This window comes from Psammomys obesus, unplaced genomic scaffold (assembly GCF_907164565.1).
Source record: "Psammomys obesus unplaced genomic scaffold, mPsaObe1.curated_primary_1811, whole genome shotgun sequence".
Classification (NCBI taxonomy): Eukaryota; Metazoa; Chordata; class Mammalia; order Rodentia; family Muridae; genus Psammomys; species Psammomys obesus.
Genome location: NW_026588752.1, coordinates 17729982 through 17802070, shown reverse-complemented (window position 1 = coordinate 17802070; position 72089 = coordinate 17729982).

The following is a 72089-nucleotide window of genomic DNA, read 5'->3' as shown; positions in this document are numbered from 1 at the left end:
TACTTGTCCAAGGTTGAGGCAGTATTGATAAAGGCGATCCCCTTGTATGTAGGCTGATGCTGAAAAATTTCGTGAGTCTCTTAGTTGCAAGAAATGCACTGTATTCAATAAGCACGGAAGCTTGTGTTCTGCCTAATGGCAGGGCAATTTTACAACCCTACAGGTGTGAACATCATCTCAAAGAGGTTGTGCTCAAAGCTGGTGCTGGGTAGGTGAGACAATCATGTGACCACCAAAGCTGAGTCTCACAACCATGAGATACTGTAGTCCTGCGAGAAGGGTGGGTATACTCACAGCCACTCTAAGACGAGGAATCAAGCAGCCAGAACACAAAATTGCCCACAGCACTTGGGTCCCTGCCAAATCCAAGGCCAATGTAGAGGCTATGTGCTCTGGAATTATGTATGGTGTTCAGTTTCGGCAAGATTCTGAATCTCAGAGGCCAGGGCTAATACTGAGATTATAATAAATACCTGTGGTACATTTTGTACCTTGTTTCACAATAGATAGTATCTTGTCCTCCACTGTGACACCCAAGCCTGGTTACTGTCATCAGCCAGCTACCTGGGCTAACACATTGCCGTGGACTTGATATTTAGGTATTGGCCTGCCATCGGGGGTCCAGAGGCTTGACTCAGCATTGCCCTTCACCATAACAGACCTAAGCATTCTCTCTCTCTGGCTCTGGCTCTCTCTGTCTCTGTCTGTCTGTCTGTCTGTCTCTCTCTCTCTCTGTGTCTCTCTTTTTCCATCTTTCTCAAGGCTGTACTGTCCAGAGTAGGGGTCTAGATATGGGGCCAAAAGGCTAACTATTTCCTTCTTGCCTTATTCTTCCATATGTCTTTCATATCTTTGTGCTAAAAGCAGACACCTTGGGCCCTCATCTGACCTCTTTAATTCTAGTGAAAGCAGTCTGGAGCATGACTAGTGCTTCAGTATATTCTCAATAAAGAGAAGATCGGGGGAGGAGGGACCGTTTTCTGCCAACATCTCAGCCTACCTCTTAAAGAAAGAAGTTTGAAGTATCAAGGTCCAGGAAGGATTCTTGCAGTCAGATCCATTTAACATGTGTAGAAAAAGAAATATTTACAAGAAGCAACTGAAGGATATCAAATCCATTTATTTTACTTGTTTTGACATCAGCAAATAATGACAAACTAGAGGCAAAGACGGGTTTAAGGATTGCAGCAATTAGTTAATTTGTGACTGATTATTTAAAAAATAATAATATATGCAGCACTGTGCTTCTGCAGAGACAAGATACAAATTATTCTGGCTGTTCCTGTTGCTGATGCCGCTGCTGATGTTCTGCTGTTTTTAAAGGATTGCAGGTGCCATATGTTTGTGAATATTAATATCGTTTGAGGGTTTCTCAGGTTGCCATAACCACCTCAGCTCCTTTCTGCCAGCAAATTTGACGCACTGGCGGGAGAACTACTGTGGAGGAGCCCACGTATGTTCATACAACATGAGGAGCTGCTCCCTTTCTACAGACACCAGCCTTTGTCAGTTGTGATATAGTGACCAGAATGGATGAGCTTCCAGACCACTAATACTGTCGTTGTTCTTGCATTCCTGTCACTATCGTCATCTTCAGCTGTCCCGCCCCCAAACTACAGTGCCTGTGGTAACCCAGGCACATGCATTCCCATTTTAAACATTTATTTGTGTATGTGTGTGTGTGCATGTATGTTAGTGAGGGCAAGTGCCTGTGGCTTTACCACGATAATACTAATGTGGCTCAAATTATCTATCCTTCTGGGTCTTGGTTTCCTGCACTCTAAAATGGAAATAACAGAACTATCTATATAACAGAGGTGTTCTGAACATTGCAGAGGTAACTATCAGGAATGGTTTAGAGTCGTTGAAATTAACAGATGAGTATTTTTAAAAAACACAGAGTGACGTGTTTTTTTGTTTGTTTGTTTGGTTGGTTGGTTTTGGTTTTGTTTTGTTTTGCTTTGCTTTTTTAATCAAGACTGGAGGAAAGTTCTCCTTCAGAGTTCATTTGGCTCTTCTTAGTCCCAAGATCAGGTAGCCAGTTCCTTTTCCTCTCCCTGGTCTGCCTTTTGAGGTATCATAGGCAGTCTAAGGTCAGCATTCCTTCAGAGTTCCAAGGAAAGATCCTTGAGCTACTGTTTTCCTTATTCAAAATTAAGAAAAGAATAAAATGATCCTTTCAAGAAATTCTCCAAAGACAGTGAGGAGAAAAGCTCAGAAAACTCTCTTATGGTTTGCTTTTTACCGTACACTAACAGGAACTCTCTGGCACACCTACCCCAAACTGTGTGTCCAGGAGCCCACACAGAACATGACTCCAATAAAATCTGAATAAGAGAAATTATATAAAAATTTTTAGCTGGAAGATGTATCTCTCAAGCAAGAATAAGAGATTGTTTATATTCTTATGACCTTTGGAAGAATAACAGAGTTATTTTAAAATACTAAATGATTAGTAAAAGTTTATCCTTCGTAATAAGCACATCTTATTGTTTGTAGTTCTTTTGTGTATGTATGTGTATACATGTATGGTGTGTGTGTGTGTGTGTGTGTGTGTGCGCGCGCACGCATGCGTGAGTGAATGCAGGAGGGGATTTGTATGGGTACATGTGCATGCTGGTGCATGTGTGTAGAGGTCAGATGTCAATCTAGGGTATCATTTCTCAGATGGTACCCACTTGGATTTTTGTTTGTTTGGTTTCGTTAAGGTCTTGGGGGGGGTTTGTTTCAGTTTTGTTTTGTTTTGTTGTTGTTCTTATTGGTTTGTTTTTTTGGTCTCTCACTAGTCTGGAACTCATCAGATAAGCTTATCTGGTGAGCCGCAGTGTCTCTGCTTCCCCATCACTCAGCTTACAAATATGCACCCAGCTTTTTTTTTCACTTTTTATTAATTATTTCAATTTGCCCCTCCCTCCTCTCATCCCAGTCCTACCCTTCCTCAAACATTCCCTGTACCCAACTTTTTTATGTGACTTTTGAGGGTCTAACATGCTTGCATGCCAAGCACTTTACAAACTGAGTTATCTCCTCAGCCGTTTTGTTTTGTTTTGTTTTCTTTAGCCATAATTTTTGAAGTACACAATTTCATTTGACAAGAATATATATACTACAAAAACCATCCTAAGATCATATATGCTTGTCCTAAAAGCTTATATATCGCCAAATCAATACATTTTAACGAAGACCTATATTTCTCAAAACCACAAATCATTATGAAAAAAAAAAACCCAGTATAAAATATTTACATAGAAAAAGACTTTTTGTAGAAAACTTAATCTTCAAATGCTCTACTTTTCATGGGCTATGTCATGAATTTTATGTCATGTATGTTTTTGAATAACATACAAAGACTTGTTTAATCCTGCCTTATTTTCAGCAAATAACATTACTTCCAAACAAATTAATTTTAAAATATAGATGATTTTGATGAGTCCATAGCATGCAATTATTATGTATCTGGGAATTTTAGAAAGAATTAGAAAACATGACTTTATGAGGATTTTTTCAATATTATTATTCTTTGTATTTCTTCTGAAGCTTGAAGAATACCAGAATTTTATTACCTGAAAATTAGCTCATTTTCTAAACATAGAATGGTATTAAAGAATGTCTTTGAAAGAAGAAAAGAGTGTGGGAGATGATAAAACATAATGTATGTATCAGAGTAAAGAAAGGGAAAATGTGGATTCTCTAAATTTAGCAGAAAGGCTGTAATGTTTCAGAACTTGGCCTTCTGGCTTGCAGAGGCCATGTGCTGAATTTTAAGAGTAGAATCTGATGAAAGAGTGAAACGAGAAATGCTTAGAGAATGTAAACTAGTCAGATTAGCTGAACTTCATGGAAAATAATGATAAATTTTAAAAGCCACAATCATAGCACATGTGCTGAATCTAGGTGACGCTTCATGAGTATCACTTCAATCTGCATCACGCATCCCTCCATCCTTATAGATAACCAGTCACATTTTTATTTCACCTGCCTCTGGAAATTGCCATTTGGCTTTATCTCTGGCTATACGCTTTTCTCAACCGAATACAGAGTAAAGCCTCAGAAAATAAACTAACAATACGAAGGACAGCTAATGTAATGAACAGCCTATGTAAACCTGCCACAGAAGCTGATGAATCTTAAAACGTTCTCTTTTAAAATTCTTTTTCCTTTCTTTCAGATACTGGCTAAAGCTTAACTATGTTTTCTCTGGCTTTTTGGGTTTTCTCGTTCCTTCTCTGAAGCTACTCTCCTTTTACCACTTAGCTGCTTGCTGCCATGTTACTGAACATAGCTGAACATGCAATCCTACTTCACAATGCCTAGCTTTTTCTCTTCTTCCTCTTCAACTCCCTCCTTCTGGCGGCTGCCAAGATACAGAGCTTTTCTGCCCAGCTGTTTTCTTTCCAACTCTACTAAAGGTGTTCTGGAACTTTGTACAGAGTATATTATTTAAATCATCTTATTAACAAGACTAAGACCTCACAGAGGGAACTCCAACTTTCCCAGTAACACAACTGAACATTTGATGGACTGCGATATGTGTTACCCTATTGCTTCTGTTGAACTTGAGCAATGAGTGACTCAAAGGAGCAGTCTAGTGCTTGCATAGTAATCAGCGTGCTTGGTGACACAGCTAAACTTCCTTTAGGCCAGTACTCCAAAGCATCTATCCTGTTTCTTTGGCAATCCGAAGCGTAAAACTAGAGATGCATGCAGTGCTGTGTAAAGGACTCTTGGTAATGTCTAAAAGCTACTGGTCTAAGGCAATATATCACAGCACTGAATAAGGAGGCAGCTAAATTAATTATTGTAAATCTATGCTGTACAGTGCCATGAAGTTTGCAGAAAGATTGCGTTCATTTACATATGGGAAATATATCCATTATGTGGCAAAGTGGAAAATGGCAATTTAAGAAACAATGTAACACTGTGTCCATTTCCATATGAATCTCACATGCAAAAGAAAAGTATACACTTATTTCTCTTTGCATCTGTAAAATTTTCTGAAAGTGCTTATAAAATGTTAACCACCTGGTGACTAGAACAACACTGAAGGAATCAACTGCTACTTTCATTTCAGGGCCCCTGTGAGATGAAACAAGATTTCTCGTCGAAGTTGTTACAATGAAAGGGAAAAGATAGTATCTTCTCCCCTTTCCTGTTTGTGTGAGGATAAAATGGAAATTAAGTAAGTAGTTGATTGTATAACCTGGGCATGGTGGTTGAGGAAGGTAAATTATAAGTTCAAAATCATCATTTACTATGTAGTGAGTTCCAGACCAGCTTAGGATAAATGAAACCTTATAACAATAAATAAATAAATAAATAAATGAATGAATGAATGAATGAATGAATGAATGAATAAATAAATAAATAAAATGGCCTAGCAGATGTTTTTTTTCCTCATATATAAATGGCTGCTTAAGCAGGCATACATGTGCTCTTATACAAACAATATATAGACAGACAGTTCATCCCCATGCCAGCTTCCAAAAGCTCCAGTCTATGGCATGTCATCATAGTTCTAGGAACCTTATTTCCAACACTAGTAAGAGAGGGTCAGAGAAGGGAGTTAATCTAACGTTCTGTCTCCAGCTACCATATTTTGACTTTTCAGAACAGACAGAATCTTGTATTTCATGTTTCTTTTCCAAAACAGAAGGAAATAAAATCTTCCCTGGTGTTACAAGTGACATGCACAAAGCCCCATCTCTTCCCCTGACCCCATCTATCTTGATAGACTAGGTGGAACACTGAAAAACCTCTGCTGTGTTTCAGAAAATGATGATAATAATGAAACCCCATGTACGGTGACGCGGCAATGACGCACGTTGAATCATAAGGGTTGTGGCAGGCAACCCTATTTGAATGGGGAATTTAAATCTCCTCTGCTGTTACAAAGCACAGAGACAAAATAAATAGATACGTAAAAATAAAACAAGGAAAAAGATACCTATCCTCTAGGTAAGTAGTCTCCAAATTAGGTACTGCCCTCTCATAACACAGCAGTAAAATAACTGGGGACAAGAAGTTCTAAAATAGTTTTCTTAATTTCTAAACTCTAAGTATCATACCATTTCACTAGCACATTATGATGATTGCCAGATATAGTCTGAAATTAAAGAGGATGAAATTTAAGATGCACAGAAAATCAAACTTTTAGTATTCCCACTAATGAGACACTGTTCCAAATAACTCAAATATTTACTATGATGGTCTCTCATACCCAGCTATAAAACTGATTTCTCTAGCCAGGTATGATGGTATGGACAAAAGGGGAGGAAAAGGTGGAGAGTGAGAGAAAGGAAGGCAGCGGAACAGAGGGAAGGAAAGAAGAGAAGAGGAAAGAAGAAGAGAGGGAAAAAGAGGGGAGGAGAGGAGAGGAGAGGAAAAGAGAGGAGAGGAGAAGAGAGGAGAGGAAAGGAGAGCAGAGGAAGAAAAAGATTCTGTACCTACAGAGTATGTATGTACCCATACTCTGTGGGGTGGAGAGTTTGTTCAGTAGTTAAATGAGTACTACTCTTGCAGGGAGCCCAGGTTCAGTTCTTAACACTGAATCAGGCAGTTCACAACTGCCTGTAACTTCTGCTCCAGGGACTTCAGCAACTTCTTCTGGTCTCCCTGGACACATGCACTCAGATGGACATACCTACACACAGATACAAACAAAAATATATTATAAGAAAAAATATATTTAAAATAATTCCAATCTCAGCTACAACTGGACAAAAACTTCAGACAACACTTGCTGCTGTGTCTCCTTAGATGACATGGAAGGACAGAATTAATTTCAGAAAATAAACTATTCTAGAAATTAAATGTTGACAATCCTCTTCCGATGTCTCACAGAGGGCCTCTGGAAGTGTCTGCCAAGCAGGGTATTGAAGCAGATGCTGAGACTCATAGCCAAACTTTGGGCAGAATGGAGAGAATCTTATGAAAGAAGGGGGAAATAGAAAGACTTGGAGGCCCCAGGAGCTCCAAAAGGAGACAAACAGAATAAAAAAATCTGGGCCCAGGGGTCTTTTGTGAGACTGATACTCCAACCAAGGACCATGCACGGAGATAACCTAGAACCCCTGCACAGATGTAGCCCATGGCAGCTTAATATCCAAGCGGGTACCCTAATAATGGGAACAGGGACTGTCTCTGACATGAACTCATGAACTGGCTCTTTGACCACGTCTCAGTGAGGGGAGAGCAGCCTTGCCAGGCCATAGAGGACAATGCAGCCAGTCCTGATGAGACCTGTTAAGCTAGGGTCAGATGGAAGGGGAGGATGACCTCCCCTATCAGTGGACTTGGAATGGGGCATGGAAGGAGATGAGGGAGGGAGGGAATGAGAGAAGAGGCTACAGCTGGGATACAAAGTGAATAAACTGTAATTAATATAAAAAATAAATTAAAAAAAGAATGTTTGTAGCAAAACATCACATGACATGATTGAGTCTTCAAGGAAACCAGAAACTCCCACTTCAGTATGTACCACAATGAGGCAAGCAAGCCATGAGAATAGTTCAGCAATCTGGGACTCTATTTAGTATTGGTTATGCACACATCCCTTTTTTTAATAATGTACTTGACAGCCTAGGATTTTTACCTTCACATATTAGGCACGTATACCTTTCTTTAAAAAAAAATTACCTAAATGTCTATTAACAAACTGGAACCCCATTTGCATCAAACTACAGCCACACTCCATTCTAAACAACAAAGTAAGTTTCTCTCCCTTTAATGGCCAACAAATTCAGACATATTTTAGTCAATCATATTTCACTGTGTTCAGATACAAGAATAATAAGGTTAATGTGGCCTTAACTGGTTTATGCAAAAAAAGATGAAATTGTGTTCCCTAGTGAACATTTAGGACCATTTCCGTATTTACCATTTTATGCCTATGGACTATTGAATGTACCTATGATTAAAATTAAATGCATTATGGGAAGGGACATGGACAGAGCAAAGGATTCCATAACCCAAGCCTGTCAATCAAAATAGAGAACTACCCAAACCATTCTGTTTGCAGTCCAACTCCTCCTTTTCTTAGACATCCAGAATTCAATATAGGAACCTTTGTAGGAAGAGTTTGAAAACTAAAAAAATTTAAGTAGCATTCTTATGTTACTTTTTGTACAGTTTTTATTACATATTGAAGTAAAATAAAACTTCACATGTATTAAAAATAAATGAACAAATAAAATGGTGCATTGTAAATTATGTGAGAAAATTTTCAGCATATTTACTCTGAGCCAGAAGTTCAGAATGGGGGATGTGAGATTCCAGGAGATACTTAACAGCAAACCATAGTCAGAATATATTATATTTAAATTTTATTTTCAGTAAAAAAAAAATAATTTTTAAAACTGATATGTTTGTCTGTGAGTAAAGGCCACTACACCCTTCAATTGGGTAGAAGCCAGATATGCTGCTCCACATCCCAAATTGTCCTCTACCATCTTCTCAGCAAAACTTCCCTACCCTGATGTCAATGACAAAGTTGAAAAAAATCTTGTCTCAACGGAATAGCTAATGTTACATAAGGGTTGAGTATTAAATGTACTCCTCGAGGCTAGAGAGAAAGCTCAGTGGTGATGATCAAGTACTGTTCTTGCAGAAGACCTAGGGTTGGTTCCTAGGAGCCATGCCAGGCTCTTATAATTACAGCTCCCCCTTGTCTCATACCCTCTTCTGACTTCTGCAGGTCCCACATGTCCATGCAAAACACACACACGCGCATGCGCACACATACACCACTTAAAAATAATATTTCCTAAAAATGTGTGCCTCATGGTATGATTTGTGATACTTTAATATTCTGAAACCAATTAAATCAGTCTGCATACATTCATAACAATGCTGTGATCATTAGCATGACATTGTGAAAAGCTCATATTCACATATTAGAATAATAGTATTAGAAAAATATGCAGTACTTATGTAGGCAAGGAAAGCATATTGAAAAAGAAAACATTATCCCAAATATTTAAATTATCTGTTGCTACAGGATGGCCGAGTTCGCATAAAAGAATGCTTCATGACAACGCCATTAAACATATCCACACTGTCTCAAATAAGAAGAAAGATTGCACTTGGTACAAGCTAGCACCCTAAGTCTTGTAGTAGCTTAAAATAGATTGAATTCTATACCCACATTTTTCAGAATGTAATGCTGGGATCGTTTTCTTCCTGACATCAGGTTCTTTAACAATAGAATATAGAAGCACTGGGTGTTTCCCACCGGGTGCCTTTGCAGTGAAGTTGAGTTCACTGCAGTATTTTTGTGCAGAGACAAAGCAATCCCTACTGTGCTCATGTCACTTCCTTCAAAGCCTCTACTGTTACATTATGATTCAAAAGTAGAGCTGCTTGCTTCCAACTCACACCAGGAATAGTGCAAACCCGACTCTGCACACATTGAATAAATGTTCAGCACTTTGTAAACACCAAATATTCGCACATGAAGATGCTTTCAAATTAAGATGCAGTGTTTTAGCATCTGTCACGTGGTCCCAAAGCCTACACGTAGGTGGTCCATGGTATTACTAACGCTCCCACAGTAATGCATGTTGAAAAAAAAGAAAACAGCTCATGTATTAGTGGCAGTTACTCTCATTATAGCTAGCCAAAAACTAAGATTAAAACTATAAAAGCTAAGCACAGTGGCTCACACCTGTAACTGAGGAAATGGAAATAGGAGAGCCCCTGGGGATGACAGCACAACCTTTTCTACCAGCATTGGTGAGCTCTCCATTCTGTGAGCAATCCTGTCTCAAAAAAAAAAAAAGTGAGTTTGAGGAAGAAATCCTACATCAATGCCTGGTCTTTACATGCACACACACACACACACACACATAGGCACACACAGAAAGGCACACAGAGACATAGACATACGCATATACCTGTGTGCACACAGACAAAAACGCTGTCAAAAAATATTCAGATATTGCATCCATTTATATCAGCTAAAGAACCTGAAAAGAGAAAGTTTGATCCCAGGGACAGCTAAATTTCTGAACTCCTGTGTTAGCAAAGAAAGAAGAAAGCAATGTAGGAGGAGGTGGAGAAGGTGTGGTACTCATCTTCATTGCCGACTTCAATGGATTATGGACCACCTAGGAGACACACCTCCGAGTGTGCTGATAATGGTGCTTTCCAAGAGTTTCACCTGTAGAGGGATGACGCCAGCTAAATGTGGGGAGCATCATTCCAAGGGTCGGGTGCCTAGGATGAAAAAGTGGAATAAATGGAGCATGAGACTCAATGCTCATCTCTCTCTGGTCCCTGAGTATGAATATTATGTGACCAGCTGCTCACATGCCCACCCCATACCTGATTGGATAGAGTATTTCCACTCTTAAACTGTCAGCCAGAATAAATTCCTTTTCCCTTAAGTTGCTTTTTGTCCATTACTTTTCATAGCATTTGAGAAAAGTAACTGATACAGAAAGTTTTTCTTAATTTTTTTTATTATTTATTACAATTTATTCATTTTGTATCCCAGCTGTGATCCCCTCCCAATCCTTCCCTTCCTCCTTCTTCTCCTCTTATGCCCCTGTCCTAGCCCAGTGATAGGGGAGGTCCTCCTCCCCTTCTATCTGACTCTAGCCTATCAGGTCTCATCAGGACTGGCTGCACTGTCTTCTTCTGTGGCCTGGCAAGGATTCACCACACAAGGGGAAGGTAATCAGAGAGCCTGCCACTGAGTTCATGCCAGAGACAGCCCCTGCACCCCTTACTAGGGAGCCAACTTGGAGACTGAATCTATGGACTACATCTCAGCAGGGGTTTTAGGTCCTCTCCATGCATGGTCCTTGGCTGGTATATCAGTCTCTTCAGGGTGCCAGGGCCCAGGTTTTTTGTTTTTTGTTTGTTTGTTTGTTTGTTTTTTGGCCCTGTTGGTCTCCTTTTGGAGTATCTGACCCCTCCAGGTCTTTCTATCTCTCACTTCTTTTAAAAAATGTTCAATGTCCTTAGTCATCAGGTAGATGCAAATCAAAACAACCCCCCCCCCCCCTGAGATTTTACCTTATGCCCATCAGAATGGCTAAGATCAAAAACTCAAGTGACAACACATGCTGGAGAAAGGGGAACCCTCCACCATTGCTAATGGGAATATAAACTTGTTCAACCACTTTGGAAATCAATCTGGTGCTTTCTCAGAAATTCAGGAATAGTGCTACCTCAAGATCCAGCTATACCACTCCTAGGCATATATTTAAAATATGCTCATGTATACAACAAAGACATTTGCTCAGCCATGTTTGTAGCAGCTTTGTTTGTAATAGCCAGAATCTGGAAACAACCCAGATGTCCCCCAATGGAGGAATGGATACAGAAATTGTGGTATATTTACACAATGGAATAAAATTCAGCTATTAAAAACAAGGAAATTATGAAATTTGCAGGGAAATTGTGGGAACTAGAAAAGATCACCTTGAGTGAAGTAACCCAGAACCAGAAAGACACACATAGTATATACTCACTCATAATGGTTATTAGACATATAATATAGGATAAACATACTAAAATCAATACTCCTAGAGAAGCTAAACAACAAGGAAGACTCTAGGGAAAATGCTCAGTCCTCATTCAGAAGGGCAACCGCAATAGACATCAAAAGCAGGAGAGGACAGGGAACAGGACAGAAGCCTACCACAGGACTCTGGAAGACTCTACTGATCGAGGTATCGAAGCAGAGGCTGAGACTCGGAGCCAGACTTTTGGCAGAGTGCAGAGGGGTTTTTTTAAGAGGGAAATTAAGAGAGACTTTTGATAACCCAATAAAGATCAGTGGATACATAAAAGTCACTATGCATTCCTCTTCAGGGAATCCAAGGGGCTAATGATAATAACTATTGCAAGAACCATTTCTTTCTCTTCTGAAATGTTAAATAAGAAGAATTGTTTCTTAATTTAATAGTTCCAGAAAAGACAAAGTTCACTTTTTATATCAATTCTTAAAGTTTGGTTGTAAGACTAGCCTTTGACAGCTGAACCATCTGTCTAGCTTTTATACCAATTCTTTATCAGCCCATTATATTCCACGTTAAAGTGTTGAAAGTAACTTTCTGACACAGGATGGTAAAACAATTACACATCCATGCCCCTTTTTCCTTAAAAAAAAAAAAAATCTTATTGAAATAAAAAGCACTTTTATTTTTTAAGATGTTTTTGGTTTTATTGTGTTTGTGGAGGGGTAGGTGTGTATAGGTGTAGGTGTTTATGTAGGCCAGAATCATCGGATGTTCCTTGAACTGGATGTCAGTTCATTGTGAACCACCTGTCATGACTGCTGGGTACCAAACTTGAACCTTTGTTTCTCTGGAAGAAGATTATGTGCTTTTAACTACTAAACCATTTCTTGAACCCCAAACATGTGCTTTTTAAACTTTGACCACTACTAGAAAACAAAAATCTCATTCTATCAGTGACCCAAACTTTGGAGTGATTTATTTTTGAAAAGCAGAAAGAAAGTAGAATTTAAATGTAAGAAGATCTGCCTAAATAGAAGAAAAACCAAGAAAGGCAAAAGAGTGGGCATTCTGGGTCCACATTTCCCAATTGTAACATGCAGAAATGCTGAGCTGAGAGTGAGCAGCAAATGACCTGGCACAAGGCTAGACTAATTAATGGGTGGGTTAGTGTATTTAGTGAGGCTGCTTGTAGTGTACGGGCCAGCTCAAACATCCCGAGAAAGAGTTCTACACCTATGTTGTCTAGTCTAGAAGTACAGCGGTGAGTGCTTGCTTCCAGCACGGACAATGACGCTATAAAACATCTCAATCTCTGCAGAGAATTTGAATAATTCTACACTAAGCAAATGGGAAGTCTCACCATCATATCAGGACTGGGCAAATAAACAGGAGGAGTACTAGAAAAATCCCATTTTCTATGGCCTGGAAATGAAATATAATGGAACTATGATAATGTCAGGCATGTGCAACACTCCAAAGAACATTTAATTCTCTCTTTGAATGACAGTCTACAAATGCTGTGATGGCTGAGAGCACGGTCTCAGCAGCCTAAACGGTGTCCTGCTTGTAGGAACCCAGCAGTGACACTTCTTAAATAAGTACCAGCAAATCTTTGTAAATATTTTATCACTTGTGAAAATCAAATAATAGTAGCTACCTCACAAGACCAATTGCTTATTTATTTAAGGCATTCAACCAGTGTTTGCTATTCCTGTTGTTCCCTGTTACTATTGTAGTAAACAAAGCTATTGTTCTCTGTATGTGTGACAAGGTCATATTATGTTCTCCAGGATGGGTTCAAATTCACTCTTCTGCCTCAGCTTCTCCATTGCTGTAACAATAGTTGCTCGCCAATTTGCTCAATCTAAAGGGACTTGATAAAAGTAGAGAGCATTGCTACTTATCCCTCACTTATATAAGCCAAGGAGAAAATAATCTATTCTCTTAGACAGATTAGTTACAAGGAGTTGGCTTAAACAAGCACGCAAGACTGCTATGAGGCCATAAGTCATGGACATTTATTAATCAGCTTCACCTTTATGTGTAAGCTTGGGAAAGAAATCAAACACCAGATATTTGAGAACAGGAAGAATGGCAGAGAAAATATTAGACAATGTAGAACTTAAGACAGGAGTTATTAAATGAACTTGAGCTTCATAGTTGCTGACTTTACATTGTACATTAAAAGCATGCAGGAAGAAATATGCTACTAATAATTCAAAATGAAAATATATGAGAAACTAGAAAGCATAAAGGAAAATCAGAAAATAGTATTACATACTTACATACATATTACATACTTTACAAATGACTGATCGAGTAATGAAATAATACAACAGATCAAAAAATATTTAACTAACAATGAATTTCACTTAATAAGAAACAGGGAATATATGATCATTTCAAATATTCATAAACATTTTCAAGTAGTATCCATATTCCAAGGATTCCTTTCCCTGTATTGAAGCAATTATACACACAAAAAAGAGAACCTTTGACCCTATTACCCAACGGCAATATAATACAACTGTCTTAGTCAGTGTTCTATCGATGTGAAGAGACATCATGACCTTTTAAAGGTCATGATCATCAACTCTTTTAAAGGAAAGTATTTAATTGGGGGCTGGCTTACAGCTTCAGAGGCTTAGTTCATTGTCATCGCTTACTCTAACAAGGCCCTAATCCTTCCAAAGATTTCACCAACTGGAAAACAAGCATGCAAATACATGAACCTATAGAGGCTACTGTCCTTCAAACTACCACAATAGTCATAAACTGTTACTTTAAGATTTAGTATCTTATTATTTTTATTATTAGTTACATATGTATGTGTATATGCTGTATATGATGTATATGTGTATGTCTATGATTTATATATATATAGGATGTACATGTATGGATGTGTCTATGTGTATGTGTATGTGATTGTGACTGCATGTGTCCACGGTGGCCAGAAGGTTTATCTCTTTCATCTAGTAGTTTCAGCAGCCTGACATAGGAACTGGGAATAAAGTTCTTTGGGTTCTTTGGAAGAACAGCAAGTGCGCCTAACCACGAGCCATCTTTCAAGCCCCCAAGTCTGTTCTAAAAAATAGAGGGAAAGGGGACCCCAAAAGATGGCACAGTAAACAATTTTCCATGAGAGAAACAAATTCCCTATAGAGAATTTCAAATAGTTTAGATAAGAACGACCCCTCCCCTGTAATAAGAATAGTGCCCCATCTCTTAAATGTAGTATCCATGTAATAACTTGTTTCTAGAGATTATGGTATGGGAAAAAAATTTAAAAAGCAACTTGACATTGAAGATGTTGACAGGTCGGACCAGGTAATGCCACTAATCGCTGATAAGTTAGGTGCTAGTCTGTCCTTTTGATTTGATGTAATGGGTATGGATTTCATGTCTATGACCATTCTTCAGCAACCGCATGCTAACTATGAGGTGGAAAATAAAACCAAATGTGAAAAACCAACAACAACGAAATGACCTCAAAGTTCTAAGGCCATCCATGAAAATGCCACAGATCAGAGGAGACCAATGACAGAGTGAGTGGTGTTCTGGGCGAGGCTCTGGAAAATCTAGAGAAGAGGCAATAGTGATGTATTGATGTTGGATAAATATATCTGAATGCTTCGAGATTTTTTCTCATTTATTTGTTTTATTCACTTTACATCCTTGTAGTTCCTTCTCCCTTCCCAGTCCCACCCTCTCACTCTCCCTCCTCCCCTCTCCTCTTTTTCCTCGGAAAAGGGGAACCCTTTTCCCATCCACCCCAGCTCATCAAGTTGTACCAGAATCTCTTCCTGTGGCCTGTCAAGGAAGTCTTGAAAGGTAGAAGTGATCTAAAAGCTTGCAAGTGAGTCCATGTCCTATGCAGTCCCCACTTCCCTTACTAGAGGACCCATTTGAAGCCTAAGCTGCCCATCTGCTACATCTTTGTAGGGGATCTAGGTACCATTCATACATGGTCTTTGGTTGATGCTTCAATATCAGCAAACTCCTCTAGGTCCTGGTTAGATGGCTCTGGTGTTTTTCTTGTGGTGCTCTGTCACTTCCTGAGCCTCCCACTATTCTGCAAGATTCCTCTTTCCTCCCACTATTCTGCAAGATTCCATACACATTGACCAATGTTCTGACAAGAATTCAGTGGCTGGCTCTTTGAGGGGCATGGGAGGAGATGAGAGAGGGACTGTGGAATTGGGAGGGAATGAGGGAGGGGGTTACAGCTGGGATACAAAGTGAATAAACTGTAATTAATGTTAAAAAATAAAATTTTAATTAAAAAAAGACAAATGGGATGGACATCAAAAGAGGGAGAAAACAGGGAACAGGACAGGAGCCTACCACAGAGGGCCTCTGAAAAACTCTACCCAGCAGGGTATCAAAGCAGATGCTGAGACTCATAGAAAAAATAAGTTTTAAATTATTTTTTAAAATATATATGTTCTGTTTGAAGTTTTCACATCTCTCTAAAAATGAACATCAAGAATAAATTTTAAAAGTAATCTTACTAATAATTTTGAGGTAACAAATATAACTGAGATTGATTAAGTAAATTCCTAGAAAATAACAATTTATAAATAAAATAATGTGAAACAGAAAAATATAAATGTACTTATTAAAGAATTGAGCATCAAGTGTGGTACAACACTCCTTTAATTCCAGCACTCAAAAGGCAGGAGCAGCCAGATTGCTATGCTCCTGAGACAAGCATGGTCTACATAGAAAGTTCCAGGACTGCCAAAGCTTCATCGTGAGGCCCCATCTTGGAAAAAGAAAAAAGAAAAAATTAATATCATGGTGTATCGATACAAACTCTGAATTCAAACCGTGTTCATTAATTCAGCCTATTGCAAAGCTAAGAAAAAAGTAGCCAACATCTTAAATGAACTTTACAACAAAAGGAATAAACACATTTTTCAAATATGTTGTGAGATATACATAATTACAAAAGCAAAACTTGAAAAAAAAAGTATAGTCCACCTTCCTCTAAATATTATCTCTTTAAAAGAATCAAATTATAGCTGGATCTTGAGGTAGCACTATTCCTAATTTTCTGAGAAAACACCAGATTTATTTCCAAAGTGGTTATACAAACTTATATCCCTACCAGCAATAGAGTTCCCCTTTCTCCACATCCTCTCCAGCATGTGTTGTTCTTGAGTTTTTGATCTTAGCCATTCTGATGGGTGGAAAGTGATATCTCAGGGTTGTTTTGATTTCCATTTTCCTGATGACTAGGGACATTGAACATTCGATATTCCTCTATAGAGAATTCTCTGTTTAGCTCTGTATCCCATTTTTTAAATTGGATTACTTGATTTGTTGCTTTTTAACTTCTTGAGTTCTTTATATATTCTGGATATTAGCCCTCTGTCAGATAAAGGGTTGGTGAAGATCCTTTCCCAGGCTGTAGGCTGTTGTTTTGTTCTGATGACAATGTCCTTTGTTTTACAGATTTTTAGTTTCATGAGGTCTATTTATTCAAATAGTGCTACTTTAAGATGCAGCTATACCACTCCTAGGCATATATCCAAAATATGGTCAAGTATACAACAAGGACATTTACTCAACCATGTTTGTAGCAGCTTTATTTATAAAGCCAGAATCTGGAAACAACCCAAATGTCCCTCAACTTATACAACGGAATACTACTCAGCAATTAAAAACAAGGAAATCATGAAATTTGCAGGTAAATGGTGGGAACTACAAAAGATCATCCTGAGTGAGGTATCCCAGAAGCAGAAAGACACGTGGTATATTCTCACCTATAAGTGGATAATAGACATATAATATAGGATAAACATACTAAAATCTGTACACCTAAAGAAGCTAAGCAAGAAGGAGGACCCTAGATAAGATGATCAATCCTCATTCAGAAAGGCAAATGGGATGGACATGGGAAGAGGGAGAAAACAGGAAACAAGACAGGAGCTTACCACAGAGGGCTTCTGAAAGACTCTACCCAGCAGTGTATCAAAGCAGATGCTCATAGCCAAACTTTGGGAATCTTATGAAATTAAGAGGTGATAGAAAGATCTGGAGGGGACAGGAGCTCCACAAGGAGAGCAACAGAACCAAAATCTCTGGGCCCAGAACTATTTTCTGAGACTGATACTCCAACCAAGGTCCACAGGAGACCTCTGAAAGACTCTACATACCCGGGTATCAAAGAAGATACTGAGACTCATAACCATACTTTGAGCATAGTGCAAGAATCCTAATGGAAGAAGAGGGAGACAGAAAGACCTAGAGGGGACAAGAACTCCACAAGGAGAACAAGAGCCAAAATACCTTGGTCCAGGGGGGCCTGCAAGGACTGATACTCCAACCAAGGACCATGCATAGAGAGGACCTAGATACCCTGTTCAAAGGAGGCACATTGGCTGCTCAGTTTCCAAGTGAGGGTGGAAAAAAAGAGGGAATGTGGGTGGGACTGGGAGGAGATGAGGGAGGGGGCTGCAGTAGAAAAACAAAGTGAATAAATTTCAATACGTAAGTATATAAATTAAATTAAATTTAAATTTTCAATAATCACAACCCACCATATTCAAACAAAAAGTAAATTCGTCTCAGTAAACGTTGTGAGTAAAAAAAAAAACTCTAAATGAAATGTGTTATAGGATGTTTTATAAGCCTTAGGCTTATCCTTAAGAACTTGCAATAGGCAGGTGTGGGGAACTTCCCCTTTCAGTGGACTAGGGGAAAGGGATAAGGGGGAAGAGGGAGGAAGAGTGGGATAAGGAGGTGTTGAGGGAGAGGGCTACAATTGGGATATAAAGTGAATGAATTGTTAAAAAAAGTTATAAAAATTGTTTAAGAAAAAGAACTTGAAATAGACTAATTATTAAAATATTGAATTAGAAATTCATGCAATAACCATGTTTCAGAAACTTATTTCCCAAACCTTCAAGGCACCATTCGTTCCTTTATTGTAAACAATTTCCAACCCAGAAACAGATTAAGAACTTGACAATTCATTTTATGAGACAATAACAATTTTGTTATGAAAATAAATCCAAGTGTAATAAAAGGAAAATTATAAACAGTCTCATTTGTGATGATAAAAAAATCATTAGCTAAATTAATCCAGCAAAATATTAAAATAATAACCAATTGGTGAGGCTCCAGTAACACAGATGTGGCTTAACATTAGAAAACTACTAACAGAAAATAAAAACAGGTGATTGTCTGCTCTCACAATTCTGCATTGTTCTGGAAGTCTTGCTCAGTACAAATGAATTAGTGAAGTTATTTAAAATTTAAAGATGATATTCTTGTATAGAAAAGCAAAATATTTCAACAAAAATACTATTTGTTTAAAAAGTGCGTGAAACTACACCTTATGTAAATTTAAATGTGCTATATTGATTCTGTTTATACCTATGAATAATGGCTACATGGAATGCAAATATGGGATAGAATACTGAAAAATGAGTTTGTCTTGATAGTTAGCTTGATGGGGTTTAGAATCACCCTGGAAAAAAACTTCTGCATGCGTCTGTAAGATTCTGGATTCGGTTGAGATAAGAAGACTCACCCTAAATATGAGCCCAGAACTTTGTGGGCTGGGATCCTATATGAATTACAAGGAGAACAGGAACTGGGAGCAGCATTCATTATTTTTTCTTTCCCGACTACTGGTGAAGTGTGGCCACCTGACTTGCAAACCTACACCATGACTGTCCTCCCAGGATGAACTGGACCCTTAAACTTTGATCCAATATAACTACTGTTCCCCTTCTATTGCTTTTTTTTTTTTTTTTTTTTTTTTCAGCAATGCATAAAGTAAGAAGCCAGAGATGAGCCTGTTGCTATGATAAGCCTGCCCATGTGGCTCTTAGGGCTCTGAAACTGGAAATTAAGAAGAGTGTTGGAAGAGTTTGGAGCTTTAGGCTAGAAGAATCTAGAATGTTATAAGCAGAGATTGAGGGGCCTCTCTGGTGGGCTTAAAAGACCAGGATGGAGAAAGAAATGCAGACAGTCAAGGCTCAGCTCAGGCAGTTTCAGAGTGGAATGAAGACACAACTGGAAAACTGGGCCAGAGGTAATTTGTGTGATATCCTGCCAAATAACCTGGCTGTATTCTGTCCATGCCCTAAGAATGTAAGTGATGCTTAAAAAAGAAGTAAAACTATTATTGCAAAACTAAAAGAGACCCTTTCACTAAGCGTGACGCTAGGCTGGTGCTGGCAAGAACGAATGATCCTGTTGCCTCTTAACCTCTGAGCCTTTCTTTCCCTTAGAAATAATGTTTTTTCTTTTTTTTTTTAATTTTTTATTAATTACACTTCATTCATTTTGTATCCCCCCATAAGTCCCTCCCTCCCCTTTCTGCATGCATGCCACTCCCCAAGTCCACTGATAGGGGAGGTTCTCCTCTCCTTTCTGATCTTAGTCTGTCAGTTCTCATCAAAAGTGGCTGCATTGTCCTCTGCTGTGGCCTGGTATGGCTGCTCCCCCCTCAGGGGGAAGTGATCAACAAGCAGGCCAATCAGATTATGTCAGAGGCAGTCTCTCTTCCCATTATTATGTAACCCACTTGGACACTGAACTGCCATGGGCTACACCTGTGCAGGGGTTCCAGGTCATCTCCACGAATAGTCCTTGGTTGGAGTATGATTTTCTGGGAAGTTCCCTGTGTTCAAATTATCTTGTTCTGTTGCTCTCCTTGTGGAGTTCCTGTCCCCTCCAGCTCTTACTATTTCCCACTTCTTACATAAAATTCCATTCACTCTGCCCATCAGTTGGCCATCAGGCTCAGCATCTGCTTTGACAGTCTATACTGCAGAGGCTTTCAGAGGCCCTCTGTGGTAGATTTCAAGGTTGTTTCTTGTTTTCTTCTGGCTTTCAGAGGCCCTCTGTAGCAGGTTCCGAGGTTGTTTCCTATTTTCTTTTTCTTCTGACTTCCCTTCAGGATGAAGTAGAGACTGTAAGCTGAAATCAACCCTTTCCTCTCCCTGTTGCTGTTAATCATGGCGGTAGACGGTAGAAAGCTAGCAATTAAAAAAAAAAATTGCTAGCTTTCTACCGCCATGATAAAACACCATGACTAACAGCAACAGGGAGAGGAGAGGGTTGATTTCAGCTTACAGTCTCTACTTCTTCCTGAAGGGAAGTCAGGGCAGGACCTCCAGGCAGGACCCTGGAGGTGGGAACTGGCGCACGCACAGACCGTAGGGACATGCCATGCTACGTGTTCTTGTTTTCTTTCTCATTCACTCTAGGACCACCTTCCCAGGGATGGCACTTACCTCTGCGCGCTGGCCAGTACACAGGAACTACCAATCAGGAAAACGTCCACAAGCTTGCATGCCGGCCAGTCTGGTGGAGGAATTTTCTGAGTTGAGGTTCCCTCTTCTCAGATGACTTTAGGTTTTGTCAAGGTGGAAAAAAAATAAAAATAAACTAAACCCAACCAACACAGCCCAGTATCCACTTTAAAAACTGAATCTTTCATATACCTAGTTGAGCTGCACAAAACAACGAGATTTTCTTCAACATTAAGTCATTGTAAGAAGCATTTAGGGCCAGTGAGATGGCTCAGCTGGTAAAGAAGCTTGCCACTAAGCCTGGTGACCTGAATTCAGCATCTGGGGACCACATGTTGTAAGAAAAGAAATGACTTCAGCACGTTGTCCTCTGACCATTGCAAATGCACTGTGTTCCCACCCCTCAACAAATAAATATGATTTTCCCAACTTCTGAAAGTAGTCCTCTGACATTTACATTTTATTTACATTTTACTGTCCCCACACAATAAAAGAATAAATAAATGTGTTTGTTTTTTGTTTTCCTGCACCCATTTGAAACCCTAGACAGAGCTTGGGTTTTAAACCACACAGCCCTCTCAAACTGAGGAGCCCTTCTCCTACCACTTCTAACCTCAAGGCGAGCATCCTATGTCTCACCCCAGCCTTCAATATCCACACCGGACACATGTACTACCAAGCAAAGAAATTCAATTAGGTTTCATTGCAAAAATACAAACATGTCAAAGGTCAAAAATAATACACTTTAATTTAAAATAATACTATATCACGTCTCCACCCCACCCCCCTTCATTCCTGTAAGCCCTGGACTGTCTTCTCCCCCCCCCAACTGTTCCCACAGCCCCTCCCCTAACCTCTTCCATGTCCCCCACACACTCTCACATTGAAAGCCTCTTCTCCCCTATTATTATTGTTTCATATATATGTTTATGCACAAGCACATAGATGTAACTTGCTGAATCTCTCTCTCTCTCGTGTACGTGTGTGTGTGTTTGAATTTTTTTAAAGAAACCATCAGAAAACCTTTCTATTCATTCAAACTGGAGGGGGATCACTTGCCAAAACAGGAAAACTTGTTTAAAAAAAAACAAAACACTAGGCCAATACATTTGCACATAATCGTGTAAATAATACAGGAAAGTTTCTGAACTCTGTGAAACGGAGGGGAAAATCTACACATGGCCCAACACTACTTCTTCAGCAGCAGTTCTGTCCAGACAGTGTTGACCTGTTTCTCCTCATTGAAGTCTTCCCTTTTGGAGAAGTGGGGAGAAGGTTCAGGAGGCTCCTTGAGCACTCAGACTCACAGCACCCCTCCTGGAGGTTACAGATGTGAACAGTAACAACGACTGTGAGAGGGCAAATCTTCAGTGGGCTAGCTGCCTGCAAGTTGCTCTGGGGACTCCTAACAGCACACATGAGTCTCACCCACACAAGGGGAGGGACGTTTTAACTAATGCAACTACCAGAGCCACCTCTGCTCTTGTAAGCTGGACTTCAACAGAATGCATTTGTTCGTTTTCTTTGGTTGGTCCTTGACTTCTCTAAGTGAGATGACCAAAGAAAAATTCCCTAGGAAAAGTTAGTTATTCAACAAATATGTTCCTTTCTGCCATACTGATAGGCAAAAAATAACGTCCCGATGAAATGTAAATTCATGCAATGTGATTTTAAATCAGACTCTGCATTTACCTCAAAAATAAAATAAAATAAAATCTGCTTTCTGTATTATCTCCTGAAAATGTATGCAAAGTTTTGATTACAATGGAAATGGCACTCAAATTGGAGTTAAGCTGACGTGGGTTCAAAACCCAGCTCTCCATTTGAATATGTCCATACATTACTTAATGCCGATGACCGACCCCGACCGTGACCTCCAGAAGGTTCTAACTGGAACGAAAATGAGGTAATGCTTGTGATATTCTCTATTTCGAGCAGAGGTCTGCAGCTCTTCTCCCTTACCTCTTGTCTTTCTCATTTCAAAGCTGCTCTGGAGGTGGGGGAGAACACTTTAAATGTTCCTTAGATTTACAGAATGCGCAAAGATAACAGAAAACGGCAATAGACCCACTCACTATTGTAACAAATGATGAAACTGAGGCCAGGTAGATTTGAGTCCAAGGAAGAACTCACAAAGCCTAAATACCACGCTACAAGATACTGAAAAGAAAAAAACTCAACTTCCCAACTTCACGGGGCTCGTGACTGAAGTTATCATATCCCGTTAATTTTCATTTACCCAGGCTCCCCCGACAAGCTATGCGAAGTGGCAAGCCGGGAGTTAGACGACAAGCTACTCCTTTTTTCCCCCTCGCTAAACTGCGCTGTGTCCTTCTGCGAACTGCAGAAGCTTATTTGAAAAGCCTCCTACTGAGGCCACCTCCGGGACACAGCTCAAGGGCTCCACCTTCAGTCGTCACGGAAGACGACCCGACCACTCCAAAACCGCTCCTGATTCGGTCCCAAGGAGGCAGATCTGAAATAATCTTCTTTCATGAAATTTAAATCCTACAGCCTTTGGGGTTTGTGTTTGTTTGTTTGTTTTCTTTTGTTTTGTTTTGTTTTGTTTTAATATCCAGGCCAGATACTTATCTCCCGTGCACTGGTGAACCAAAGAACGTTACAGTGCGCCACACTGACTCTAAGTAAATTCGTTGCTTAAACTACCGCATGGTCTTTCGTTCCTTCAGGACTCCTGTCTCACTGTGGTCTTATTTCGTTGCAGTCCGGGAGGGTGAGCTTTTCATTCCGATACTCCTATGATGTCTACTAGGCTTTTGTAAGAAAGGAAACGTTACTTCTTGCCCGACAGACCTGTTGAAAAACTGCCAGTGGGTTTGTTTTGTTTTTCATGATTCCAATAAATACATGGCATTTTGGGGAGGAAATAGTCTGCCCTGACAACGAGGAATAAGTCTCGGTTCTTTTGAAAGACATTACTTAGACCTTAAAGATTACTGTCTGCTGAAGGGAGTGGTATGGAATACAATTGAGAAAAAGACAAGAACACAGAAAAATATTCACGTTATTCCACAGGACTGAACCCCCATCTTGGAGTTCCACTCAAATACAGTTTATTTAGTTAAGAACAAAATGGACGACTACATGCTTTCTATTAAATATGTCTTGTGGGAATGCGTTCAGGAAAGGTCACTAAAATGCTCACCTTTGCTGTGGCAGGTGAGGGGAAAATGAATCACTTCTCTACGTTAAAATTGGTGGTGTTCTTCACTCTACTGGCTTGTTACCCAAATTTTTCTCTACATTACTTCACGGCTGGCTGTCCAACAGATTGCCTTGAGCGTCACTCAGAACCACAGTGTACAACAACAGCAGGCCACTGAGGCTGAATTCTGTCACTGCCACCATGCCATGTTTGCCCCTGATTGGCAAATGTAAAATCTAGACTTACCAAAAGACATAAACTCCCTTTCTAAGAATGCTTGATTATTTTTTTTTCATTAAAAAAATTATATGAACATTTATTTCCCAAAACCTCAGTCAATAAAGACAAAGGAGTATCATCCCTGATTCCATAAGACCCCCATTTTCAGAGCAAATTACTATTGCAAATTTAACAGGTGTTCTTATATAGTAATTTCAAGTATTGTTCAACTACAAACACAAATAGGCATTTCTGAAAGTGTAACATAAAGCCACATAGCTCCCCTTAAGTATATAAGTGTTGCATTCTTTTTGGTGACTCCATAGAAATTTCTTGCATAGAAGTACTGTGCTGTACTATGATGACAGCTTACCTCACAATTTTCACATATATAATAATTTTATATATAATTGCACATATGAGGTATGAATTATGTGCATGCATTATACATAAATATATATGCACTTAATGCATGTGACTGTTTCCATAGAATACATTCACGAAATGTGAGCAGCTAAGTCAAATGCAATGCACATTTTAAATCCTTATGGCAAAATGCTATGCTAATTTGGATAACACCATAATAACTGAAACTGCTCACTCCCTTACACTTTCACCCAAACTGATTATTATCAATTGTTCCATATTTAGCTATCTGATCTTTGAAAAGTAATTATATTAATTCATTGTTCACAAAAACATAGTGGTTCCCACAATAATTATTACATTTAAGTCCACTGCGGTTATAAACAGTAATTGTAGAAGATCTGGAAAGTAAACAAATGCTTAAGAGATAATTAAATATCAGGGGACTTCCGGAACCGGTCAAGGTAAAGAAACTGGGTCAGGTTAAATCCCTGCAAACTATCACTAAAAGCTCTGAACAGATGGAAGAATTCATTGCTTGGAAATTCCAAAAGGTAAAAAAAAAAAAAAAAAAAAATCAAAAGATGAATTGAGGACTGAAGTCGGAATTTAAGTAATGGGCTAAAGGCTGAGAAACACTTGTCAGAGGAGACTGAGGAACAGCAGGAAACCTGAAAGCCTGAGAAATGCCCCTGTGAACCAGAGTCACTGGGGAAAAAAATCAATGGGAACAAAGAGGTGTTGTCGCATCCCAGAGAGAAGGGTGCTGGACAGAGGACTCCAGCATCTCTGTGTGACAGAGCTCTGGATTTCCTGCCAAAATGGACAAGCCCAATGAAGACAGCAACAGATTCTAGAAGTGGGGAGCCCTATGTTAGAGGAGTTTCATCACTGAGGGCAGGATTTGGGGTTTCAAAAGATGCTGTCTCACTATGCCATTTGCCTCCCGCTTGTAGTTTGAGGTGTGAGCCCTCAGACATTCCTACTACCAAGCCTTTGGCCCACCACCATGGATTCTACCCCTCTAGGACTATAAGCCCAATTAAACATTTTCTTCTATGAGTTGCCTTGGTCATGGTATTTTTAGCATGGCAATAGAAAACTAACCAATATAAAAACACAAGGTCAAGGCTCCAGAAAGTTCTCTAAGAAAGAGCTCAGCCAAACACTTGCATAGTGCCGAATGTGCTATGCAAGCTGCAGAGGGAGAAAAGACAACGATAGTCCTACATAATGTTGGCCACTATATGCTGACAACACTGACCAATTGGCAAGATATGCCCGCTGGTGTAATAGAGACATGACAGGTCTAAGAGCAACCAACCGCTTCCTGGCTGTGTATGAGGAGTATGCCATAGGAGGGATTTCATGAGTGATACTGCAAGCTTGATTTAAAACCCATAACTGGTTAAAAAAAAAAAAAGGCTCTGGAGGGTATCTATTATTGTTGTTTGCTAAATGGTCATGTCAACCAACTACATTCTAGATGCTTAAGTTTATACCCATAGATTTGTGCTGCTCTCAACTTTGAACAAAGAAACTTCTTTCGGCAGTGGGTAATGGTTAATAAAAGACTCCTAAGTGGTCAAAGTGCCAAATATAAATAATTCTGACTGCTCAGCTGGAGATGATTCATCTATACCAACCTCCCACCATACAAGGCTCATGGAACTTCATGGAAGAGGGAGGTGGAAAGAATGTAAGAGCAGCAGATGGGGAGGAAAGCCATGAAGTGCTGACTTCTAGAAAGAGCTACTCTCCTTTGTAGATGGTCACCAGTGGGTTGCTCAAGCCACAGAGGATGGCCACACACCTATGTGCACGTGAGTAGCACTAATTGGACTCAAAATTATTGATCACAAAAAACTAAAAATAAAATGAAAAGAGAATACAAAGTTGGTAGGGAAAAGGGAAATAGGCATTAAGATCCAGTTGGAGAGAAGGAGTGATAGATGGGTATGAAATTTTCAAGAAAGAATATTCTTTGAAAAATCAATAATATGAAAATGTTTGCAGCCACAATATTGAATGATTTACAGTCTACCCATACTCCATCAGTGCATATCCATCGTGAGCCTCAGAGATTGATAGACGAGTAGTGTTCTCTAGCAGTAGTGTTCTGATAGAATGAATACAAATTACAAAGGAGATTTATTAGATTGGCTTGCCAATAAGAACTTAGTAGTCTTAGTCACTGTTCTATTGCTGTGAAGGGATACCATCACCAAGGCAACTTGTGTTAAAAAAAAAAAAAACACATTTAATTAGAGGGTTGCTTACTATTTGAGAGAGTTAGTCCATTAGCTGCATCCTGAGACACAGGCCGAGAGAGCTGGTGGAGGGAGGGGTGGAAAGAACAGGGACTTTTCATAAGCTTTTGAAACCTCAAAGCCTACCCACAATGACACACTTTCTCCAACAAGACCACATCTCCTAACCTTTTTAATCTTATCAAATAGTTCTGCTCCTTGATCACTAAGTACTCAAACATATAAGCCATTCAAACCACCACAGTAGTTAAAGATGGTTGCACGTACACCGGAGAACCCTGCTGCTTAGACTATCAAGCTAGATGCTGCAGCAATCCCAATATGGCACCAAAAGCCCAGAGGATTTGAGGAGAGCTCTTGGTCTCTAGTCCATGTTGGGAAGCCAAAGAAGGTGAGTTCTTTTCTTTAATTAACTTATTTTTTTATTAAGTAGTTTATCCACTTTATATCCCAACTGTAACCCCCTCTCTCTTCCCCTCCCAATTCTGCTCACCCTCCCTCATCTCCTCTCATGCTCCTCCCCCAGTCCACTGATAGAGGAGGTCCTCCTCCCCTTCCATCTGATCCTAGTCTATCAGGTCTCATCAGGACTGGCTACATTGTCTTCCTCTGTGGCGTGGTAAGGCTGCACCCCCTTAAGGGGGAGGGTATCAAAGAGCAGGCCACTGAGTTCACATCCGAGACAGTCAAGAAGGTAAGTTCTTATATCAGCAAATGATGCTGCATTAGAGATATCAGAGCAGATGCAGTCACCAGCAAGCAGGAAAGAGGAGAAGACGAAACACCCTCACTTTCCCTGAGATTTTTTTATACTTAGGCTATTTCTGGGTGGTACTTTCCACTTCGGTGGGAGTCTTCTCTCAATTATTGCTTCAGGAAATACCCTCAGAGGTGTGGTACTTAGCTGAGTCCAGACTCAACAAGTTGACGGCCAGCTTTTTTGTTACTTGTCTTCTTGCTATGTCAATATACCTGACAGGAGAAACTTAAAGGAAGTTTTCCTTTGGCACATAGGTTGAGGGTACAGTCTATCATGGTAGAGGAGATATGGTAGGAGGAGCTACTTGAGGCAGCTGTTCACATTAGATCCATAGTCAAGAGGAAAATAATGAATGCTTGTGTTTACCTTCCCTTTTTATGTATCCAGCACCCCAGCATATGTGCCGAATAAGCTGTCCATGGTCAGGGTAGGTCTTCTAGCTCAGTTGATTCCTAGCTATTCCCACAGACAGGCCTAGAGGCTTGTCTCCATGGTGATTCTAAACCCCATCAAATTGACAATCAAAATTAATCATCACATTCGGAAAAGTGTTTCAGTGAACTGAATGATCTCAATTACCTAATGATTTTTACTAAACAAACAAGTTTAAAAAAAATTTTAGTGTGAGAAATGATGACTCATACCCTGTTTACAAGGCAGAGGTGAAGAATCATGGATTTAAGGCAAGCCTGAGCTATAGAGTGAATTCATAGTTAGCCTAGACTGCCTAAAAAGACTCTTTCCCAAAGAAATAAAGAAAATTAATTTAATAATTAATTGATTGTTTCTAAGATTGGACCATTGAAAACATAGCAACAGAACAAGATAATTTGAACACAGGGAACTTCCCAGAGACTCATACTCCAACCAAGGACTATTCGTGGAGATAACCTAGAACTCCTGCACAGATGTAGCCCATGGCAGTTCAGTGTCCAAGTGGGTTACATAGTAATGGGAAGAGGGACTGCCTCTGACATAATCTGATTGGCCTGCTCATTGATCACCTCCCCCTGAGGGGGGAGCAGCCTTACCAGGCCACGGTAGAGGACAATGCAGCCAATTTTGATGAGAACTGATAGAATAAGATCAGAAAGGAGAGGAGAACCTCCCCTATCAGTGGACTTGGGGAGTGGCATGCATGCAGAAAGGGGAGGGAGGGTGGGATCGGGAGGGGAGGAGGGAGGGGCTTATGGGGGATACAAAATGAATAAAGTGCAATTAATAAAAAATTTAAAAAAAAGAAAATATATTATTTTTAACTATATAAGGGCAATGAAATTAAAATTGCATTGAAGTTCTACCTCATCCTAATCAGAATAACTGTCAAGAAAACAAATCCTAAAGAATAGCTAGGGAAAGAGGAGAGCTTACACAAAGACACTAGGAAAGTAAACTTATAAAGTCACTCTTGAACTCAGTAGAAAGGTTCATCAAAAAAGTCAAGAATAAAGCTGGGCAGTGATGGCTCATGCCCTTAATCCCAGCACTTGGGAGGCAGAAGCAGGTGGATCTCTATGACTTCGAGGCCAGCCTGGACTACAAAGTGAGTCCAGCACAGACAGGGTTACACTACCGAGGAACCCTGTTTCAAAAACAACAACAAAAATAATTAAAAAATTAAAAATAAAATTACTGCATGATCCCACTGTAACAGCCTTGGTGACATTCCCAAAGCTGTATAAGTCAGCAGACAACAGAAATACTTCTCTATCCATGTTTATTTATCCATATTTATGCACTACTCATTATAGCCAAGATATACAAGCAGCCTACATATTAACTAGGATATGAATGAAACATATATAGTACATATATACAGTGGAGTTTTATTCAGCTTCAAATAATAATGGTATTTGTTGGAAAATAGACAGAACTGGAAAACAACATGTTAAGCTAAGCTAAATAAACCAGAGTCAGAATTACAAGTGACACGTTTTTTCTCATAGACTAAATCTCTCTCTCTCTCTCTCTCTCTCTCTCTGTGTGTGTGTGTGTGTGTGTGTGTGTGTGTGTGTGTGTGTGTGTGTAAGTGAGGGGGAAGAGGGGGGACAGTAGAGAAGGGTAGCAGGCTGGGGAAGGAAGAGTTATAAAGAGATTAGAAGAGCAACAAAAGAGCTGTAATGGTTATCTCGTTATAGCCTGGGATTATCTGAGAAGGGAGCCTCTACTGAGGCATTCCCTACATCAGATTTACCCATGGGCATGTCTACGGGGGAGTGTGGCCTTAATTAGTATAAGAGGGCTATACCCACCATAATGGTTCTTCTTGGTTGTCAACTTAACTATGTCTAGAATTAACCAAAACCCAAGCAGCGGAGTAGAGTATATCTGTGAGAGGTTTTCTTGATTGAGTCTTTTGAAGTGGGAAGACCCACCCTAACTCTAGATATTTGAGATGAGCAGAGCCCCTTTAAATCCACACCTTCTTGTGACAGCCCATGTAAAAGACATGGAAGAAGATTGATCTTGCTCTTTGCCTGCTTCTATCAAGTTCATTCCTTCGCTGGCATTAGAGCCGCTACTTCAAGATTTGGGTGTTTACTGAAGATCTGCTGAGCTATCAAGCCTCAGGGACTAAACACCTACTGGATTCTTGGACTTTCTGTTGGGAGAAAACCATTGTTAGGAGAGTTGAACCATAACCAGTAAGCCACTCTAATAAATCCTTTGATGTATATATTCATTCCATCAGTCCTGTTTCCCTAGGGAACCCTAACTTACACGTTCACAAAAGCAGCGCCATCCCTGAGGCAGGTGGTCCTTGCTATTATAAAATGGTAGCTGAGTATAAGCCTTTTTTTGCCAGCCAAAAAAAGCAATAACTTCCATGGTTCCTGATGTAATTCTTGGGCTATACAGTGGGTTTCCTGTTTGGAGGTAGTGTCTTGTGGAAGAACAAGCAAGCCTGCCTTCACAATCCTGCCTTGATTTCCCTTGGTGGTGAGCTGCATTGTAAAATGCAGTAGGATTGCCACTTAAGAACAACTGAATTAAAACCACAGATGGTTGGTTGTCAATTTAAATGAAGGATACTCAACCAAATTTGAATTTCACAAATAATTTTTTTTTCATACAAGTGTGTCCCAAATCCTGCATGTTTATCTACAATTTAAATTTTTGCTGGGCATTCGCGTGTTTATTTGCTAAATGTGGCGACCCAAAAATGGCTGTACTTGAAATAAATAGAGATTTCCTAGAATATCATCTGAACCAGAACAAAAGTTTCTCCCTAGTTGCAGAAATAAAATACTCCCAAATCCTCACAAAGAAGAAGGGGAAACATTGGAGCACACAGAATGCTAGAAAGGTTTACACCTGGGCTACACAGCTGTCTTATCAGGAGTGCTTTGAAAAAAGGCCATATGTTGCTATGAAATTAAGACAATATCATTTTGTGGTTTTTAAGTTTCCCCAATTATCCCCAAGTTTTAGTTTCAAAGTCCCTTTAACTAACTGAATTAGAAAATCTTGAAGTTGTTGTTTCTCAGTCTCTACCTGTGAACTCTGAAATATATGAACCTCTCAGCCAAATCACAACCTGTCTTCATCACGATCCCTATTGCCATGATAAAATACCCTAGCAAAATCAACTTAAGACAATGAGGGTTGGTTTTTTTGTTGTTGTTTTGTTTTGTTCTTTTTTTAGTTTGGAGATTGAGGGGACATCCCACATGACAGAGAAGCCAGCATGCAGGATGAGACTGGAGCAACAAGAAGACAGAATGGGAAATGTATGTGCTCATTCAGCCTTCTCTTTCTTATGTAGTTCAAGACTGCAGCCCATGAAATAGCGCCACCCTTTTTAGGGTGGGTCTTCCCATCTAAGTTAACGTAATCAAGATAATTCCTCACAGACATGCCCAGAGACTTGTCTCCTAGGTGATTCTACATCTTTTCAAGTTAACCATTTAATCTTAAACATCACACAACTCCTGTGGTTCTCTGGGTTGATGCTGGAGTCCAGAGAACACCACTGGGGTTTTCAGGTTCCCGAATTCCAGAACAGGGATTTGTGTCAGCCCACGTGAGTAAAAGAAACAGAGACAACTTATTTAAGAGGTTACTGGGGCTGAAGAGGTGGCTTGACTGTTCAGAGCACTGGCTGCTTTTCCAGGGGACTGTTTGATTCCCAGCACCCACATGACAGTTCAAAACTGTCTGTAAATCAAGCTCCAGGGGATCTGATGCCTACTTCTGGCCCCTGAGGGTCCCAGGCATAAAAGTGGTGCATACCACAATTTCTGTATCCATTCCTCAGTTGAGGGGCATCTGGGTTGTTTCCAGGTTCTTGCTGTTATGAATAAAGCTGCTATGAACATGGTTGAGCAAATGTCCTTGTTGTGTACTTGAGCATATTTTGGATATATGCCTAGGAGTGGTATAGTGTGTACATTTACACAATGGAATACTACTCAGCAATTAAAAACAAGGAAATCATGAAATTTGCAGGCAAATGGTGGGATCTAGAAAAGATCATCCTGAGTGAGGTATGCCAGAAGCAGGAAGACACACAAGGTATATACTCACTTATAAGTGGATATTAGACATATAATACGGGCTAAACATACTAAAATCTGTATAACTAAAGAAGCTAAACAAGAAGGAGGACCCTGGGTAAGATGACCAATCTTCACTCAGAAAGACAAATAGGATGGACATTGGTAGAATGAGAAAACAGGAAACAGGACAGGAGCCTACCACAGAGGGTCTCTGAAAGACTCTAACCAGCAATGTATCAAAGCAGATGCTGAGACTCATAACCAAACTTTGGGCAGATCTTAGGAAAGAAGAGGGAGATAGTAAGACCTGTAGAGGACAGGAGCACAACAGAACCAAAATATCTGGATACAGGGTCTTTTCTGAGATGGATGCTCCAAACAAGGACCATTCATGGCTATAACCTAGAATCCCTGCTCAGATGTAGCCTATGGCAGTTCAGTATCCAAGTAGGTTCCCTATTAAGGGGAACAGGGACTATCTCTGACATGAACTCAGTGGCAGGCTCTTTGATCACCTCCCCCTGAGGGGGTGAGGAGCAGCCTTTCCAGGCCACAGAGGAGGACAATGCAACCAGTCCTAATGAGATCTGATAGGCTAGGGTCAGATGGAAGGGGAGGAGGACCTCCCCTATCAGTGGACTTGGAGAGGGGCATGGGAGGAGATGAGGGAGGGGAGATGGGGAGGGAAGGAGGGAAGGGGCTACAGCTGGGATACAAAATGAATAAAGTGTAATTAAAATATAAAAAATAAAAATTTAATTCAAAAAAGTGGTGCCTTGATATACATGCAGACAAAGTACCCATACTCATAAAATATGATAATAAAATAAAAATTTTAAATGAAAATGAGAGAAATCACTTCCAAGCAAGGGAGTAGATTAGAGAACTAAAAAAGAAAGAGAGAAGCCCAGTGGCTTTGGGTTATGTGAGCTGGAACCCTTTATAGGTCATTTACACAGTGCCCACATTCTACCAAACATTCAGCCTTTGTCCTTTACAAACAGTTCTTGGTGGGGACATGATGCATTCTTTCAGTCTATTACTTATTTCTTTTATATGCTAATTTTGGTGCCTCAAAAACCTTCTTCTTCCTACTCTCCAGCTTTAGTAGATCCTCCAACAGGAGATTCTTCAGGAAAAACATCCCAGTGTGGAGGTCAGAACAGATGCATCTATGCATAGCATCCAGACTTCATTTCAAAGCTATTTGTGAGCACAGATTTATCCCCCACCCGATCATTTTTACTCAGTTAGTTTTCCCAGAGTCTCATCTACTGCCAAGGTTAATGCGGGCTCTGACTCTGCCTGTTGATTCTTATTAATTAAGCCAATCAATGATCTTGTATCATACAGTGTCTGTTTTTAATATAACCTATTTGATGAGAGTGTATTAATTTAGGAGAAATATGCACTGGCATTCTGGCATGCACTTTTCCTAATTATCTTGCAACCTTCATCCAGCAGTGAAATTACGCTGCGGTTATCACAATTAATGGAAGCCCATAGCTCTTAGCTAAGTGAACTCCACAAGTCACCTTATCTGCTCTTGCTCTCAGTGGCATTCACATGATTGTGCTACCTGTGCAGTGCCTGGGGAATGCATAATTTGATTGTGCTGTTTTTAAAGCAACAGGATGACACTGATGAATTCTGATGCATTTCACTATGCAGAAGGGTAACAATATTGGAATGACTGACAAGACTGTGGCAGGGAACGTTACACAATAACAGGGGCTGGGCAAGGAGAGGCAGATTCCAAGGACATGCACGGGGGTAGGGGGAGATATGAGAACCAGATAATGGGAAGGCAGACTGAAAAGCTGTCTTCTGGATGCAACATGGCTGTTGCATGAACTCACAGCAGCAGCGGTTACCTACATGGACCCGTAAAAGCTTGGACCATCAATATTCCATCACAGAGACGGGAGGAGCTCATAAAGGTCCAGGCCTCCCTATGCAGCTCTAAATAATTAATAGTTGTTGGGGAGAGGGGAGTCCAAGCCCTCAGTCATATAGCTACTGGCACATTTCCCTTGCTCAGGTAAATAACCTCCAACCCATTTTCATGTACGCAACCCTAACTAAAAGCTGTGCGCCAAAAAAGAAAGAATGGGCGGGACACTTGGTGGGAAGAAGAATGGGTTTAATGGGAAGAGGAGGAAGGAGGTAAGAAAGGATGATAATACAGAAGATAACGAGAATACTAAAATTGGGAAAGAATAATATTCTTTGAAAAGAAACTCAAAATCTGACCTTGCAGTTATGTCCTGCTCATATGTATCTGGTGTTGGGGCTAACCGTCTGTCTGTGGTTCCTAGCTTCAAAAGTTTAGGCATGTCTATGTCACCCAGAGTAACCACCTTGTTCTTAAAACCTTGGTAGAACTCCTAACCACGGTGCAAATATCTCCCATGGTCAGCTTCACTGTGGTCAGCACTCACTCTCACCCAGTGCCTATTGGGCCCTGGAACCAGGAAGACAGTGGATAGGAGCTTGTAAGTAAAACAAAAATATCCTCTTTGGTTGGAAAATACAGTCTGATCAGTGAGATGGTTAATTAAGCAAGTTAAAGTGAATAACTATAAATTTTGGAACTGCTAAAAATTATTTTAAAAAATTAAATAAATTTGGCTTCCTTTGTCACCAGGGCTTTGTTCTGGAGTCTTCCTCAGCTCCCCATTTTTTGTGATCTCCATCAAAAGGATTCGGATGAGCATTGGGGAGAAGGCTGATCATCGGATTCAGATCCCTAGAACCCAATAAATGTCAGGTGGGCGTGGCAGCTCATTTGGGTTAACTATTTTATTTTATTATTTTATTTTATGCATGAGTGTTGCCTGCATGTATGTATATACACTATGTACACGCCTGCTGCCCAAAGAGACCAGAAGAGCTTATCAGACCCTCTGGAACCAGCTTTGCAGATGGTTGTGAGCCACCTTATGCTTGCTGGGAACCAAGCCCAGATCCTTTGAAAGAGCTGCCAATGCTGTTAAACACAGAAGTGTCCCTCCAGCCTCCGCCACATTTAGGTTGGCTCTTAAGAAAGGGTACAATGGCATTCCCTGCTCTTTACTAGAAAGCTTCCACATCCAGACATTCCAGACATCTCTACCCAGGTCTGGAGACACCAACCGCTCAGATCACATTCTTCTGACAGTTACAGTCCCTGCTATTACAAGCTGCTGCTTTTGAGAGATGGGTTCTTCCTTGAAGTCCGATGGCATCTAACGAGCTACCTAACACACTGGCAGAAACTGACCCAGAAAAGACAGCTTTTGAAAGAATGTTTAGGAAAGGTGTCCCTGCTCAGGTGACAACTGGACTGAGGCATGGAGGACCAGAAGGAGTCAGCCTAACTGAGAACTCAACAAAGCAACCCAGAAAAAAAAAAAAAAAAGCAGACAAATAAGCCTTGAGGCAGAACACTTGTTCTACAAAACAAATGAAAGGTATGGTACCTGACATTAAAGAAAAGAGGCAAAGAATTGACCATGATGAAGCCCCCCAGGTCTGGAATCTATGTGCCAAATACTCAGCTGTGTATCTCTTCCTTTCGCTCACCAGATAAAAAACAACTTCATGTATGCAATGCCAATAATTATGCTTTGTTTTAAATGATTGTCCAAGAAATATTAGCTGAGTTTACTCTTATTTATCAGGATACCCTATGATTTCTAGCTCTATTTGTGAAGGAAGAAAATTGCTTCATTTCTGAAAAAAAAAAAAGTTAAAATTTAGTAAACTTCATTTTATTTGCCAGCAGTGGTTCTAAGCTGATCATATTTTTTTGTTGTTAAAGACTTACAAATATTCAGAGGAGAGAGCATTTTAGTTTCCATTTTCAAGATTAAAAACTGAGGACAAATATACCAATAAAATAAGATGCTAATAAGGGAGCTAGAAGGAGAATCCAGAAAGGAAGGCTTAGTACTATACATATACATGTATGTACGTATAATCATGATGCTAATGTGCCTAGGAGTAAAAACATATTTTTAAAAAATTAAATGAAATATAGGGATACATCAGTACTTAATGCTCTAAAGACTTAAATCAGACATTTGACATGCTGTGGAAGAAGTATACTTGCCCTGAATTTGTAGCAGTCTGGGTGTATGAAAAATGCCTGTAATAAATTTCCATCCCAGCTTTCTTGGTTATAACAAAGGATTATCTAGTCACACTTCAAATGCTTCCAGTGTTGCTATAGAAACTGCTTTCCCTTAAGTTTTTGAGGTGATGCTCAGCTTGTAAAATACTCTCCTAGAAATGGTAACTCAGTCATACTACAATAGAAGCGTTAAGGGTGACTCCAGGATATTTTCCCCCTTTCCCCGTCCCCTTCTTTCCCTCCCCCCTCATGTCATTCAAATATAGAATCTAGCTAAGATTTGAAAACATAGTTTCAATTCAAATTGCTCACATACCTCCTCCACCACCACCTGCTTGCTTCCCCTGAGATGCTGTTAAATAAAACTCTAAGGCTCTCACTGCCTGCTGATGGGAGAAACTGCTGTTTCCTGGTTCTCAGTTATTAACTTTTCATATGATGTTTCTCTAAGATATAAGCTAGGACAAATCCATTAGCTGTGTTCAGAAAAACTGACACTGTCTTCATTAGTGAAAAAAAAATTGAGTAATGTCGAAAAGTTGGTTGGGTTTTAGGGGCTTGTTTGTTTGTTTGTTTGTTTGTTGATTTAGAATTTCAAACATGAGCCCTGCATTTACTTCACTCTGGCCATCTCTCTCCCACATCCAACTCCTCCCATATCTCCAGAACTCCTTCCCAAATTTCTGGCTGCCTCTTCCTTAATCATTGTTACTACCTATGCACCCACGTGTGTCCATATGCAACCTCCTAAATCCATTTAACAGAACTTGTGTGCACTTGTGTCTGAACTGACCAGCTGGGATTGGACACACTGATCCGTTCTCTATCTTCACAGCCATGCACCACTCTTTGGCCCTTCATCTAGGGGTGGAACCTTGTGGAATATGCCCTACCCACATTTGTGTGTCTCATTAGGCAGCCATACTGTTAAGAAATCGTGGCTGCAGCTTCCTTGTGACGTCAAGAGGCAACTACCTAATAGCAGGTGTGCTGTCCCCCGGCTCTTGAAATTTTTCTGTCCTCTCTTCCAGTATTTTCCCTAACTACACCTAAGGTAGTGGATGTTACATTGCAGATATATCAATTAGGGTTGAAGATCCCACAACCACTGATTCTCTGCATTTTTCCAGCTTTGAATTTCTGTAATAGCCTACAAAAGAAGCTGCACCGAGCCTGGGTGAGAGCTACACTTATCTGTGGGAATAATAATAATAATAATAATAATAATAATAATAATAATAATAAAGTAAATATTTAGAACATGACTAGAAATTTTATTTTAGGAAAATGGCAGAAGCAGATTCTTCTCTAAGGTCCAACCATGGGCTAATGGCTGGATTTACGGTATTAGTTATGAATTCCTTCCCATTTAGTAGGTCTTAAGAGCAATTAGACATCTGTTCATTACCCCTAAGATAGAACTGCCACTATTACATCATTGGGGATATTCTTGTAGTTCGCTAAAAAGTTTTTATAATAGGAAACTAATACCAGAATTCAATCCTTTTGTCTTTTGACTCTGTTTCTTTTTACTGGACATGAGAATCTATGTGAAAAGAGGATTTCTGCCAAAACAAAATTCTATTTTTTTTTTGATCCAAAGTGGCAAATACCTATTTGTATGGAAGAAAACTTCTAACTAGTCAAACAACATGTTAAACAAACCTAGAGGACTTTTCTGTAATCCAGGAATGACCTGACAGGACACAAGGCTAGTTTAATGTGAAAAGAGAACTTGCCCATGGATTCAATAAATATGTTTGGCCCCCAGCAAAATAAACAGAATATGTGGGGCCAAAAATATGGTTCAGTGAGTAAAGCATTTTGTCCTGCAAGCATTGCAATCTGAGTTTACTGTCCAGAACCATATAAAGACTGAGGAGAAACAGACCTCCATCAGCTCTCACTTACTTACACAAATAACAAGAATAAGTAAATAAATAGAATTTAGTTCTAATTCTCTTCAGATAGAAAGGGATATGAGAGAAATTTCTTGAAAGGCCCACAAAGTTGCAGGAAAATCTTATGTGCCAGACGTAAGAGAGCCAAATAAAAACATCTTAGGACTCAGTCACTGTTCGTTGAAATACCTCTTACCATTCTCCTCCGGATTCCTACCTCCTGATGAGAAACTGCATTTATTTTAGATCTGTATCATAACCCTCAAGATTCCTAACTCAGCTACAGAGCATCTGGCAGGCTACTTTCTGTGTCATAGCTACCCTTTAGCCAAGAAAATACAGACCATCAAGACAGACATGCAGAAGAGAAGAATAGTTTTCCCAGGCCGAATCAGGCCTATTTGGATGACAAAATAGGAAAAAGAGATGCTGAGCAGACAAAATTAACAAAATCCCACCAGAGTCCACCAACACCCTTCTGCAAATAGTAAGTAATATGCCTCTGAAAATTGTGAATAAGCCACCCACTGATTCACTGACAGTCACATCCTGTGCTCTTCTAAATCAGATCTGTGATGGAGGAGGTATCACTAGGTGAGGAGGCAAGAGTTTAGTGGAGGGCTGCATCTAGACGAGTGAAAAAGTGTCTTTCTTCCACGACTTATTAATGATGATAGCTCTGCCATGTTTCTTTCTCAGTGCATTGGATTTTCCAGCTGAAAAACTAGGATAGTGATATTAGACCTGTGAGAAGAAAATGGACCTAAAGCACAAGAGGCAACTAATGGCAGGCTGGCATCCTAAAACACTCACCCAACACAGCATCACCTGGCTATCTAACACAGTGACATCTACAGATCATCCTCTCTCCTTGTAAATTTTTTGGTTCAATCCTCGAATCTTCTTTGGCCCTTCCAATACCATATCCCAATATCCTAACAGAAATTCCGGGGTGAGAAGCATCTCCATTCTTCTTTACTCCAGTGTTTCTCTCCTACCTGAAAAAACAAAATTAGTCAAAACTCTGCTTAGATTTTAAACTAACATTCTATGTAATTGCTCAGCATGGGAACCACTTGAAGCATAACTCCACTGATTTTTTTTCCCCAAAAGGCATACAGCTAAGGTTAATAGAGTTTCCACTTTCAAAGTATATCTATCCTGAGCAACATAAAAAGGATTATTTAGAAGGGGACAATGCACAGGACACACCTTTATATTAAAAACATAACAACTAAAATTAATTTGACAAGGTCACACACACACACACACACACACACACACACACGTCAGTTTTCATTGGTTCTAAGTTTCCTATCTGAATCACATTTTCCCTTGTTTAGAAAAGTCTCTTAAAAATAAAAAGAGTAGGAGAGAACTTCTTTCATTTGAGCAGCACAGGCAGCACCTGTCTCTTTTGAACATTTAGAGATAAATTGTTTTTGTCCTTTGTTGTTTCTTTCTTCTTTGTGTTCTCTACAGAGTTGATTGACAGCAGTAACGGTATGAAAATAAAATACTCATTTCTTCTCACCGAGTCTCAGTGCTTTTTAAATTATCTTGGATAGGACTCATTTGTATGTGTCCTATCTGTGTAAACAGATGTCTTGAGAATTTTCAAAGTGTAGCCATATATATATATATCCCTAACAGCATTTTTAACTTAATCGAAACTTGAAATAGATGAAAAAAATTTTGAAATAGAATTTCTTCCTTTTTCTTCCACTAAATTTCTGAGATATAATTGAAATGCATTTTAAGCTGAGAAATTGTTACTGCAAAGACTCAGAAATATTGCAAAATCCAAGATTACATTTTGTTCTCTTTACCTTGCTTAGCAGTTTAACTCTGTTCTATCCTTCGATTTATTATTCAGAACAACCACTTTCTTTTTTATTTTAATTGAGTTTTTGTTTCATATTTTAATATATAACTTAACTTTTAATGTTCTTTAAGTTGACTTAATGTTGTTTACATATTATATAATCATGGGCTGACAAACCCATATGCTATAGGCCGGAATTTTTTCAGTTCTTTTTTTTTTTTTAATTATCTAGAAATCCTCAAATACAAGAAAATTGCTGAATGCCGAAGGAGAAAGACACAAAGGGATGATAGCACTTGAGGTTTCAGCACAGACGAATCAATGTCTCACTTGATGCCACTGTTGTCCTGTGACTGACCCCTTTAACCACAGGTCTGTAACCTAAAGCACAGCAAAGGTGATGAGGAAATGCAAAACAATATCTTTGAGTCATATACAATGAATTTCTCACATACACACACATCCAAAATAATCCAGAATATTCACACATAATAATTAAAGGGGGACTTAAAATAAAAACGAACAAATGTTGTTGCTAAAAACTGGTAGGAATTTCTCACAACTGTGTGGACTATATATCTGGATCAAGAAACAAAAATATCCCTTTTCCGTAATTTGATTCATCAAAAGAGTAGCGCACAGAAAAGAAATAAATAAACACCTTTTATTCCTTTTCTATTTTAATCCAATAAATCCAGGCTAAGAAGCTTAGGATGTGTACCAATAAGTAAGCCTGGTCAGTAATTATTTTGGGGTGTGTGAAATACCATCTCCTTACACACCCCCTTCATTAGACCTTTGAATTTCTGAAATTATTCAGTCAATGCCCAGCTGCCACTTTGCTTTTCAACAGTTCCCTGCAATGCCTTATGCTAGATCTCTCAGGCTTCCATGGTAAACCAGAATAAGCCAGTGTCTTCAAATAACAGAAACTCACTTTCTCTAGATTCTGGAACCTAGACGTCTGAAACCAAGCTATCAGTTGACTCCTACATCTTCTGAAGGCTCTGGAGGAAGAGCTGCTCATCCCTTTCTAAATTTCTGTGGTATTTGGCTGCGCTTTCAGCAACTCTCCTCTGCCCCTATCAGACTTGGAGGTTTTCCCCTCTGACATTTTTCTTCAAACTCATCTGTTTTTACAAAGACATCAGTTACTGAGTTAGGACTTATGCTAATCATATATGACCTCATCCTAGTTTGATTACATCTAACCCTATTTCCAAATATGGTCATCTCTATTTAGGAAGAACAACAACCTGAAAACACAAACCATGGAAAGCAAAATAAAGGATAGCACAGAAGGGTCCCTTTAAGAGTGTGTAGTATCTCAAGAAACAAGGGCCCTAAAACAAAATGCATGGGATGCTTATGGCTTTTGCAGTGAAAAACTGGTCAAAAGCAAAGATTTTAAGAATGAGGTTTTTTTAAAAAAATAACTTAATATTTTAATACATAAAGCTCTGAGGAATGGATGAAATGTTTTCATATGGTAGATTTGATTCTATCATTTAACAAGCAGAATGAAGTCTATGGTGAAGACCGTAGCTGAGATTCCTAGCAGCAGGGGGTATGGAGCCTATCTGAAGTTGCCACATCCTGTAGCCAAGTGGAGCTTCCAGTGGAGGGAGGGGACATCAACCCACCCTTAAAATCTTTGGCCCTAAATTTGTCCTGCCTATAAGAAGTGTAGCGATAAAGATGGAATAGAGATTGAAGGAAAGGACAACCAATGAGTGGCCCATCTTGAGACTCACCTCATGGGAGACAGCCAACCCCTGACACTATTAATGATACTCTGATATGATTGCAGATAGGAGCCTAGTGTAACAGTCTTCTGAGAGGCTTCATCCAGCAGATGATGAAAACAGAGGCAGAGACACACAGCCAAACAATAGACAGAGCTTGGGGAGTCTTGTGGAAGTGTGGGAGGAAGAATTGAAGGAGCCTAAGGGGTCAATAACACCACAAGAAGACTAACCTGAGCCACCACCAACCAAAGAGCAAGCACAGACCAGACCTACTCGCTCGACACATATGTAGCAGATGAGCAGCGTGGTCTCTAACAATTGGAGCAGGGGCTGTCTCTGACTCTGTTGTCTGCCTTTGGATCCCTTTCCCCTAGCTGGGCTGCCTTTGTCTGGCCTCAGTGGAATAAGATGCACTTAGTCCTACTGAGACTTGATTCAGATGGTGAGTTGGTACCCATGGGGGAGTCTCCCCTTCTTTGAGAAGAGGGGGATAAGGGAATGGGGAAAAAAAGTATGAGGGTGGGACTTGGGGAGAGGAAGGATGGGTCTGTGATCAGGCTATAAAGCGATTAAGTAAATTATTAATAAAAAATAAGATGTCCAGACACAGAGACAGAAGCATAAAGATAAAGATATTCTTCAGAGATGATTGACATATACAGACCACTAAAGAGAGAGCACTGCACTGGAGAATCTAGAGAATGTTGTCTTGAAGGTGAGTGGGAAGGAGAAATAAACTATAAATTTTATAGCACTTCAAAATGTCATAGCAGAACATCTATCCACTGTGAAATAATAGCAAAGAAATAGACGCATTTTAGAAAAAATAAAACAACACTATAATATGAAAATGTAACTGACTAAAACAATTGACAGTTTTAAATATAGCATATATTTTAAAACTCAGTTAAGATGTTAAAGAATAGAATTGATGACATTGTGAAAGTAACTATGTTTTGTTTTGTCTGTTTCTCCACACTGGCACAAAAGAGGCACATAATCAGTGGAATTGATTTGATGACACAGAAGTCTACACAATGACATTTCCCTCGATTTTTTTTTTAACTTCCTACTGATTTTTTGTGAATTTTGTATCATACACCCTAATCCCACTCCTGTCCCTTCGTATCTGCCCTTTGCTCTTGGTTTTCTTTTGGTTTCATCCCAAAAGAAAACAAAAATTAAAAATAAAAAAAAGAAATAAAAAAAAATCTCACTGTGGAAGCTGCCATGTGAAATGGAAGTTTGGGTTTCCTTAAGAACTCGGTTATGTTATGTTATGTCAACATGTTTTTGTTATAATCCCAAGTGTGGGATTTTAGTTTGTTCACAGCTGATTCTTGCTTAGTGCAGGGGCCTTGGTCTTTGCCAGGTGGAATTAACTGAAGTCTGAGGACTTTGAGGGGTATAAATATGATAAGCCAGAGGAAGAAGGTATGGCGGCTTGGAAGAGGTAGAGGAGGACTGCTTGCTGGCTTGCTGGTTTGCTGGTTTCATGTACCTGAGGGTATCCTGATGACTGAGATTGGTAGTGCCCCAAAAGGAATCCTAGGACCCCACCTAGCAGGAAGAACTAAAGAGGGCTATATCCCCTTTCCCTTCCAACATCCTTTTTCCCCTACCTGGGGTTAGGGAATTGGAAGGGAGGCATACGCTTTAAGGAACCGCTAAATAATGTAGTGTTTGAAAAACTAGTGCCTACAGCCACTATCAATACCGGATCCTCACCAGAACTCCTTTCAGATATCCTGTTGTTGGCGCTGTGTCATGGGGATCCTATAACTTTGGATCTGGAGGACTGGCCCTTCATGTCCTCCAGCAGTTCATAGATGGGGTGGGCCAACTCAAAGCTCTGGATCTGGACCTGGATGGTAGCTGAGTTGGTCAGCCCGCCAGCTTTTCCACCCTCACGCTCTAGTGGTGGGCTCACATGTCAGCAGGGCTAGCTCTACTGTGTTGTCCAGGCTTCGGAACTGCAGCCAGTGAGGGGTGGGGCCAGCTCTTATGATCTCAGGACTAGCTCTCCCACCTGCCACAGGCAAGATGGGGGGGGCCTCTCTCCTGCGCCTGCACCACCTCACGACATTCCAGGGGTAGGACCAGCTCTCTCATGCCCTCGGGGCCAGTTCACCCACACCTTCGCCGCTAGGGCCTGCTCTGCTGTTCTACAGCCAGCAAGAAATGGGGCCTGCTCTGTGCATCCTTGGACTATCAGTATGGTCCCAGGGACAGCCTAGACCAGGGCCATATGCATAGCCTTTGGTGGTAACCTGAGCCAAGGACATCAGCATAGCCCCCTGCTGCTGTAGGGCCACAGATGCAAACATGGCCCTTGGCATCAGCACTGGCCAGGACATCACCGTGGCCTCAGGTGGCAGGGCAGGCAATTCACATCAGGCTGCTTCTCACCGTTCTCACCTCTAGGGTTCACCTCTCTTCACAGCACACAGCACATTCCGCTTCTTTTTCTCCCATCTCTCTACCACATACTAGCACAGTGTAGTTACTTACATGGAGGGAGGGCCCCTGGGTCCCTGATATTTTTTTTTAATGATGTTGAAAGTGTGCGTGGAGAAGAGACAATATCTTTAACAAATGGTACTATAGAAACTAGATTTCAATGTGCAGAAAAATGAAAAGAGGTCTTTAAATCTCACCACACACAAAACTCGATTCCAAATGGATCAAGGACCTCAACATAAGACCTGCTGCCCTGAGACTGGTAAAGGAAAAACTAAATAGGAGTGTATTTTGATGTACAAACACAAATAAGAACACTCTTAATAAGACCTTGGTAGCACAGGAAATAAGACCAACAACCAACAAATGGGATCTCCTGAAGCTAACAAGCTTTTATATAGCAAAGGAAACTGTGACGTTAGTTTTGTGAATGGTTAATTCACAAAACGAAAGAAAATTTTCTTCCGGGGATTCATCCAACTGAGGATAACTACTAACTTGACTATATGAGGAAATAAATGGAATATTAAAATGATAAACAATACAATTAAAAAAATAGGCTATGGAACAGAACATAAAATTCTCAAAATAGGAATTATAAATGTCTAGGAAATATTTCAAAAATGCTCATCCTCATTTGCCATCAGGGAAACAGAACAATACTAGGTTAGATTCCATGCTGCCCTGGTCAGAATGTCAGAAATACAAATGACAGCACACACCGGCGAGGAGGTGGCAAAGAAGTCCTCTTATACACTGTCGGTAGGAGTGTAAAGTACTGTAGCCACTTTGGAAATCAATCTGGAAGTTTCTGAAAACACTAGAAATAGACCTGCCGTGACTCAGCTATACCATCAGTGGGCATATAGAGAATAGGCTTTACAACTCACTACAGACACACTTACACATCCATTTTCATTGCCACTCTATTCACAAGAGCTAGGAAATGGAATCAAATGAGACATCTATCCACAGATGAATGGATAAGAAAAATATAATGCATATGTACCTGAAAAGAAAAGTGAAATCATGAAATTTGCAGGAAAATGGATGAAAATGGAAAAAATCACGCAGAGAATACTCAGGCCCAGAAAGAAAAATTCCACATATTCTCTCTTGCACGCATATTCTAGTTTCAGTCCCTTTTTTTCTAATAGTGTAAAGATTTATTTTTATTATTTTTCTTTTTTTTACTTTTTATTTATTTTTATTACAATTTATTCACTTTGTATCCCAGCTGTAGCCCCTCCCTCATTCCCTCCCAATCCTGCCCTCCTTCCTTCATCTCCTCCTATGCCCCTCCCCAAGTCCACTGATAGGGGAGAACCTCCTGCCCTTCCATCTGACCCTAGCCTATCAGGTCTCATCAGGACTGGCTGCATTGTCTTCCTCTGTGGTCTGGTAAAGCTGCCCCCTCCTCAAAGGGAGGTGCTCAAATAGCCAAACACTGAGTTCATGTCAAAGACAGCCCTGTTCCCCTTACTAGGAAAACTCCACTTGGATACTTAGTTGCCATGGGCTACATCTGTGCAGGGCTTCTAGATTATCTCCATGCATAGTCCTTCGTTGGAGTATCAGTCTCAGAAAAGAGCCCTGGACCCAGATATTTATTCTGTTGCATGGGGATAACCTAGAATCCCTGCTCAGACGTAGCCCATGGTAGCTCAGCATCCAAGTGGATTTTCCCAGTAAGGGAAACAGGGATTGTCTCTGACATGAACTCAGTGGCTGGCTCTTTGACCTCCCCCCACCCCACCCCCAGGGGGAGGAACAGCCTTACTAGGCCACAGATAAGGACATTGCAGCCAGTCCTCATGAGACCTGATAAACTAGAGTCAGATGGAAGGGGAGGAGGACCTCTCCTATCAGTGGACTTAGAGAGGAGCAGGGAGGAGATGAGGGAGGAAGGGAGGGTGGGATTGGGAGGGAATGAGAGACGGGGCTACAGCTGGGATATGAAATAAATAACCTGTAATTAATATAAAAAAATAAAAATTATATTTAAAAAACCCCAATAGAAGCCTGGAATGTCACAACCCGATTTAAAAATGTTATTGGAATCGTAGTATAATAGGCACAGTATGAAAAAAGAGGGGGAAATATTGAGGACTAAAAGATTCAAAGGGGTAGGATCTGGGGAAGGGTGATGAGAAGAGGACAGTGGACAGGCTAACCTAAACTAAGAGAAAGCATTGTAGAAACCCACTAACAAGCAAGCTTATTTCCAGAGCTACTAGCTTTCAAAAAGGCATTCAAACAGGTGTCCCGCATGAGTGAACAATGCCACTCCCAGCAGTCACTGATCATTAAACAAAAATTGCAGTGTAAGACATGTAGTATCTCCCTATGACGCCATGGAGGTTCCAAAACAACACAGACTGTTGCCATTGCTGTTGGTTGTACACTAAGATTCTATTGCTGAGGTACCATGCACTTTGGTTATCAGTCAGAGAAATCAATCTCCAACTGACTAGGAAACTCCCTCCCCCCCCCCCACACTGACTAGCTTTCACTGTATTATATTGTGCTATACAGGCTGTGGGGGAAGAAGAGGCATTCAGGGTTTTACCCAGAACGAGGTCCTGAATGCAACAATACCAATGTGTCCACAGGTACAGCGAGGCACAACTGTTATAGGGTAACTAGCCACTTCTGTTTAGATTTAAGGCCTGTTCAGTAGAAGGGAATTTCATGCCTGGTACGATAAACTGGCCAAAAGTCCATGGCTTAGGAGACTATGTGTCCAATGGCAGAAGCTACGATTGTTACTTTGCTAAATAATCATGCTGTCAAACTGCCACCTAAATATTTATTATTTGTGTTGGGCTGCTCTCAACCTCAGTCAGAGAAGCTCCTTTTAGCACTGGGCTGTAGCCAATGGAAATATGTATAACTTGTCAAACGCTAAGAATACATTTCCTAGTGCTGGGCTGGACATGGTGGAGCACGTCCTTAATCCCAGAAGTCAGAAGAGGCAGGTGGATCTCTGTGTGCTCAAGGCCAGCCTGGTACACATAGTAAATTCTAGGACAGGACAGGGTTACGTAGAGGTACCCTGTCTTAAAAAGCAGACAGACACACAGACCAGAGACAAACACCTGCCACCAGTGATTTTCCTATAGGGATGCCTCATCTCCTAATAGTCCATTCAGCTATAACTCATAAAATGATTAATCTATCACCCCGATGGTCCAGTCCCCTTAAAAATACCATCTAGAGATGAAGCCTTCAACCCTTGACTGTCAGGCAGGAAAGGGGTACATTTCATATCTCAGCCTTAACAATGAATCTCTATCTCTTTTTTATTTTATTAACAATGTATCTCTATCTCTTTTTGTTTAAGTATATTTTTTAATTTATACACTTTACATCCCAATTGTAACTCCCTCTCTCTCCTACCCCCCCCTCCCGTCCTCTTCCCCACCCCACCTCCTTTTCTCTCCCCTAGTCCTCAAAAATGGTGAGTCTTTCTTCCCAACCAAATGACCCCAGGCTATCAAATCTCATCTGGACTGTCTGTATCCTCTTCCTCTGTGACCTGGCAAGGCTGCCCTGCCAGGGGAAAGTGATCAAAGAGCAGGCAACAGAATCCATGCCAAAGACAGCCCCTACTCCCCTACTAGGGAACCCACATGGAGATTGAGCTGCCTATTGGCTACATCTAAGCAGGGGGCCTAGGTCCCCTGCATGGTCCTTGGTTGGTGCATCAATCTCTGCAGTTCTGCCTGGGCCCAGATTTGTTGGCACTGTTGGTCTCCTTGTGGAGCTCCTGTGTCCTCCGGGTCCTTCTATCCTCCAACTCTGTGTCTTATAGCAATTTTCTAAAGTTATTTTGAATACCAGTCTTGTCCTTACAAAAAAAAAAATAGGCTGTCAAAAACACTAGATAAAAAATAAACAGCTAAAAAATATAATAAAATTAAGTAGGCAATCTCCCTTTCAAGTCACCAAGCATATTTCAGTGTTTCGTTGGTGGCTTAGGGCTCCCTTCCAAGTAACACAATGTCTTGACTTATGTTTTCTAACCTCAAGTATCATAAATAAAGCAGATAATTTCTACTTAGCATAATACCAGTGAAAAATGGATTTTACTGACATTTATCAGGAAAAAATTATATAAATTTGCTTCTACTTTGGTTCCCTATGGAATTTTAACTGATTTCATGTCTATAAAATACTTAAAGGAAATGCATATCTCTAATATAACTGCTATGAAATGTTTAGAAATTATCTTCTCTATGAATGCATTCTTTTCAAAGCATTTTTCCGAATGTTGTTAATATACAATAATCCAAAACAAATCTAAGGAACAATTATGTCATAGGTAAACTTACTGAAGATCTAGTAGAGCCGGGTAAACCGTTACTGGAGAGATGACTTATTAGTTAAGGGTGCTTGCTTCTCTGCCAGATGACCTGAGCTCAGTTGCCGGCACTCACATCACAACGTTCACCGCTACCTGTACTTCCAGCTCTATGGGATCTGACTCCCTTTTCTGGCCTCTGAGGACATCCGCCTCTACATATAATACACATGTATGCACACAAACACATACACATAAACATAAAAATAAATCTCAACAAATATACCCTGCTGGCATCAATGAATGCATCTTTCTGTAGTATGGTTCCAGGATGCTACGGATGATGCTAAATCTCTGTGATCAATTAAGATGGTTTATCCAAATTGCCAGTTTGATAAGAACTGGAAGCACAATTCTTTTTTATACATGTTTATTTACTTATTTACTTTACAAAGTCCCTTCCCTCCTCTCCACCAAGTCCCACTTTCCCATCCTCTTTCCGCTTTCCACCCTCCCCTTCTCAGAAAAGAGGAGCCCCCACCCCATGTGACATCAGGACCAAGCACATCCTCTTCCACTAATGCCAGGCAAGTCAGCACCTCTAGGAGGAAGTGATCCAAAAGCAGGCAACAGAGTCCATGTCAGAGACAGCCCCTGCTCCACTTGCTAGGGAACTTACATGAAGACCAAGCTGCCCATCAGTTACATATGTGTATGGGGCCTAGGTCCAGACCATGCATGCTCTCTGGTTGGTACTTCAGTCTCGTAACTTCCCATGGGCCTAGGTTAGTTGACTCTGTTGATCTTGTGGAGTTCTTGTCCCCTCTGAGTCATTCTATCCTACCTCACAGACTTCCACAAGACTCCCTGAGCTCTGCCTTTGGTGGGTATCTGTGAGGAAGTTCTCCAGAGTTTTCTATGGATGTGAATACTGAACTGAACAAAGCAGAGTGAGCCGAATGCTAGCATTCATCACTCTCCGCTTCCTGAGCGCAGGTCAGTGCTACCAGCTGCTTCACAAACCTGCTGCCATGCCTTCTCCGCCCATAAAAGCATGCCTCTCCTCAAAGAGTGAGTCAAAATTACTGCTTTTATAATAGTTAAACAGGGTGTGTTGATTGTAAAGATTCTAACCCTCTTCAGTTAAATCAGAAACTACATATGAGTTCCCTGGTTATACCATCTCTGATACACATATACAGGTGTTTGGGAATGGTAAGATATTGCTGGAGCTACAAAATTTTCTTTTTCAAAGAGAATTCAGTATGACCACACAGAGTATGAATAATCTTAACAGACAGTACAAAATTTTTTATTAGGCATTCAGACAAATGCTGGTGCATGTAAATTAGAAAGATGATGTAAAATGAGATTAAAAGGCAACTGGGAAAACTGTGACAATGCATGGATTTTGTGCTTATTTGGTTTTTATTAATATGACATCACCGGATAACAAGAGTTCTTGTCTGACTGAGTTTTGTAGCTGGAGGAGAAACATTCAGAAGAGATGAATTTTCTTTGATTCTGCCTCCCCATAATCCTCAGAGTTCCTTAGGGAGCAATGTCAATTATGCCATCGTCAATGCAAATGGCATTTTAAAGAGTTAGCACTGCACATGGAATGTTAATGCTGTTCCGAAGTGTCAGCATGCGCTGCAGACTCTCTCCTGAACTCTGCAGCCCATTGCGTGTCTTTATTCATTCAAATCTAATCCTATCAACTGAGGGGACAGGCCACTGGTTTGCTCTCTGCTTGAGTCACTCAAACTCATCCATTGAAAACAATCCATTTTCCAAAATCAGACAGTGTGGAATACAGTTTTGGCAGCCAAAAGACACACTCCTATGTTCCGAGCATAGCAATGAGGTGGCGGATGACTTTCTTGCTTGATGGGTTATTCTTATTAAGATTAAATGTGTTCCAGTAGCACCTCAGGAACATGAAAATCAACTAGTTTGTGGAAAAAAATGTGAGATTGTAGGCTTTCAGATTAAGGAAACAAAATGTGAACAGGAGCCCTGTGGCAAAATTCCTGCCCCCACTAGCATATCTCCCAGTATTGTTTCCTAATGTTGCAAGAAGACATTCTCCTGACACTTCTCCTGACAACACCATGATAAGGTGCTGTCAGGAGAATTTAGAAAGCTTCATAGTTTTGCAAAATGAAAGTTTAATACATGCTGATAATTAAAGTCTACAAGTAAACCCCTTACACTGATGAGTTATCAACTCTGTAGGGTGAATTGTACTATGGGGCCACTTGCTGGTCACTCCTGTTTGATGGTGTTTAATACATTGTTATTAAAAAATAACAATGAAAGTGAAAATTGTTATTAAAAATAACAATGTGTTAAAGAAGACAACAATGTATTAAAGAAAACAATTGAGGGGAGATGTTTTAATGGTTGACCTGTTTGTTGTGACATGGGGATCTGATTCCTAGAACCCATATCAGTCTTGGTGGGCTTGATGCTGTCCCTGTAATTCCAGCCTTGGAAGGCAGGAACAGGGCTCCCAGAGCAAACTGTCTAGTGAGATGGCCATATCAGCAAGTTTTTTTTTTTAATCCTGTATTAATTACACTTTATTCACTTTGTATCCCCCCCCCCCCGTGATTCCCTCCCTCCTCCCGTCCTAATCCCTCCCTCCCTCCACCCTCTGCATGCATGCCCCTCCCCAAGTCCACTGATAGGGGAGGGTTTCTTTTCCTTCCTTCTGATCCTAGTCTATTAGGTCTCATCAGGAGTGGTTGCATTGTCTTCTTCTGTGGCCTGATAATGCTGATAATGCTGATAATGCTGCTGATGGGAAATGTCAGGGGGAGGTAATTAAAGAGCAGGCCAATCAGTTCATGTCAGAGACAGTCCCTGTTCCTATTACAATGGGACCCACTTGGATACTGAACTGCCATGGGCTACATCTGTGCAGGGGTTCTAGGTTATCTCCATGCATAGTCCTTGGTTGGAGTCTCAGTCTCAGGAAAGACCCCTCTATCAGCAAGTTCTTGATTTGACTGAGAGAGCATGTCTCAATGAATAAATAGAGCTGTAATAGAGGATGGTTCCCAGCATCAACCTCAAGCCTTCACATGCACGTATCGACATGTATACACACAGACACACACACACACACACACACACACACACGCATATGTGCACATGTGTGCCCTTACAAGAAAATGAAAATAATGAAAAAAGAAAGAAAGAAAAACCCAAACACAGGTAAATATGTATAAGCCACAATCTCACAGCAAAGCACTTGCGTGTATACAGCAATGGGCACAGAACCATACAGACACAGACACAGGCCATCTGCAAGCCAATTGCCATCACCTTTGGCTGCCATCCATTTTCTATAGTTCCTGGGCTAGGGCTCATGTGCCCCTAAATATTTTTCTTTCCTTTTTTTTATTCTTTTTTTTTTTATCACATTACAGCCTGATACTAGACCCTCCCTCCAGCCAATCCTGCCCTTATGGCCCCTCCTCCCACTGCATCCTCTCCTTCTTTAGTAAGAAGGGATTTCCCTAAGGTGTACCCCCTACCCTGACACCTCAAATGTTTGGACTTTGGCAGGAAAATATTCAGACATAGCAGTCACAGAACCAATATAATAGACTGTAAATATAAACAAAGTAAATTATCCTAAATATGTCAGCTATTGAGACCTAAGAATGGAGCTCAATGGTAGAGTACATGCCTTGCCAGCACAAGATCCTAAGTTCATTTTCCAGGACTACAAAAAAAAAAAGTAAGAAAGAAAGGAGGAGAATGGAGAAAGAGGAAGAGAAGGGAAAGAAGGAAGAAGAAAAGGATGGGGAGAGAGACGAAGGGTTGAAGGAAGAGAAACTGAATAAAACATGGTACCCATCATCTAGAACACAGAATAAAAGAATTTAAGTATAAAGATTAGTGTGTGGAAATACAAGCGAATAAAGAATGAACAAAACAAATCCTAAATGAGCACATGCGAATAAAGAACGAACAAAACAAATCCTAAATGAGCACATAGTGTGATCTTAATTCTTTTTAAAACATAAGTTAGTACCTACGAGTTTACAGGAAAGAAGATGAAAATAATCATCAATGCTATCATCTTACAGCTCAGAATATGCATATATGGAATCCAAGTGGGCTCTACATTTTTTAATACACTGACTGATCACTGAATCTTAAATTTATGTGTTTTTAATTGTTGGTGATACACTTTTAAATAATTAAGAAAAAGAGAAATTTGGGTAAATTTCACTTATTGTATTCCTTTCTAAAACTACACTAAAGATAGAAACTTTTTTTGAAGATCAAAAACCCAAGGATGAAAGAAGTAACCCTAACAATAACAAAAACTGAATGTTGGATGAGTGGAACAGACTAAAGAATCTAAAGAAAACTCAATTCTAAATTAGCAGTAAATGTCAAAAAGGAACCAAATATGCTTGGCAGAATCTACGGAGTGACTGGAATTGCATCTTCTTAGACTGACATGACATGAAATTAAAATAACCTACCTATAACCAGCCTGCATTTCACCTGCCCCAACAGAAGAGTGGAGAACTAGACCCTAGGGGGAGCCAGGCGGGCCTCCTCTTACACAGAGAGCGAAAGGCATAGGGCAAGTGTGAGAAAAGGAAGTCTCCATCAGGAATCACCTCCTTGACTAGACCAACTGACCCCCAGAAACACTGAGATGCTCCTGACTAAAGGCTCTCCTCTTTTGAAGGGTCTCCAAAATTCAAATTTAAAAAAAAAATGAATTTGATAAATAGAGTTTGAAAGAAAGCAAAATATTTGGAAGAAATGGTCTTTGAAATGGTATAGTGGAATCTCAAATACAATACGCTTACTATACTGACGATTATGCTATAGATTTATGCTAGAGATGGAGCAAGGACAGGGTACCACTTTTCTTAAGCCGACCATGGAGAAGAAATGAAGAGAGGAATTAGATAAAAATGACCCACTGGAAAAATATAATAAAATATGCATTATTATACAGGTATATACATATAGACCTCTCACTCTGTGTTATATATATGTATACATGTGTACATATTTTATATATTATAATATGAACATATAATATATGCATAAATGATATTTGTATATGTAATATATACATATGGATGGTATAAGTTAGTGGGATGATGGTGAGAAAATTTCCTAGAACGGAGCAAAAGGACCAGATATTTATGGCTCCATTTGTTGGGTTTTGTTAGATTTTTTTGGGTTTTCTGTTTGTTTTTGAGGTGGGATCTTGCTTTGCAGTACATAGAACTTAGGCTTCTCCAGCCTCAGTCTTCCAAGTGCTGTTTATTACAGGCACATGCTTCATACCTGCTTCTCTGAACTGATTTTTATACACATTTACTTTCCTGGAGCAATCACCTTGTAGCTGAACCTCCTTGGACTATTTTTTCCCCTCTTGATCTTCCAATTTCCTAACTCTCTCACTCTAAGACTCAATATTCCTCCTTCAGGACTGTCTCCGGTGCAGAAAAGTTCCAGTTTGGTTCAGCCATTTGGTTTCCAATCCAATTTCTCATCCTAAACACTCCTAAGTATCTCAAATCTCTGTGTTTAAATCAAGTCCAATGAAAGAGAGGAAACCTTGCTCTCCTAGAAGCAATCCACATGAGTTCAGTGGCTGTGTCTTATATTCTCACCACCCAGGAGTGGAAACATAGGAAAGGTTCTCTTGAATAAGGGAATGAATAACCATATGAGTAAATAGATGGATAAACAAATATAAGAAGGCTATTGTACCCTCTAAAGGTGCCACTGCAACCTGGGGAAATGGGAAGATGCTGATGAGCACTGGTTTTGTTTTTCAACATTTGCTTTGGAAAATGTCCAGGAAAGCACCTGCACCCAAGTCCATTTCCCCCGTTCAAACCTGCACCGGTGTCTGTTGCCACTCTCTTTGCATGCATACCTATAGAGGCAAGAATTTCCACCATTTATGGACTAGCTTTCAAAGACATCTCCTCATGGGCGTTTCAGGTGCCATATCTGTTTTATGGCAAGCTTTTTCTTTTCCTTTTTGCAACAAGCAGATGGTTTAACAGACTGAGTTCTTTTTTACTTTACTGTTCTTAATTTTAGCGAAGTAATACATACACATGGCTTGAGAAGACTGAGCCATTTGGTTGTGTAGTAACCAACCATCCGAATTTGCAGGTTCTTCCTGTTCATGGTACAAGTCTTCCTGTCAACGTTCTGAAAGCAATTCACAGGAAAAGAATGAAGGAATCTTTCCCATTTAAGTTGGAATAGTCAAGTATCTCAATGAGATTCCATTGTTCATGGCTTTCCCATTTGGTGAACTTGCCATTTTCTTCAGAATCACCCCTCAAAATGAAAATGAAATAAATTTTGCCTCCTACTATTTGTTTTTGTTTTGTAGGTATGTCTTGTGAGCAAGAATAGCTTAATGCTTTACCCAGATTGGGTTCTAACATTTAGGCTTCAGTTATTCCCTTACCCTGACCTGCTCAGTAGCTAAGGCTATAGGAACAAGCCATCATGCCCAGCTTTCAACTTTTATTTAGAAAGTTTGATTTTCAACTTGTTATGGAAATGGTGTCTCTGTAATCCACATATACTGTGTTTCTTTGAAAATATTCTTATCAAACAGTACATTGCCTTATGATATCTATACAACACGATATTCTTGGGCCACTAAGAGTGAGCTCACTATTTTTCTAGGTAACTTGGTACCCATAGGGAAATATTTCTAGTGCTAAAACATCAAGAGTTAAAGATATAATCAAATACAGATTTTTTTTCACTTTTTTATTCTTTTTTTAATTTTTTATTAATTACACTTTATTCACTTTGTATCCCCCCTGTGGTTCCCACCTTCCTCCCATCCCAATCCCTCCCTTCCACTCCACCTCTGCATGCATGCCCCTTCCCAAGTCCACTGATAGAGGAGGACTTCTTTTCCTTCCTTCTGATCCTAGTCAATTAGGTCTCATCAGGAGTAGCTGCATTGTCTTCTTCTGTGGCCTGGTAAGGCTGCTCCCCCCTCAGGGGGAGGTAATTAAAGAGCAGGCCAATCAGTTCATGTCAGAGACAGTCCCTGTTCCTATTACTATGGAACCTACTTGGACACTGAACTGCCATGGGCTACATCTGTGCAGGGGTCTTAGGTTATCTCCATGCATGGTCCTTGGCTAGAGTATCACTCTCAGGAAAGACCCCTGTGCTCAGATTTTTTGGTTCTGTTGCTCTCCTTGTGGAGTTCCTGCCCCCTCCAGATCTTACTGTTTCCTACTTCTTTCATAAGATTCCCTGCTTTGAAACACTGCTAGGTAGAGTCTTTCAGATGCCTTTTGTGGTAGACTCCTGTCATAAGTTCAATGCACATCCCATTTGTCTTTCTAAATGAGGATTAATCACCTTCGCCTGTGTCCACTTTCTTGATTATCTTCTTTAGGTGTGTAGATTTCATTATGTTTATCATGTCTTGTAGGTCTATATAAGCGAGTATATACCAAGTTTGTCTTTCTCCTTCTGGGATACTTCACTCAGAATGATCTTTTCTAGATCCCACCACTTGCCTGCAAATTTCATGATTTCCTCCTTTTTGATTGCTGAGTAGTATTCCATTGTGTAAAAATACCACAATTTCTGTATCCATTCCTCCGTTGATGGACATCTGGGTTGTTTCCAAGTTCTGACTCATAACCAAACCCTCGGCAGAGTGCAGGGAATCATATGAAAGAAGGGAAGTTAGTATGATATGGAAAGGATAGGAGCTCTACAAGGACCAAATATATCTGGGCACAGGGTCTTTTCTGAGACTGACACTCAACCAAGGACCATCTATGGATATAACCTAGAACTTCTGCTCGGATGTGGCCTGTGGTAGCTCAGTAACCAAGTAGTTTTCCAAAGTAAGGGAACACGGACTATTTCTAACAGGATCTCAAGGGCAGGCTGTTTGACAACTCCCCCCCCCCCAGGGGAGGAGCAGTCTGTTAGGCCACAGAGGAGGACTTTGCAGCCAGCCCTGAAGATACCTGATAAAACAAGGTCAGATGAAAGGGGAGGAGGTCCTCCCCTATCAGGGGACTTGGAAAGGGGCAGGGAGGAGACCAGGGAGGGAGTGTGGGTTTGGGGAGGGAATGAGGGAGCGGGATACAGCTGGGACACAGAGTTAACAAAATGTAACTAAAAAGAAAAATAAAATAAAAAAATGAATAAAGTGTAATTAATAAAAGTTAAATAAAAAATTCAAAAAAAATAAAAAATAAAAACATAATTTTTTAAAAAAGTAAAAAAAAATAAATCATTATCATATTTCAGAGTTCCCAACATAGTTTCTTCTTTGTATTGTAATACAATTATTTTGCCAAATGTAAAAAAAAAAAAGATTCCCTGCACTCTGCCCAAAAGTTGGCCATAAGTCTCAGCATCTGCTTTGATAGTCTGCAGGGCAGAGCCTTTCAGAGGTCCTCTGTGTCAGGCTCCTGACTCATGTCCCTCTAATATAGATTTTTATAGTTTAAAAAAAAAGGTATGCAAGTGAAAGTTGAATGCATGTACCATATTACAGGAAGAATCAACTGAGACCCCTAAAATATGCATCATGAAAAAAATGTTTGGAAATTAAAGTGATTTTTAAAAATAGAAGATAATTGGTACCAGGCAAAGCATGCTGATTATTCAGTGAACAAAAACTAATCGGCACCAAGTGTTAACACTAAATTTCATTTTGAAGAGAAAATATAGAAAGACCCAATAACTTGGTATCAAAATCACCTGCTCTCTGTAAAGGGAGCATCAGGTTATGCTCGAGTGCAGTCTGCAAGGCACCACTGAGAAAACCCTACCTAAGGATGAGCTCCAGCCAGCTGAAGGGTGAAGCAGCATTACGAAGTAAATTGCCAAATACACAGCGTAAAAGGAGTTCTTTCTTACACGTCGTTGACAGCAAACAATCCAGCTTGTTTGTGTGTTTTCAACTGCAGATGAGGGTAAAACTTGAACTTAAGGCATCTTCTTCATACATTCTTCTGAAGGTTTTTCTCCATCACACAAAATAAGTTTGTTCACCTCTCAGAAATGCAGATCAGATTGGGAGGAGTGAGGGGAGGAGAAACAGCAGTCGGAATGTCACGTATGAGGGGAAGAGTAAATTATTTTTTTAAAAAGAGAAGAAAAAAAATGCAGATCAAAAATCATGTGACACAACATTTACAGCAAACACAGCGTTAAGTACTCGGATAATTTGCCCAGAACTTGTGGATTTATTATTCTTTAAAGGGAAAATAGAAGTCACTGTTGTAATACCAAAACTGCTCTAACATAAATAACAGACACACATAGAAATATAATGAAGAATAATTGACCATCTTCCAGGGAAGAAACAGCAAGGTCCAGGGGAAAGTCTGTTACATAACGGAACATAAATATGGTGTTTACATTGAGAAGGCAAAAAAACAGTAACTCTCACAAAAACTATTGAACTTTGAATACTTACTGGCTGCAAGCACTCAATTTGAGAGTTTCTGTTTTTTATTCAACATGGAAAAAAAATGTAGTAAGAAAATATTTCTCATCTGTGGGGTAACTTGGGATTTATTCACAGTGGCACTGTTCCTTTCACTGATTTTTAAGAGGAAAATGCAATTCAGATTAGCCAAGCAGATGGGTTCATGTGAGGCTTCAGATTTCCAAAATCCTCACAAATTGTAATATCATAAAATAACTGCTGAGGATGAAATAGACTTCCAGATTTGATGTCATATACTTTGATTTATTCAATGTGATGTTATAATCATCTAATTTTGTTCGCATGTCATTCTATGGATGGGATAGAGATAAGAAAGCAGAATGGAAAAAGACTAAATTTTTAAAAGACAGATAACAACAACAAAAAAAATTCCAAAATCTTATTGCAGGAAATTTTTTAAAATTTGTACGTGAGTATAACTACACTTTGTGGATTTCTTTCTGATGCCAAAGATTCAGTTTTAATAATAAAGAACTCACAAAAGTACTGGTTGGTCCAAGGATCCTCAAGTGAAGCGCAGTAGTTAATCAGAAGATTAGATATGTGCCCTCTGAACAAGAGACAGGTATTCAAGAACATGCTTCTCCTACCAGCAGGAACCATAGTCATACGGCAAGACAAGGATTGCCTATAGCTGTCCCAAGGAATGGACTGTTGGGATAAAGATTTTCATAAAGAAAATCTGTTTTAGTCTAAGGCTAAGACAAAGAAAAAAAAAACACTAAACACATTTTCATCTGATATTTAACAGAAAAAAAGTACATAATTTACAAACGTTTAAATTCTAGAGTCGGAGAAAAGTGAGTTCTAACTCTCTATTTGTTCATTGCCAAAATGAACATGATTGGAAGAACGCTTATGATGTTGTAATTCAGGATATGGAAACCACACAATTATTCTATAAATATTGTCCATGATATTCCCTGATCAACTTAGAAAAAAAATAGGGTAAGCCATTTACTATGTGATATAAGCACAAATATCAACCATTAAAGATTTATAGTAGGTGCATTTTATGTTCAAATTTGGAAAGTCGTGACATGTTTTAAAATCAAGCATTCATAACATCCCTGGAATTCCTGTGGGTAATGGACCAAAATTAAGATTATAAGCAGGCCCTGTTCCCATTACTATGGAACCCACTTGGACACTGAACTGCCCTGGGCTACATCTGTGCAGGGGTTCTAGGTTATCTCCATGCATGGTCCTTGGTTTGGAGTATGAGTCTCAGGAAAGACCCCTGTGCTCAAAGTTTTTGGTTCTGTTGCTCTCCTTGTGGACCTCCCGTCAATGGAAAAAGAGAAATCTGCAGTGTGAGGGACCAAGAGATTTGAGGAGGCGGTGGAGTCATAAAGAGTAAGTAAATAGGAGAGAAAAGAAAAGGGGATAGAACAAAAAGGAGAGAAAGTTATCAGTGAGGGAGAAAGATGGGCAGAAAAGTAAGGAGAAGACATAAGAGTAAGATAGTTGGACAAAGAAGAAAGGGGGAAACAGGAAAAGACAGTGACAGAGAAAAATCCAGAGAGAAAGGGACACAGAAAATGGAAATCATATCTTCACAACAAACAAGTGCCTACACTGCATTAACTGTCACATATTCTTTTAATTATCAGGAAACTCTTCACTGTTTTTATTTTACTGAAAAGGAAGGAGGTTCCGGGAGGTTAGGATGTTGAATTCCACAAATGACAGTCAGAACTTGACCCTGGTCCTTCCCATCCTGTACATAGTCCTCTGCAAGGACATGCTGGTAAGAGTAGAGACAGAGAAAAGGACAGGAGCCTTTCACAGGGGACCTCTGAAAGACTAACCAGCAGGGTATCAAAGCAGATACTGAGACTCATAGCCAAACTTTGGGCAGAGTTCAGGGAATCTTAGGGAAGAGGGGGGAGATAGAAAGACCTGGAGGGGACAGGAGCTCCACAAGAAGAGCAACAGAACCAAAAATCTGGGCCCAGGGGTCCTGCAGAAACCAATGCTCCAACCAAGGACTATGCATGGAGAGGACCTAGACCCCTTTCTTAGATGTATCCCATGGGCAGCTCCCATGTGGGTTCCCTAGTAAGGGGAGCAAGGGCTGTCTCTGACATGGACTCAGTATATGGCTCTTTGATCACCTCTCCCTGGGCAAGGTGGCCTAACTAGGCCACAGAGAAAGAGGGTCAACGCAGTCCTGGTGAGACTTGATAAGCTAGTGTCAGATGATAGGGGAGGAGGACCTCCCCTATCAGTGGACTAGGGGAAGGACATAGGAGGAGAAAAGGGAGGGAGAGTAGGACCAGGAGAAGATGAGGGAGGGGGCTGCAGCCAGGATACAAAGTGAAAAAAATTGTAATAAATAATAATAATAAAGAAAAATGTTTTAAAATAGTAGAGATAAAGCAGATCACGTGACCCAGGTGTGTTGGTGCACACCTGTAATCCCAGCACTAAAGGAGGCAGAGGCAGGCAGACCTCTGTGAGTTCGAAACCAGCCTGGTCTACAGAGCAAGTCCAGGACAACCAAGGCAACACAAAGAAACTGTGTGAAGGCTGGCCCTCTTGATGAAAATGGGAGAATGCTTCTGTCCAGAAACCTCTGAATGTAACTATTACGGTGAGAGTCTAAATTTCTGTGAGTTCTAAGACTGAGGTTAATGTCTCACTAACTCCTCCCTTTTCCCTATCCATGGAATTTGCAAAATGGCCAAGAACCTGGGAAATATTATTATTTCCTTCATATATTCCTTGCTCATATTCCTGGGAGCCCCAGAAGCTCCGTTGCTTCCACAAGGGAGCATTGATTTCATTGGTATTCACTCAAAGTAGGTAAGGTCACAGCTCAGGAGATTGGAAATGCATTGTTTAAAGAGCACAGTTTGTATCTTGCTTCAGAGAGGAGATCTTTAAAGATGTCCTGGCTTAGCTGACTTTTCTTTCCCCTCCTGCATCCAAGGAACACCCTCGAGGGAGAAAGTCAATTTCGAATCTTCACACTGCAGAGGCTCTGGGCAGTCGGCTGGAGAATGCAGAGCAGCCTGTCTTCACTTTTGAGATAAACAGCGTCTGTGAACAGTTTTGAAAGAAAAGTTTTGAGCCATCCCAGTTGCAAGGGTGTCAATTTTGGGGGAGATTTTTTTAATTGCATTGTAAATAAGTTTTATCTGGCGATGTTGGATCCCACCAAGAAACAATATACCAATCAAAAGCCAATAGGCCCCGATTTGAATGCCAATCTGCGGAGCCACCAAGATTTTCTTTTTTAATTTCACACACATAAAAGCTCCCCTAAACTTTGTGTTTGGCTCAGAAAAATTTCCAATTAGTCTATAGTTCTTTTTTCATTCTTTGTTTAATTTTTATTCTTTTTTTTTTTCAGCAAAAATATATCCATGGCAACAGGGCTCCTTGAACATTTTTTGTAACCCCTTTTCATTAGAGAAATTTTCATGAAAACCCAGGTATATGGGCCTATAAAATATATCCACAAATCTAACATTTACTGGCCATGAAGCATAGGGAAATATTTTAACACAATCCTTGCTATGCATATAATTGCACCATTTATAAAAGATTACAGTAAGTGTGAATATGAATAAGCGGATGCTCTGCTTGTTTTTACATTACTGCCTAACTCCTGGGCAAACACTTGATCTTGTAGGATGTGCTGCATCTACACCACTCTTCCGAGCTGACTGGAACTTTGGTTTTGCAGTCATCAATGCTAATAAATGCCATTTTACACACAATAGTCCAAAGTGGCAGAGGTGTCCTCAGAGCCAGTTCAGAAACTGGCACATTCTGTCGTAAGCCTTGAACTTTTTTTTTTTTTTAATGAAACTCAGAGCAATTACTCAAACAGAATTTTTTCAAATTAACCATTCCAACATAAGACAACAGCTACATAAATCTGGTACCTGCTGGAGAATGATAGTGGAAGCATATTAAACGTCTTTGTTTTCCACAGTTAAACTATTGTGCTTCTACAAGAGCAGAAAACTTTGTATATTCAATAAAACACTGCAATTCATAATACATTGTAGTCTTTGCTTCCGAGCCAAGGTGTTTGGGGCAGTCATTGGGTTTTGGTGTTATGATGGCATGCAAGGTAAACGGGTTTGTTCAGAGCCAAGGCCACAGTAAAGCTGTACTACGCAACACAGGCTAACGCCGCCAGATTCATTACACATTTGATTTTGAATTAATATGTGCTCATTGTGTGATCCACATTCTGAAGCTGCTACACGCTATAAAAGCTTGCTCCTCGTGTTTTTCATTCTTTTTTTTTTTTTTTTTTTCCTTTCTGGTTCTAGGAATCACCCCCTTAAGGCAAACACTGAGCTACATGCCCCTCCCTGGAGACTGTCCTTTGACTGATGTGTGTTAGAACGCAGGCCTGCACCTTAGGTCTGATCCCATAGCCTGAATCAGGCCATGCCTCCCTGCACGTCTTCCTGGAACTAAAAGTCAAGAAACAGTCTATCCTGACCCTGATTTAAGGTCCTAACCAGTACCTGGCTCTGCCATGCTCTTGGTCACATACCCTGTACTGACCTAAATCACATGAGTGAACCTTTCCACCACCTTCAAAAGGTTATAAAAAGCCAAACTTTTGTGATGGGGATTATTTCTGGTCTCCTCAGGGAGATCACTCCAGGATTTGGTCTGGGGAGGAAGGCTGCTTCCTAAAGCGTCTCCGGTGTCCTCGCCAACCCCTCTCATGGCAGTGTGCATCCTCTCTCTATCTCTCTCTCTGTCTTTCTCTCTCTCGCTCTTGTTCTCTCTCCTCTAATCCTGTGAGCAAGACCCTAATTAAATGCTTTCTTTTATAAGCTGGTCATAGTGTCTCTTCACAGCAGTAGAACAGTAACTAAAACACTAACTGCCTGTAATATCCCTTAGCCCAGTCAGGTTTACATAAAGGTGTAGCAACTGTTTGCATGGTGCTTGGTACCATGAATTATCTAGATGACACTCAGTGCTTATTTGAGGATATCACTGCCATAAATATTCATTTAATAACTTTATGATGCCAAACATAATTTGCTTTTCTGCAGCTATAAAAAAAACCTGTATATTGTTCTCCTTGGAGCACTAATATGTCTTGGACAAACTAGCAGCACCTGCAACATGAAGGGTAATGGTAGAAATCTAGCTCTGTGATTGAGAGCAATCAGAATGACAGACATGAAACTTGAAATGTGAAGGATTAGGGGAGAGTGGAATGCCATGTCCAGCGAATATAGCGTGAACATGTGGTGTGTTGCGTTTCTTTTGCATTTCTAAACAACTGAGCCTCAGCATGCTTATTCCTCCACACCTGTTTCCTCTCTGTCCCTTTTCAGGTACCTACACTGATTTCTGTGGTCTTAATTAATCTCTCTTCACAGTGAACTTCCAGAAATATCTCTGACTGGTTTCATCTGGGCTTCTGACAGGTATTCTAAAATGGCTTGCTTGGAACCCTGATTACAAGATCCCCAAAACAATTCATGTTTAGGGTTTTCCACCTACCCCTCCCCTGTCATTGACATCAGATTAAATGGTGTCATCATTCCTCTACCCTGGCTTTTCAAACCAGAAATCATCTTAGTCATGCTTGTCCCTGCTTTCCTTCACATTCCTTCAAATCTTCCCTTTCATCATCTTATCGCTTCTGTTTCTGAACTATTTCTGCCTATCACTTTTCCTCATCGCCATAGCTACCACCAATATCCAGGCCACCAGCATCTCTGGTCTAGGTTATTACAATCATCGTCAAAGTGGGTTTTTGCTGTTCTTTGTATCAATGCCCAATCCTATCTCCCTGTAGTAATGTGCCATTTTAAAACCACAAAAAATATAAACGTCCCCTGATTAAATTCTTTCATCCCTTACATTGATAAAGTCATCCAAGCTGGTTAGTAGGCTTCCAGAAATTCTGACATTCAGGTGGCTGCCTAGCCCTTTATTCTCTTTAGCTTCAGCCCACCCTCCCTCACCACTGACATTTACACCAGCTGGTTTTTTTTTTTGTTTTGTTTTGTTTTTTTTTTCAGTTCTTACTCATCTCGGGACTTGTAAATACACTTGTAAACACACATTATCTAGATTACCCTTCCGCCATCCTTTAAATGACAAGCTCAACATGCCCTTTTATCCTACTCACCAACCCAATTAGAAAGTGAAGAATTTCACACACATGAGCACGAGCTCTGGCTGTGCATGATACGGAAGTGAAAGATGAGAAGAATCCAGCAAACAGATCTTCCCTTCAGCACATCACACACATTCCTGCTCATAAGCATCTAGGTGACCTGCTTTTCCTGGAAATGGATATATGCTCACTAAAAGAAGAACAGTAATTCTATTACCATCAAATTTATCATTCACCAAAGCCTGTTAACTAGAGACACAATTACAATTTACATAGATCCTCTGGGGTGAGGAATTGTATTTTTCCAGTCTTCAGGGGGCTTTATAGGACATGCTTGTTTTTCAGCTTCGGTTTGTTTGTTTCTGTCCTGGCAGACTGGCAAGTTCTTTTAAAAGAACCATTTTAAATGATAAGTTTGTATTGCAGAGTTATTTGCTAGTAAGTTTATCACGTTCACATCACAGATTTGAGCTCCTTTTAACAACCCATACATTAGGAAGCCCTATCAGACTGAAAGGGGTATACCAAATGATCTAAAAGTGATCCACTTTGCCATATTTCAACTAGAGTCAATTCTATTCCAGACCAGGTATATGTTTAAGTTGTTCTGAAGGCAAATACAGAGTTATAGTTAGAAAATACTCAAGGGCTTTCCTAATTTTAAGAGGCTCCTTACAAATTGACATAGGTTTTTTTGTGTGTGTGTAAGAAATCAACAATCCTTTAAAAGATAAAGCAAAGGAAATTGGACATACCCAGAAATGGGGTGCTGAAGTCATTGTCAAATGAATTGAACCATTGAGCAAATAGACTAGTCCACAAAGGAATAGCAGCTGGACATATGGAGGTTGCTAGGGCAACCAGAGGAAGAAGAGCCAGGCAGATGGGATGTAGTATTTATAAAATATGATGGCAAGTGGCCAGGTCTTTGTGCTTTCACAGAGGTGGGGGCAGCAGTGGATTTTAAAAGACACAGCCTCTCAAACTAGCCTTCCTAGGTAAGAAGGGAGCTTGAAGTAGCTAAAAGAAAAGACCACACCTCAAGGTAGCTGTTGAACTAGTGATTTAAAGCAGTGTTTCTCAATCTGTAGTCATGATCTCCTTAGGGGCCACATATCAGATGCCCTGCATATCAGATATTTACATTATAATTCATAAAAGGAGCAAAATTACAGTTATGAAGTAGCAATGGAATAATTTTATGGTTGGGGGTCACCAAAACATGAACTGTATTAAAGAGTCAAAGAATTAGGAAGCTTGAGAACCACTGATAAGTTTTCCCAAGTTCCAGAAGAGTAAATGATGCATTCTTCAACCTATAGGTGGTATCATATGGGAAAAGGTACCAACAAATTTGGGATAGAAAATTTAAAAGAACCAAAAATATGTTTGTAAAAAGCACTATTATCTTTTTTTTTTCTTTTGGGGTATTTTTTTCTCTTTTTTTTAGGTTATTTGTTTATTCACTTTACATTCTGATCGTAACCCCCTCCCTCCTTTCCTCTGGGTCCCACCTCACTCCCTCTTTCACCTGTCCTCCTCTTCTACACCTCAGGAAAGAAGAACCCCCCAACCAATTCATACCAGCACATCCAGTCGCATCAGGAGTGAGTGCGTCCTCTTCCACTGTGGCCTGTTAGCTTTAAAACACCATAGTCAGAGGACATCTCGGCTCAAAGACTCAGCACAAAGTTACTTTTCTGTTGCAATGGTAAGATAACATGACAAAGAGAACAGGAAGAAAGGGCCGATTTCAGTTTACAGTTCCAGAAGTGATATAGTCTATCAAGGTGGGGAAGCACAGCAAACACACAGGCATGGTGGCAAGAGCAGGAAGCCAGCTCATCACAGTTTCATTGGCACACCAAAAGCACAAAATAGATAAATAAAAAACAGGAAGTGTAACAAGGTTGTAAAGCCTCAAAGCCCACCCACAGTGACATATTTCTTCTAGCAAGGGTCAACCTCTATAATGTTCTTATAATGTTCTCAAATTGCCCCACCAATAGGGCCCAGGTGTTCACATACTCATGCCGATGGGAGAAATTTCTCATTCAAACCACTGCAAACATTGAAGTCCTTCTAACTGCTCCCCATCTCTACTTTCATAAAGAATGTAGACTTGGGTATATCAGGATTGCATTGACCACTTATTATTTGTTACCTTAAGGAAGCCATATCATTTTAAGGACCCTAATTTCCTTTAAATGAACAGATAATGTTTTTTTTCTTATTTTTCCCCTTTTTAATTACACATAAGTTATACATACGTAACAAGTATCTACTGTCTCAAACAAATAGAGAAACTATTTTTTTAAGTATACTAATACTACATTTTAGCATCACCTTGGTCTCTTCATTTCTTGATGAAGAAACAAAACTTGCAGGAACATTCATACTTGTAAGTGTTACCAGGCAGCATATAATAAGGCTGGGAGCTCTGCCATGGCAATGCCAGACATCTTGTTCTAGTAGACAGCTGTTGTTTACTGCCAAGATCTATGTATCACAATTGCACCTTTAGGGATATCTTGCTGTATTGGTCATTGTGGTTGGTTCATAGGCACCACGGGTGCTTTCCTCCCTTGGCAGTTTGCAAGAACTTTCTATTTTTTATTTTTTTATTTTTTTACTATTAGTTATAGTTTGTTAACTTTGTATCCCTGCTGTATCCTCCTCCCTCGTTCCCTCCCAATCTCACCCTCCCTCCCTCTGGAAACAACCCAGATGTCCCTCAGTTGAGGAATGGATACAGAAATTGTGGTACTTTTACACAATGGAATACTACTCAGCAATTAAAAATGAGGAAATCATGAAATTTGCATGCAAATGTTGGGACCTAGAAATGATCATCCTGAGTGAGGTATCCCAAAAGCAGAAAGACACACATGGTATATATGGTATATACTCACTTATATAGACCTATAAGCTAGGATAAACATACTGAAATCTATACATCTAAAGATAAACAAGAAAAAGGACTCAGGGTAAGATGATCAATCCTCACTTAGAAAGACAAAAGGAATGGACAATGGATGTAGGAGAAAACAAGTAACAGGACAGGAGCCTACCACAGAGGGCCTCTGAAAGACTCTACCTAGCAGTGTATCAAAGCATATATTTAGACTCATAACCAAACCTTCGGCAGAGTGCAGGGAATCATAAGAAAGAAAGAGGAGTTAATATGACCGGGAGAGGACAGAAGCTACACAAGGACCAAATATATCAAGGCATAGGGGGTCTTTTCTGAGACTGTTTCTCCAACAAAAAACCATGTATGGATATAACCTAGAACAGCTGCTCAGATGTAGCCCATGGTAGTTCAATATCCAAGTGGGCACCCTAATAAGGGGAACAGAGACTTTTTCTGACATGAACTCAATGACAGGCTCTTTGACCTCTCCCCCCCCCCCACTCTGAGGGAGGAGCAGCCCCGCTAGGCTGAAGAGGAAGACTTTGCAGCCAGTCCTGAAGATACCTCATAAACCAGGGTCAGATGAAAGGGGAGGAGGTCCTCCTTTCTCTCTAGCCTCTCCCCTCTTTCCCAAGCTATTATTCATCTCCCATTGTTTATTACGCTCCTAGATGAATAAGTGAATGACTATTGGGTTAACATACATAAGTCACATTCCCCCATACATACGATAAGACATGGTACAGGTATATGACCTGTTACCAGGTAAGAACGAATTAATACCAGAAATGTATGAGAGTGGCAGAAGACCCTGCTTGTGTTGATAAAGACAATGTGGTGTGAGATGTGAACCATGTTGACCCTGTACAGAGAGAGCTGACAGGGTAGCATGGAATCTGGACAGTAAGATGTCAAATGGGACACTGAAACCAGAGACACACGGAGAGTCAGATGCCCAGCGACACTGTGTGTCTGTCTTTGCTTGAAGTAAATTTACCATGAAGATGAATAAATTCCTTTTTTCAAATTGCTTGCATTTATTATTATTATTATTATTATTATTATTATTATTATTATTATTTCAGACGCAAAAGAGATTTGACACGACAGTGTGACATGCAGGCCTAGCCGAGCAGAATACATACTCTCTTGAGATTACAGTGACTGGGATTGGGGGAGCAGGAACGAAGACAGGGTCTCCCAATACTGGGCAGACAGTAATTTCTGAAAGAGAAAAGAAAAGGCTCTCTTTCTCTATATATAGTTGCTAAGCAACCTCTACCAAAAAAAAAAAAAACAAAACAAAACAAAAAACTTCAGTCGCTTTCCTTGAATTATGGAATCTTGAATCAGGTGTGTGAAATGACCTCTCATCTCTCTAGTTTAAAATGTGTTTTAGCACTAAAGTCCAACTGAATCGAAGACCTCAACATAAAACCAGACACACTGAATCTGTTAGAAGAAAAAGTAGGGAAGAACTCATTGGCACAGGAAACAACTTCCTGAACACAACACCAACAGCACAGGCTCTAAGAGCAACAATCAATAAATGGGACCTCATGAAAATGAAAAGCTTCTGTAAAGCAAAGGACACTGTCATCAAAACAAAACAACAGCCTACAGACTGGGAAAGAATCTTTACCAACCCTATATCTGACAGAGGGCTAATATCCAGAATATATAAAGCAGCATTCAAGAAGTTAAAAAGCAACAAAATCAAGTAATCCAATTAAAACATAGGGTACAAAGCTAAACAGAGAATTCTCAATATAGGAATATTGAATGGCAGAACAACACTTAAAGAAATGCTGAAGTCCTTAGTCATCAGGGAAATGCAAATCAAAATAACCCTGAGATTTCACCTTACACCCATCAGAATGGCCAAGATCAAAACCTCAAGTGACAACATATGCTGGAGAGAATGTGGAGAAAGGGGAACCCTCCTCCATTGCTGGTGAGAATGTAAACTTGTACAACCACTTTGGAAATCAATCTAGCGCTTTCTCAGAAAATTAGGAATACTGCTTCTTCAAGATCCAACTATACCACTCCTAGGCATTTATCCAAAATATGCTCAAGTATATAGCAAGGACATTTGCTCAACCATGTTCATAGCAGCTTCTGAAAACATAGCTAGAATCTGAAAACAACCCAGATGTCCCTCAACAGAGGAATGGATGCAGAAATTATGGTGCATTTACACAATGGAATACTACTCAGCAATTAAAAACAAGGAAATCCTGAAATTTGCAAGGAAATGGTAGGAACTAGAAAATATTATCCTAAGTGATGTATCCCAGAAGTAGAAAGACACACATGGTATATACTCATTTATAAGTAGATATTAGAAATATAATATAGGATAAATATAATATAGGATAAAATCTGTACACCTAAGCAAGAAGGAGGACCCTAGGGAAGATGCTCAATCCTTATTAATAAAGGCAATAACACAGACATTAGAAGAGGGGGAAAACAGGAAATAGAACAGGAGCCTACCACAGAGAGCCTCTGAAAGACTCTACCCAGCAAGTATTGAAGCAGATGCTGAGACTCATAGCCAACCTTTGAGCAGAGGTCAGGGAATCTTATGAAAGAAATGGGAGATAGAAAGACCTGGAGGGGACAGGAACTCCACAAGGAGAGCAACAGAACCAAAAAATATGGGCCCAGGGGTCTTTTCTGACACTGATACTCCAACCAAGGACCATGCATGGAGATAATCTAGAACCTCTGCACAGATGTAGCCCGTGCTCAGTGTCCAAGTTGGTGCCCTAGTAAGGGGAGCAGGGGCTGTCTCTCACATGAACTCAGTGGCTGGCTCTTTGATCACGTCCCCTTTTGAGAGAGTAGCCTTACCAGGCCACAGAGGAAGACAATGCAGCCAGTTCTGATGAGACCTGATAGGCTAGGAACAGATTAAGGGGAGGAGAACTGCCCCAATCTGTGGACTGGGGGAGAGGCATGAGAGGAGAAGAAGGAGGAAGGGTGGGATTGAGAGGGCTCAAGGAAGGGGGCTACAGATGGGATACAAAGTGAATAAATTTTATTTAACAAAAAATTAATTTAAAAAATGTGTTTTGGCTATTTATAAATGGAAAAGTTCCCAGGAGCCAGACACTGTGATGAAACAGTTATACACATAAGAAATAGGGATTAACCCCATTTCCCAAGTGGAAAAATGGCCCTAATAAGTTAAATGAGTTATCCAAGGTCACACAGCAAGCACTTGAGGGCTCAGAAACACAAATCTTCGTCATTAATCACTGTATTAAGTGGCTTCCAGGTGATTTCTTCAGCTCTTCGGGTTCCTCAGCTTTTGATTTAGCAGCTGAGACCCATGGGATTCAACAGGAATGGAGCAGCGCCGGTGTGATGGATGATCTCACCAGCATGTTCTCAGGAAAAAAAAAATCACGAAAGGTTTTGTCTGTTAGCTCTTCAGCAAAGCTCATAACAGCTATGGGTTCTGTTTGTCACTGTCAAACTCAAGCCGTTCTACATTATTCATTGTCCTCCAAAACCAAGCATGCCTCCCAGAGGAATATTTATTCCCTAGCTCAAAGGAATGTCTAATAATGGTATCCAAAGCTGAGTCAGCTACACAGTCACTTTTCACTGCTTGCAAACTCCAGGAGTGGCAGAAAGCACAGACATGTCTAGCAGTGCTGTCTTCCAGGGCTAATGCCAGTGATGCTGGTGGTGCTGTTTCTAAGAAACAGACGTGGTTGGGAGGAATTCTGTTGTGGAAAGTAGTAGTGGTAGTTTAGTTGTAGTAGGAACATTTTCAGATTAAGTCCCAGGTGGGAAGCCCATCCCCTCCTGGGGTACACTATGACGTAATGTCCTAGCCACTCAGAGTCTTCTTGCTTTGTCAAAATAAAGAAAAGTCTCAACGGAGTGTGGGTTTGGTCACCCATTGCTCCTGTCCTACTCATTTGGTGCAGATTCTGGAGAACATTTAGAGCAGGCCTTTGTTTTTTTTTTCTTCTTTTAAGATGAATTCCTTCATTTACACTATAAGTTCAGTATAAGCCATGGGACCCACCCTGCTCCTCAGCCTTGGGAATGAGTATGTTAGAACTGTTACCCACATATATGTTTCCTACTGGTGGCCACCAAGCTAAAACACAAGCCGCCCACTTGAGTCTGATCTCTGGGCCTCTCATAGTGGGACAGAAACAACTCCCAAATTGTCCTTGAACTTACACACACACACACACACACACACACACACATTGTGGCAGACATACACACACATACATACTAAATAAATAAATGTAATTTGAAAAGATCAATAGCTTAAAACAGCATAAATTTCTTATTCTTCAAGCTGGAGAACATAAGCCAAATGAGATTTTTTAAGGTACTAAATTAAGCTCAAGGCAGGGCTAAGTTCCTTATAAAACCTCCAAAAAAGAAAATTGTTCCTGGACTCTTACAGCTTCCAGTGGCTTCAACATTCTGTAGCTCCTGGCCACATCTCTCTAGTCGCTCTTTCCATCTTCAGTCACTTTGTCCCACCTGTGATCGTTTTGCCTTTCTGTAAGGATCATTAAGAATAAGAGCCTGCACAGGACCACGGGGAATGGAGCAGAAACTGACCTGGAAGCCCTACTCCCTACTTCATGGTGCCAGACAGCCCTGTGCAAAGCCAAGCAAACAAAAAATCTTACCTCTGTCCTTAATGAGAAAGAAAAAGAAGTCATTAAGATCTCTAAGTTGTTCCTCAGCCCTGTGCCCTTCACAGCAGAGGATTAAGGGAATAAAATGTGTCCGGTGAACTTGGGAGTGTTCCCATGCAGTGCACATTGAGAAAACTAGCTTATTTTAGAAACCAACAAAATAAAGTCATAATGAGTGCCTTCATTTGCCTTTCGTGCTATGACAAATACCATGACAAAAAGCAACTAGGGAGGAAAGGGTTTATTTCATCTTAAACTTATAGTCTATTCCAAATGAATAGACTATTCTATTCTCGAATAGACTATTCTATTCTCGAATCCTCGAGGCAGGAACCTGGAGGCAGGAACTGAAAGCAGAGACCAGGGAGGAGTACTGCCTCCTGGTGTACTGTTGGTGGGTTGCTCAACCTGATTTCTTACACCTGTCCACAGGTGACACCTCTCGTAGTGGTCTAGGCCCTCCCACATCAATCATCAATCAAAGAAT